Raw genomic sequence first — 72,089 nt, forward strand, 5'->3', positions numbered from 1 at the left:
CTTTTTTAAATAGGATTCCACTTGGGTTTTCTAAGTAGTGTCAATTCAGTGGTTAACCTTAGCAACCCAGGCACCAATTACTCAAGGATTTGAATTTAGTGCATCAGGGAAATTATAAATTAATCTAAGAAAAGCTTGTTTCCTTCAGCCAGGAAAGTAACCGACAATGCCTCAAATGCATATATTCCCTTTAATTTTTGCAATCAAAACTGTTATAAAATATATGACTGGTTGTATACATAGATATAGATAGATAGATAGATAGATAGATAGATAGATAGATAGATAGATATAAAATGTTGCCACTTGGAAACCAATTTCTCAATGTGATGTTTACCTCAGATTGAGAAATCTTTCTTCATGATCAGATGTAAAACCTCTATGACCAATATAGTCTTTGCTACCCCAAGATATTTTATGTACAGATATTTTACACAGATCTCCCAGAAATACACTTCAACTCAAAGAATCAAATTTGGCGATGACATCCTCAGGCATTATAGCAGGTAACTACAGAACCTACTGGTACAAGGCAAGGATTTGTAGTAACTTCTAATCTCATTATACACCCATATGCATATAATTCTGTTGTACACATTAATTACAGAAGGGATACGTTAAAGGTAATATTGACTGATAAGCATGCTTAGAAGACATGAGTCATGACCAATTCTGGGCCTAAAACAGACTCTAGAAACCATCTAACCTGTTTTAGGAGTAAAAATACCTAAAACTTGAGAGATAAGATGACTTTTTTCCTTACATATGTCATAAAAAATATTAAAAACAATTAAGACTACTAAAACCAAAACCTACATCTCTCGTTCTTCCCTTGTGATTTTAAAGGATAGGATATAGAGAAGTGAGCTTGTGAGATGAAACAGAGGCAAGAATTAGCAGGATCTGGTGTTGGGCAAAATTTAGAAAGTGAATAGGAATTTTCTTATTTCTTCAGTCATCACCGTATTGGTTTCCAAATAAAAGGCTATATGAACCTGTTAACCCATTATAGAATGTTCCATTTTATTCTTTCCCATAATCCTCATAGCTTAGAACTAGCCCTGCCCTGTACCCAACTGTTCACATTTTTCTTTGTCAACAGTTAAAGATTGTGGTAGACATAGAAACACTAAACCAAGAAGGGAGTTCTTATGGATAAATGCTCCACCATCTCATTTTGCAGAAGATAATTCTGAAGGCACTCTGCACCCTTCTCCAACTATCCTGGAGGAATCCCAGTAACTTAGGGCATTGACCTCACAAATGAATCCTTTGGCTTTTCTTCTTTCCCTTCCTGTCTCACACTCCTGCTCTGTCATTATTATTCATGGGAATGTCTCCCAAATAAGTTCCCTCTGCTCAAGTCCCTGTCTCAGGCTCTGCTTTGGAGAAAGCCTAATTAATATATATAGATCCCCGAACTCATCATGAGATCTAATACATTTAAGAACTGAACAGTTACTTTTTGGTTTTTCAAAATATTTTTCCTTGCTAAGCAAAGAAGGTTCTGTGAACATAGCAGCCATTCAAGAAGTCTTTCATTTGTCAGACAGAATGAATTACCTTTTATTGTATCATGTAGTCAATTGTTGTTGGTGTTGCTTTGTTGTTGTTGTTAATGCTTTGATTGATTCTCATAGTTGGCAGTCTGAGGAAAATTAAAACTCCTTAGCCAGCATTTAAACTTAGTTATACAATAGAAGCTTTTCAAAGTCAATCTCATAAAACTCAGGAACAGCCATCCATAACTAATATTTGCTTATTATGACAGACCCAAGGAAAGGCAGACAAGAAACTACTAGGACACCTATTTCAAGGGAAGGGGTACTTGTGATGTTAATTAAGGATCAATTAAGAGATTATGTCTTCCCCTGTGTGGATTTAGGATGACTAGTTTAAAAGGAGAAAAAAATATATATTGGGAGATATATTTATGTAAGGTGACTCTAAGCCATTTTGTAGGTAAGAAAACTGTTGAGTCTCACACAGCAAAAAAGGATCAGAAAGGAGCCAGGCACCAGGTGACATTTTTGTTTTCCTGGTCTATGGAATCTGATCTTTGTGGAGAAATGCTTACAGATAAACTCATATTGTACTTCCATATTTTCCTTATTTTTTAAAAACCAGGAATATTATGGGGCGCCTGGGTGGCGCAGTCGGTTAAGCGTCCGACTTCAGCCAGGTCACGATCTCGCGGTCCGTGAGTTCAAGCCCCGCGTCAGGCTCTGGGCTGATGGCTCGGAGCCTGGAGCCTGTTTCCGATTCTGTGTCTCCCTCTCTCTCTGCCCCTCCCCCGTTCATGCTCTGTCTCTCTCTGTCCCAAAAAAAAAAAATAAATAAAAAACGTTGAAAAAAAAAAATTAAAAAAAAAAAAACCATGAATATTAGAAAAATAATTCCATTGATATTTCAAATGTAAGATGTAGCATTTTCAAACACAAGGTTTTAAAAACTGCTTTTGTCCACTATTGATGATATAATTTGTGGTAAAACTCCAATTGACATTTTAACATTTATTTCGTCCCCCAGGTCAAATTTGATATATTGCCGTTTGAAATTTGCCAAAAAGTCATGCTTTTTATTATAAAATTTTATAGAATATTTTTAGATTAGTGTACTATTTATAAATGAGAATTCATTTTAAAATTATCTGAATAGGATGAATTGTACAGAAGCACTATGCTATAATCTCCATAAATAAGTTTTGAAAGTATTAAGAACACATGTTAGGGGCGCCTGGGTGGCTCAGTTGGTTCAGCATCCAACTTAGGCTCAGGTCATGATCTGGCGGTCTGTGAGTTAGAGCCCCACATCGGGCTCTGTGCTGACAGCTCAGAGCCTGGAGCCTGTTTCAGATTCTGTGTCTCCCTCTCTCTCTGACCCTCCCCCGTTCATGCTCTGTCTCTCTCTGTCTCAAAAATAAAAGTTAAAGATTTTTTTTAAAAAAAGAACACATTTTATAACTAACCAAATAAAATCAATGAAATGATGAAAAATCTTCATATAGCCCAATATACAGTTTGGATCATCTGAAATTTTTATTTTGGTAAGTCCAAACGGCTAAAAATCAGCAATTTCATATGGTTCATCTTATTATTACTAAAGTAATACTTAAAACCATCTTTAAAAATACTATTAAAGGGGGTTTTGAGTGAGGAAAATTTGCAAAATGCTCAAATAGACAAGTCTGTTCTTTGAAAAGGAAGAGGGAAGAAAATTCTGATGCTACTAGAATAAACATATATTAAAGACATTTTTTTCTACATTTATTTATTTTTGAGAGACAGAGTGAGACAGAGTGTATGCAGGGGAGGGGCAGAGAGAGAAGGAGACACAGAATCCAAAACAGGCTCCAGGCTTTGGGCTGTCAGCACAGAGCCTGACACGCAAAGGGCTTGAACTCATGAACCGTGAGATCATGACCTAAACTGAAGTTGGTCGCTTATCCAACTGAACCACCCAGGAGCCCCTGGAATAAACTTATATCTTTAAACATTCAACAGAATTGACATAATGCCCTAATTTATTAGGAGAGAACCGAAGACTTCACACTCTTAGATTATGTAATTTTCAGATTTCATTCCCTCTCACTTTCCACCCAAACATCTTATAATAAATCCAAAGCATAGACACTAAGTTCTGAGAATCTTCTAACTTCTCATTGCTTAGAGTAATCTCCCTGTCCCTCCACCTACTGAACTCTTACTCATTCTTTAAAACACATTTCAGGGGTGCCTGGGTGGCCCAGTCGGTTAAGCATCTGACTTCAGCTCAGGTCATGATCTCACAGTCCGCAAGTTCGAGCCACATCAGGCTGTGTGCTGACAGCTCAGAGCCTGGAGCCTGCCTTGGATTCTGTGTCTCCCTCTCACTCTGACCCTCCCCCATTCATTCTCTGTCTCTCTCTGTCTCAAAAATAGATAAATGTTAAAAAAAATTTTTTTGAATAAAATAAAATAAAAAAACACATTTCAAATAGCTCTTCCCTCTATGATACCCTAGGTAACAGTAATTACTTCCTTTCCAGTGGTTCAACAACAAATTTTTATATTTAAATTCTTAGCATTTATCACATGTAATTATTATCCCTGGGTTTTCTCCCTGACTTGCTCACTAGGCTTTATTGCCTCTAGACAAGGAGTACTGTGTGTTCCTCCCCCTTGAATCTTTTGTATGAAGTCGGGTAAGCAGAGACACAACAACTTCTTGACGAAAGTGAATGTCATCTTTTCATCACCCTTCTTTCAGCAGAGTCAAAGATGAATTTAAAAGTTCAGGTATCAAACAGAAGAGTGGCTTATTGACAATATTGAGAAACATGAGAAGGAAAAAACCTGGATAACCGATGAAGGCAGTCAATGAGCTTTGTTTTAAAATTCTGAAGCTTCAGGGTGCCTGGGTGGCTCAGTCGGTTAAGTGTCTGACACTTGGTTTCAACTTAGGTGATGATCTCACGATTCATGGGTTCAAGCCCCACGTTGGGATCTGCACTGACTGTGGGGAGCCTGCTTGGGATTCTCTCTCTCTCCCTTTCTCTCTCTGCCTTTCCCACATTCTCTTTCTCTCTCTCTCATTCTCTCTCTCAAAAATAAATAAACTTTAAAGAAATCTTTAAAAAATTTTTTAAAAATAATAAAATAAAATTGTGAAACTGTAGGTACTGTGTGTTGCGTATTTCTACTTAATCTTTGCATACAGGCAGGTCAGTAAGTCAACAGTTTGCTAAGCACCTTCTCAGTAAAAGTTGTTCAGGTGCAGCTAACTATCTTCTGTACCTTTTGAATTCTCATGAGGTCGAGATTAGATCGATCATTCCCCAATAATTGGCCAATTTTGTGAAATTCTTTGCACAAATGGATGGAGAAAATTCAATAAAGGATAAGAGAAAAGAACTATGTTTTTGTAACATCTATATGCCAGGCCTTATGCTAGAGTTGTTCTATAGGTTCATGGATTTAGTCATCTAAGAACTGTGACCACAGATGCTGGTAACTGACAGAGCCAGAATACAAATGGAGGTCACTCTCTCTGAAGTCTTTTCTCTTTCTCCCACAGAAGCTGCCTTGTAACTCCCAACTGTTAGACTTTAATAACACATTGTGACAATAAGAGAAAATACATATTGGCCCTTGCCCCCGGTTCCCGGCACAGAGTTTTGAAACCCTTGTAATTTCCTAAGTGATAAGAGAACTGGGAATATTTCTGGTTCTTATATTTGGTCTTTGACCCTGGTTCCTGATACCACTCTTACAAACTTTGTAATTTCCTGTGTGAGAAGGAAGTCTTTCGTTCTATTGAGGCCACTCTGGGTAAGGTTTTGGATGGTTCCCGGAAGAGCGATGGTCACCAGAAAGAGCAAGTTATGATCAGAAGCTTGGAATTTTCAGTCCTGCCCCCCATTCTTCTGAGAAGGGAGAAAGTCTGAAAATGGAGTTAATGATTGATCATGTCTATGTGAGAGTCTCCATAAAAATCCTAGTAGTATGAGGTTAAGAGAGGTTCCGAGTTGGTGAACTGGTGGAAATGTGGGGAGAGTAGCACACTCAGAGAGGGAACAGAAGCTCGGCACCCTTCCCCAAATATCTTACCCCATGTACCTTTTCATCTGGCTTCTCATCTATACCCCTTATCATGTTCTTTAATAAAAGGCCAACCTTCGTAAACGTTTCCCTGACTTCTTTGAGCCACTGTATAGTAAATTAACTGAAGGCAAGGAGAGGGTCACGGGGACCTCCTATTTGTAGCCAAATTGGACAAAAGTTGTGGGGAACCTGGGGACCTCCTACTTGTGATTGACATCTGAAGTGGAGTGAAGGCAGTCTTGTGAGACTGAGCCCCTAGCCTGTTGGATCTGACACTATCTCCAGGTAGATAGTGTTGAATTGAGTCAACCTGTAGGAGACCCAGCTGGTGTCCAGCTTTCTTTTTCCTTCCTTGGAAGTGCCTTTTCTTCTTGTCCCTCCCATGTTTTTTAGCTGGGAGCTCATGGGGGCCTCTACACCCTGTTACTCTAGGGCAGAGACCCTGCCCGTGAGGGCCACTTATCTTTTCTGTAGCCAATGCCTGGTGCAAACATGAGTAACCACAGTCTGCTCACCAGCCTCCAATCTGTTTGATCTGTGGTGTAATTTTCTGTCCACCCTTTGTCCTGTTCTCACCTGATGTCCAGGTGGGATTTTAAAGTCTTCAGTGGTTGCAATAACTAGGGGCAGAGAGAGAGAGAGAGAGAGAGAGAGAGAGAGAGAGAGAGATTGCTTGAAGGGGGAAAACCCCCATGCACTTGGTGACCAAAAGTAATCTGAGTTTTTCCTTTCTATATACTTTTACTGATTCTCTTCTTAATCAAAGATTAAGTTCCATGTTCTGCATTACTGTGAATCTAAGAATACCTTTAATTATCTTATGCAATAAAGAAGTCCTTTTTTTCACGGTAATGATTTGTTTATTTGACTTTGATTTAAACTTTTATTTAATGATGTGATAAAATCACAATATCCAGAATCTGATCTTTATGACAGATTTACTAGTTGCTGCAGGAAGTAAGGCATTGGTGAAAGAATAAGTGTAGTTCCAAATTTGCCTCAAGGCTTGGGTCTATTTAAACAGCCAAATTGTGGGGCGCCTGGGTGGCTCAGTCGGTTAAAGCGTCCGACTTCAGCTCAGGTCACGATCTCACGGTCCGTGAGTTCGAGCCCCGCGTCTGGCTCTGGGCTGATGGCTCAGAGCCTGGAGCCTGCTTCCGATTCTGTGTCTCCCTCTCTCTCTGCCCCTCCCCCGTTCATGCTCTGTCTCTCTCTGTCTCAAAAATAAACGTTAAAAAAAAATTAAAAAAAAAAAAGAATTTTAAACGGCCAAATTGAAAGAAATATATCCAAAGTTAATAAGATAAACTATCAATAGGATACCCAAAGACTCATATCTCTGATGTAGAAACAAGTGCTTAGTATTTTTTACATTTTATTTCATAATGTCTTAGGTATGATAAATATAACCTAAGGTTTAGAAGTTAAAAGTTACCTATTCTCATCATCTGTCCAATAACAGAGATTCCTTTGAAATAGTGTACCAAAATATAAACAATCTTGAGTGATGATTTAAATTACATTTATTATAAGGTTATTTAAGTTTGTACTAAAAGTATTCATTCACTCAGAATATTGAGTCTGATGACTATGATAGGCAGTGTTTTAAGCCTTAGGATTAAAATGATGAACAGGACGAAAAATATCCATTCTTTCATGAAGCTAATACCTATAATGAGAGGAAAATGACAATAAAAATTAAGACAAAGTAAGAAATAGAATGATAATTTTAGATCACGATAAGGGTTATGCATAAAATAAAATAGAGTCATGAGACAGAGAATAATGGAGTGGGAAGGCCTGATTGATAAGGAAAGGCCCCTATGAAAGGGTGACACTAACTAGGTCCAAATGGCAAAAAGGAGTAGGCCAGACTCAGATCTAGGTGAACATAATATCAGCTATAAGGATGTTTACATCTTGCATAGAATTTAAACGTCGGGGAAAATTTATAGAAGCATACAAATAAAACTGCATATTCAATAAATTCAAATTCATAAATCCAACTTAATGTTCTGTTACAACTGTGTGACCAGCCAGAGTGTGACTGCACTTGTTTCAATGCAGGTCTTTCTGAGTTTTGCTTGCCTCTAATGACAGGGACATGTGACGCTCAATTCTGCCAGCACTTTTGTCTATTCATACAATTGTGACACATCTGTTCCAACAGAACACGGCGATCATATCCGGGTTTTGCTTAGTATTAAATGTCATCTATCTTTTAAGCTCGCCTGTATTCTACCCTCATTTGCTTGAGAGAGTTACAAATGTACTGGGTAATGGGTGATGACTTGAATACAGACATGAATGCATAGCTTCTTTTCTTGTGGGTGAAATATAACCAGAGTTTTCTCCTGACTACATAGAAAGCATCCTCAAGGCTAAGAGAGGCAACACAGACTTCTCATTAGCCCTGACCTTTTGCAGTTGAACATTCTTGCCATGAGTGTGACAAAATGTCAGCTAAAATTCTGAAACTAAATAATGCAAAAATATTCTGTTTAGTGGAAATGAATAACTTATTTTCAATATATAATTGCTCAGCATTTTGGTATGCTATTTTCGAATTTAAAAGAGAAAAGATCATGACGATGCGATTTGTTGACGTTTTTTCAAATTATCTGTTCCAGTACAGATATTGGAGGAGAATTATTGTGTGAATCTGTTTTTAAAAGTAATTCTGATTAAATCAGAGTGTGTTCTTTACAAACAAGCAAAAACAACAAATGAGAACAGATCCATAAGACATATATATTTAAATGGCAAAAAAAAATTAGCCTACTCTAGCTACCCACATATCTTAGACCAGCCCTGTTTCTATCCCACGTCTGACAGAAGTTAACCCCATGTCATTCTACCTTTTTCTACAGCAGGAACAGGAGTTCTATTGTGCCTTCCAGCCCAAAGCACTTGGCTTGAAGTCTTTAACCTAGGCTATCTATTTCTAACCAACTGAGAAAAGGAAAGTCCAGAGAATTTCAAAATATTAACTAACTGCAACAACTAGTAAAGACAGAATTGAGACAAAGCCATCTGTCCTGGCTCCAAGGATGCAATGATCATTCTCCTATATTACACTGCTTCTCTAAAAGGAGACTGAGTTGATGAAACAAAACATATGCAAGTAGTTGGTAAAATATAGTTATATATTTGTTTATACTCCCCTTGTTCCAAAAGGAAAAAAACAGACTAAGGAAATTTACAATATACATTCAATGAACATGAAAAAAAAATGCACCTACAACTAGGCAGATAAAGAGAAATGGTCTAGAGGAAAATGAATGTAAGAAAATAGGATTCAGCCAGAAATGAGATTATTATAATGCAAGCTGGAAGAATCCAGGCAGTTTTTAGAGATGGGCCAAAATTTGGCTGTTCTAGTAGCCAATATGAAGAAGGAGATTACATAAGTACTTGACTCACAGTCTTATTAAAATAAAGATAAATCAGTTATTGGGGAAATCTACAAACAGTTCTGATAATGAGACAAAGACAAGTTTCCTTTATTCTATTATAAGGAGATTACCTAGAATATGGATGAAGGTGATGATGGATGGCACTAATCTCAATCAATAAATATTCTATTGAGGATCATGATGTGCCTAAATTGCCAATGAAGGTTTCTTTATTTGCACACTTCAGTTGTAACTCATCACTTTGGTGGGGGATGGCCTGGAACAAAACTTCTCATTGATTTCATAGGAATAATGGAAATAAAGATTTCTATCATCAAATGCTACCTGTACACAAGCAGGAGTAGGCCCTGCAAATCCTCCTAAAACCTTTAAAATTCCCACAATAAATTTCATATAATAAAAAAAGTAAAAAATAAATAAAGAAAATAAAATTCCCAAAGCGCATGGTAAATCACAAATTTAGGTGATTCTTCTTTTAAAATCCACAGAAATTTATCAAAGAAGTAGTATTATATAGAATAAAATTTGGAAAATCCTGTACTGAAAATCCTAAATATAGTGTCCCTCTCATCAAAATCTTGACATTTCAGCTGGTGATTTGACGTTGTTTTGTGTCCAATGTGGTAAAAATAAATGAAATACAAGGAGAAGCACTGTGATTATATAACCAGTGATTGGTGACCGAGTGTGCTAATTTTCATCCAGGAGGCCGGGGTGAGAAGTGGAGCTGCAGTTTTCCCTGGAGAAGTAAGAGTCTCTCATGTTAGTGGAAGAGGGAAACGGAGTTCTTTGTGTGCCGTCTCCCCTCTGCAGTATGTAATCAACACAACCTTACAAAATGTTTTCATGGGGTGCAAAATTAAATGAATAATCTCCCGATGCTTTCCTTAATTCTTGGAAGATTTGTTTGAAATCCTTCCTTTATCAGACTATCTCAGAGCACCATCTACCCACAGTGAGATCGAATTCCTCTGATTTCAGAAAGTCTATTATTTATGAAAACACATCTGACACATGTTTGCTTTGTCTCTGCCTTTAAAGAACAGGTTTAAGCGCGCCTGTGTAGCTCAGTCGATTAAGCACCTGACTCTTACTTTCAGCTCAGGTCATGATCTCACCGTTCGTGAGTTCGAACCCAAGTCTGGCTCTGTGCTGACAGCCTGCTTGAGATTCTCTCTCTCTCCCTCTCTGACACTCCCCAGCTCATGTGCGCACATGTGTGCTCTCTCTCTCTCTCTCTCAAAATAAATAAATGAACTTAAAAAGAAAGAAAGAAAGAATAGGCTTTATATCCTCCAGAGAGCACAATAACTTTTCTTACTCATGGTAGACACTACAAAGTTATATGAACTTGATTTAATGATATTACATGATTGATTTGATTATACAGAAGGTTTTTTTTAATGATACTATAAGACAAATAAAAGACTATAGACTGCAAATGCCTTTGAGGACTGAAATAAGTGTGATATTTTTTCTATGTAAAAATTCGGAATGTATGCTTGAAATTAAAATTATTGTCAATCTTTCAACCAAAAAAACCTTGTCCAAGTCATTCCTAACTGGCAATATGGGCTAATCCAGAACAATGATTGCTAACATGTGTTGAGTTTACCCTGTAGCAGACATATTATCTCATGTAATTCTTGTGACAACTTTGTGAGATGATACTATACTGATTATACAGATGCAGAAAAGTTACCTTGGAGAATTCGAGTGACCTCTCATGGCTGCACAGACAACAAATAGAGTTCACATTACAAATCTCAAATCCTATGTCAAATACTATCTTAGTCCACTTGGGCTTCTGTAACAAAAATATCATAAACTGGGTAGCTTGTAAGTAATAAATATTTATTTCTCATAATTCTGAAGGCTAAGAATTCTAGGGTCATTGAGTTGGCAGATCCAGTGTCTGGAGAGAGCCTGTTTCCTCACTGGTCCTTACATGACTGAAAGGACTAGGGAGCTTTGTCGGATCTCCTTAATAAAGCACTAATCCCATTCTACCCATTCTGGAAGGCTCCTCTAACCTCATCGCCTCCCAAAGGCCCAATTCCTACCAGCATCACTTTGAGGGTTAGGATTTCAACCTATGATTTTGGGGGAGACACAGTCAGTCCACTGCTCTTTCTATTTTTATGCTGCCTTCCGATAATCAAGTAATTCTGTCACCTAAATGAGTTTATTATCTTGATATTTGTCCAAACTGGTTGACAAAGTATAAACAACCTGATGAACCAAAAAAATAGCAAATAGGATAATCACAACATGTAAGAGGAAGGAATTCTATAAAAACAAAAATAATGGTAACTTTAAACTTTTTTTTTTTTTTTTTTTTTTTTTTTTTTAAGTCATCATTCTGACTTGAGTGGATTGTGGCTTATTTTCAGCAAAACTTTTTGGTCACCTCAGTCTAAAAAGACAATTGTAAAGAAGCCACGGGCTCTGAAAACCATAGCTGCTGCCACCCACCAAGGGACAGATGTTATTTAACAGAAGATAAAGAACCAGTGCTCTGTCATTGATTGTTCAATCCATTTCACACATCAATGGCAATTTCTCAGCAGTTCTGCAAATACACTTATGTCAATAGATGCCATTCCAGCTTTCTTTTAGCTGTCTGACTTGGTGTCTTTTCTGAGAAACATGTGTGTCCTGCTGAAGGTTGGGATTTGCTTCGTATACAGAGGACACATGAATTGTCATAGTAAGGGAGGACAAAGTTTCCCTCAACCCTCTTAGGGTCCCTGGCTGTGTCTGCAAATTAAACTGACAAAGGCAGATTAACGAGAACAAAAGATACACATCTTATTGAATTTGTTCAAGTACATGTACATTCATAAGAGAATGAAGACCCAAAGTGATCAGAACAGGAAGCTTTTATACCTTTTGGACAATAAGTAAATAAATAAATATATAACAGGACCAAGGAGTTTGGACAAAAGGGTATGGTGAAGAAGTAACTAGAAAGACAAAGGTTAGGTTAATAAGGTTTATTTGCAAATTACTCTGGGCTGATAAAAGTCCATTTCCAGTAAAACGAGAATTCATGTCCTGCCTTTAAGCAGAAAGGGGGGGAGTCTTTTCTGCATGTACTGCCTCTTAATTGCCTTCAGCTTAAAATCACTTTCAAGTCAAAGAAGTATATTTTGGGGTGACATATTCTGGTTTCCTTCATTATTGACTCTTGATCACTTGGTTGTTCTTTGTATTTTTATCTAACGAGGTATTTAACATACACTCACATCCACACCCCAATCTTATTCACTTAGCTATTCTTTTCAAAACCCTTTTTTTTTTTTTTCAGGAAAGAGGTTACATCAAATTAAAGGACCTCACGGAGAGAATAGGTCTTTGATTATTTTGATTCAAACAAAAATATACATGTTGTAACAACATGTTAATACAAAAAGGGACCAAGTCAAAAATGAAAGTTCCTAGAGGTCCACCTCCCGGAAATAACCAATCGTTAACTTGAGTTTTAGACTCCCTGAATTCTCCCCTGTCCAGAAAAATCATTGTTTTTAATATTATAAATGTAGGCAAAGCTTTCTTACCTCTGCTGAAAAATGTAAGTATGTATACAAAAATGCCCATTACACAATTCCTCAAAGCCAGCAAAGACACATTCATATCCTAAGAGCTGTAAGCAAACCAGTTGTTTCTTGCTTAACCTATTATTTTCACTCACCATTTAGTTCCCTGAACTCTCCTCCTCCCCTGAGGACCTTGAACTCCACTGTCTCTTGGCCAGTCACTCTGCAGTGATCACCCAGACCCACACCACCAGTGCACATTAGCCACATGTGGCTATTGAGCCCTTAAAATGTGGTTGGTCCAAATATATATGTGAGTGTAATGTATACATCAGATTTCAAAGACCAAACACTAAGAATGGAAAATGTCTCCTTAGTAATTTTTATGTTGGTTACAGGTCAAAATAATACTTTATTGTTAAATAAGATATATTACTAAAATTAATTTCACCTGTTTCTACCTTTTTACATCCACAAGAAAATGTTGTACTTGTCCAGTACAAGTGCCACACTATTGAATTCACGTAATCATAACCATGACCCTCAAGTGGGCTTTTTACATTGCCAGGAAGTGATTTGGTACATCCCCACACCATTCATCCTATTAATTTTCACACCTTCTACACTCTCCTCTACCCCTATCTCTACTCTCAGTTGATGATTCTGATTTCATTTTCATTGAAACAGTGGAAACAATCAGAAGAGAATTTCCATTTTGACTCTTCCATCGCTTCCTACCATCAACCCCTACGTACTCTGTGCTCCTGCCCTTTACCATAAATGAACTATCCACACCAAACTTTTCACTTGTGTATTACATCATGGCACCTCAAGAGCTTTGCTCCGTCAATTATGGATTCTTTCTTCTACATGGTTGCACTTTGACTCTTAAGTGTATCATACCTATAAGAATGTAAACATGCTGTTGTTTTTGAAACTCATGAAAACTTTTGTTGACCACATTTTGCGTGTCAGAACTGTTTTTAATTTTTCCATTTAGTACTAACAATCCTCAAGGGAGTTGTTCATATGCACTGTCTCAAACTTTTCTTCTTGGATTCTCTTTTTGGCCACTGGAATATTCATACTACCCCTTCTCTGACTCTGTCACAGTGTTTAGCTCAATGTCAAATTTCAGGTCTCATCTTGCTTGAATCATTAGCAGAATTTAACACCGTTGACTACTCTTCCCCTGTGAGTCACCTTTTTCATTTGGAGACAAGTATATCTCACTCTCTTGGTTTTTCTCCTGCCTTCCTCTCATTGGTCACTCCATATGGTCTTCCCTTTTCCCATAGTTTTTAAAATTGGAGATTAGGGGTCAGTCCTTGATCATCTCCTCTTCTCTAGCCACACTCCCTGGCTTGATGACTCATTCTAATGGCCTCAAATACAATCCAGTTGCCACTCATTCCTAAATGTCTGTCTCCAGCCCAGACTGAACTCCAGACTCAACCCTCTCCAAATGCCTGCCCAACATCTCTACCTGAATGGCTAATAGGCATTGCAATCTCAACAGGTCTAGAACTGAGCTAACCTTGCCACTTCTGCAAAATCTACAAAGAGCCTTTATTATCTCATGTGATAGCAATTTCATTCTGATTGCTCAGGTCACAACTCCTGGAGTCATCCTTCACTCCTATCTCTTTCTCACAGTCCATGTGTAATCCACAAGAAAATCCTTTTGGCTCTACCTTTAAAAATGTAAGAATCCAACAGCTTCCTACAACCTTCTCCACTACCCACTCACTCACCCCACCCACCCCCCACACATATGCTATTCCCAGTACCTTAAGCAAGAATAAACATAAATAGATTCACGTCATTCTTTAAACAAATTCACAGAAATTTTCCATTTTATTAAAATAAAAGATAAAACTCTTACAGTGGTCTACAAGCCTAGTATTATATGCCTTCCCATTATCCTTCTGATCCTCTCCCCTCTCTTTTTCTTACTACAGTCCACTTATATTGGCTTCTTTGCTTTTCCTCAAAAACAAATAGCTTCCACACAGGACCTTGGTTCTAGCTATGCAGAGTACCTGGAATGTTCTCCTCTTGCGTTCTCCTTTACTGCTTTCAATGTTCTCCTTTACTGCTTCCAAAACTGTTCAAATATTACCTTCCCAAATATGTCTACACTGCCTACCCCACTTATTACAATAATTGACACCATTTCCTCAAAACTGAGAAATCTTGATCTCTTCTGCCATGTTGTCTTTCTCTTTCTTTCTTTCCTTTTCTTTCTTCTTCTTCTTCTTCTTCTTCTTCTTCTTCTTCTTCTTCTTCTCCTTCTCCTTCTCCTTCTTCTTCTTCTTCTTCTTCCCATAACACATTTCATCTTCCAACTCATTAGGTAACTTACTTAGTGATTAGGTTTATTGTCATCTCTTCTAAACTAGAAGCTCCAAAAAAATAGGGACATATGTTTTGCTCATTGATGCATCCTATGCAACTGCAAGCAGTATCTGGACCACATTAGGTATTTTATCTTTGTTGAATGAAGATAATTAACCCTGACAATTTAATGCTAACTCAACTCAAGTACTGTATAAAAATACTTTTCATTATTCTTGATTTACTGAAAATGTTACAAAGAATTTGGTCTTATGATGCAACATAAATGTTCATGAATTTTCTTGCCATTGTAATAATGTTTGTTTAAAAAATCCTCTACATCTAAGGGGCACCTGGGTGGCTCAGTTAGTTAAGCGTCTGACTTTGGCTCAGGTCATGATCTCGCGGTCTGTGAGTTCAAGCCCCACGTCAGGCTCTGTGCTGACTGCTCAGAGCCTGGAGCCTGTTTCAGATTCTGTGTCTCCCTCTCTCTCTGCCCCTCCCCCACTTGCACTCTGTCTCTGTCTCAAAAATAAATAAACGTTAAAAAATTTTTTTAATTAAAAAAAAATCCTCTACATCTATCTGACATCGATCTGGGTTGTCACATTTGTTTTGCCACAGAGCTGCGCATGAGTTTCATCTCACATACAGTCTCAGCAGTCACCTTTTAAAAACACAGTTGAACTAGGCTCTTTCATCAGGCTTAAAAGTCTTTTTATTTTTATTTTTTTCAGTTTTAAAATTCTTATATTTGCCAAGGAACCTCACAACTTTTTATAAATCTAAAAATTCATCTGATTTCTCTTCAACATGTGTACTAGGACAACTGTAACAAATCACCACAACAAATGTGGTTGCTAAAAACAACAGAAATTTATTATCTCACAGATCTCTAGAAGTTTAAAATCAAGATGCTGTAAGGACCGTACTCCCAATGAAGGCTCCAGGGGGACAACCCTTCCTCAACTTCTCCAGCTTCTGGTGGCTTCTGGAGTCCCTTGGCTTGTGGCTACATCATTCTAATCTCTCCCTCTGTTTTCACATGGCCTTTCTCTGCGAATGTCTCTGTGTCCACATCTTCTCTTTTCTCTACACAGATGGCAAATTGATGCTGGTAAACCATAAATCCAGAATTATTTCATCATCTGAGATCCTTAAACAAATCACATCTGAAAAGAATCTATTTCCAAATTAATTTACCCTGAGGTTCTAGGTGGACATGAATTTGGAGAGAAACTATACCACTGTAGTATAAAATTCGCATGGTGAAAATTTTTAAATCATTTATACTATATTATTCCTCATGCCTCTTGAATGTTCAACTTTTGAATTTTGTTATTTTTGAGTTGTGTTTTTGTTTTGCTTTGCTTTGACTTCTTTTTTCGTAAGATACACTAAGCACACAACTTATAACCTTCCTTTAGAATAGTCCTCAAAAATATGAAAATAATGACAAATGAATATTTTTGTTCTGGCAAATACATTTCTCTCAAATGTTCTATTGCACAAAGGTAAGAGGTTAGAGTGAAGAAAACAAAGAAACATCAAATTGCAGCTAGTATGTTTGTATAATTAGACCCTGTCCGGGTAACCTTGACCCACAGTGTCATGTTCTATATGGACACATGATTTTGCAACTTTCTGGGCCTACAAGTTAAGCATTAGTGGAGTCCTTCCCCCTATCTCGACCAATAACAGGAACGTTTTTCAATCCTGTGAGCAAAACCACAGGGTTGAGGTGTATAAACAGAGCTGTTTTACTGATGGCCTGGCAGCAGCTGAGTAACAAACAAAAACCTCCCACACACTGAGCCAATAGCACACCATGGCAAGAAATGGAGTAAAAAACTCATTAGCAGATTCTCAAAAACCTTTCATTTTCAGAAAGTTGAACACACCAGCTAGGGATGGGCTTTTTTTTTTTTTTTAAGTTTATTTATTTATTTTGAGAGAGAGGGAGTATGTGTGAGAGGGAGTGGGGCAGAAAGAGAGGGAGAGAGAAAATCCCAAGCAATTTCCGCACTGTCAGCTCAGAGCCTAATGTGAGGTTCAAACTCACGAAACTGGGATCATGACTGGAGCCAAAACTAAGACTCGGACACTTAACCTACTGAGCCATACAGTTCCCCCAGGATGGGCTTTTTAAACAAATAATTAGACCATATTCATGATACATTTATTATGATTGTTAATGACAATGTCACAGATACGTAACCTTTTCTTGTGTATGTTCCTACGTAAATTATAAAGCAGTCACTTCCTACATTCATCTAGGGATGAACATCCCATTAAATAAATACATGAAAGCATGAATCAGAAGAATTATTTGGATACCAAGATCAACATCTTATTAGATACACTCAGATAACAAGACATAGAATAAAGAAATACACAGCATGCTATTCACTTTTGTTTTGATCCAAGAAGTTTGGTTTCTAGTATATTTGCTAGAAAAACATAAAATAAATATAGTATAAAAAATTATTGAGTTATTTAAAAGAAAAATCCTTCACCTTCTTCATGGAGACAAGTATATCAAGACAAGTATATAATCTCTTGGTTTCTTTTATATAAGATGTAGATATATGTCTATATGTTGCCTTACCATTTTTCACAACTATCCAAATAACTGAGAACTGACACTACCATGAACCCCACCTCTTCTCTTACAGCTAATTGTTTTGGTGCTTTAAATTGATTAATCTGAGTCTAATGCATAATAAGTCTGTCTTTTCAAAATTAGCAGTATTTTTCTTCTAACACATATTTGAATTACAATCTTTTAATGGATAATTATGGAAAATGAGACAGCAGTAAGCACAGAAAACTGACTTCAGTCTTTGCAGAGAAGGTGCTACTTTGAAGAATCCCTTAAATGAGTAACCATGGGACTATGTTTTAATGTATAGAACAATAATCCATTAGTTTAAAAACAAAATCAGAGAAACCAGAAATTAATGCTCTTGCTTCCGGAAGAATGCTAACAACAACAACAACAAAGCAGAAATGATGACAGAAGGAGAATATCATCATTTTGGAAACATCAGAGCAATAATGAATTCAGACAAGATTCATTGATCTATGCTAAAATCCTCGCATGAAAAGTTGGGAACAAGATATTTTAATCTCAAAGAATCGCTCCCAGTGTTACTTATTACTTATTAAAGGGAACAAGTACATTTACAAAGGACACATCTGACAGGCAGCACTTTAACCAAGAGATCAAATGTGCGGTCACCAATAACAGGAGAGACTGAGATGTATAGACCTCTGGACGCAATGCCTTGTGAAGAACATACGTAACTTTGTGGTACTCCAGTGACCTTAAATATTTGACTGGAGCCTAATCATCAAGAAGAAACTATATAATCAAGAATTCAGAGGCATTCTGCAAAACATATGATGTGTATCAATTATTCAAAAATAGAAATGTAACAAGAAGACAAAAATAAATTGATGGCTAGGAAACTGTTCTGGATTAAAGGCAACTAAATAGACATGACAACTGAACACAATCCATGATAGGATGGTGGATTGGGGAAATAAAACATTATAAATAAAATACCTTTCTGTTTGGGGAGGAAGTTGAAAATTCTGAGTGTGGAATGCCTAATAAGTAATGGCGTTGTATCGGAGTAAAGCTTCCTGAGTAAGATTTTTATATTGTATTTTTGCAGGAGGATGTCCTTTTTTTTTTTTTTTTAATAAAGAAGAGGATGATGTATTGCATTTAGAAGCAAAGATAAAGCAAATGTGGGGTGCCTGGGTGGCTCAGTCGGTTGAGCGTCCGACTTCAGCTCAGGTCATGATCTTGCCCTCTGTGAGTTCAAGCCCCGTGTTGGGCTCTGTACTGACATCTCAGAGCCTGGAGCCAGCTTCAGATTCTGTGTCTCCCTCTCTCTCTGCTCCTCCCTACTCATGCTCTGTCTCTCTCTGTCTCTCAAAAATAAATAAAAGTTAATTTTTTTTTTAAAAAGATGAAACAAATGTGGGAAAAAGTTAATAATTAGTGAATTATAGTAAAGCGTAGTTAGGTATTCATTGCACAATTTTTTCCACTTTACTATAAGTTTGTACTTTTAATTTTTTTTATTTTTTTTAAGTTTATTTATTTATTTTGAGAGACACAAAGACAGTGTGAGTGGGTGAGGGGCAGAGAGAGAAGAAGAGAGAATCCCAATCAGGCTCCACACTGTCAGCACAGAGACTGATGCAGGACTTGAACTCATGAACTGTGAGATCATGACCTGAAACCAAGAGTCAGATGCTTAACTGACTGAGCCAGCCAGGCATCGCTGTAAGTTTGTACTTTTAAAAATAAGAGGTTAGAGGGGCACCGGGTGGCTCAGTTGATTAAGCGTTTGACTTTGGCTCAGGTCATGATCTCACAGGTCTTGAGTTCAAGCTCCACCTCAGGCTCTGTGCTGACAGTTCAGAGCCTGGAGCCTGCTTCAGATCCTGTGTCTCCCTCTCTCTCTGCCCCTCCTCCACTCATGTTCTGTCTCTCTCTCTCCGCTCTCTCTCGCTCTCTCTCAAAAATAAAATAAACATTAAAAAATAATAATAAGAGGCTGGAAAAATTACAATAATTTTCTTATATTAGTGTGTGTCATGAGAAAAGTACAAGGCTAGGACAAACTTTTTATTCATTCACAAATATTTACTACCTGCCTCCCACCTGCCAGACATTTTTCTAGAGTTGGATGGATCAGCAAACAAAACAGGCAAAGAGCCCTGATTTCGTGGAACGTCTGAGCTTTTACCTCATGTCTGAGCTTCCTCCTTTTTTCCGTAGGTGATGGAGGATGACAATTGGGCCGGACTCAGCAAGGTCTATCATAAGGTCCCGTTCGACACTAAATGCTATCATTTAGATGAACGAATTTGTGTTGACTAGATACGATCACAGTGGCTAATTTCTTCCATTTAGTGTTTTTTTAAGCTTCTTTATTTATTTTGAAAGCAAGAGAGACAGACAGAACCCTAAGCAGACTCTATGCTGTCAGTGCAAAGTGTGACGCTGGCTTTGAACTCACAACGAGTGAGATCGTGACCTGAGCTGAGGTCAAGAGTCAGATGCTTAACCAACTGAGCCACGCAGGCTCCCACTTAGTGTTTTTAAAAAAAGATTATAGGGGCGCCTGGGTGGCGCAGTCGGTTAAGCGTCCGACTTCAGCCAGGTCACGAGCTCGCGGTCCGTGAGTTCGAGCCCTGCGTCGGGCTCTGGGCTGATGGCTCGGAGCCTGGAGCCTGTTTCCGATTCTGTGTCTCCCTCTCTCTCTGCCCCTCCCCCGTTCATGCTCTGTCTCTCTCTATCCCAAAAATAAATAAAAAACGTTGAAAAAAAAATTTAAAAAAAGATTATATTGCAATGAATGCAAAACCACTAACCAACAATGCTTACGTACAGGATATAACAGAAAATACCAGTATCAATCCTGCTTTTTGTATTATTACAAACCAAAGCAAGACACTATCAAAGTATTTATTGAAAACATGCTAAGTTGTTAAATTCTCTTTGGTTTTTCTTTCCAAAATTATTAAGGAAAAAATCTATTTCCAGTAAAAGAAAACATATTCTTTACCTTGTCTTCCTTTGCAGATCCTATACTGCTTTTCCAAATCTGTCTAAATTAAAAAAAAAAAAAATGCATCACCATTAATGGTTATGCATTGTCCTAAACAAAATGTAAAACACAGAGTGTTAATTGAAAGCTAAATTTAAAAGTAGTAGCCAAAGATGACTTGTTAAAATAACTTTAGATATCTGCCAATTCAATAGGATCGACATTTTTATGAAAAACACATAAGATTTTCTGAAAAATAGAATAAATAGGAAATACTTGTCTATTTAATTGAATATACTTCTCTGGCCAGAATATACTTCTGTCTATTTAATTGAATATACTTCTCTGGACACTGCATATTCTCTGTCTATTTAATTGAATATACTTCTCTGGACACTGCATAAAATTCTTAATGTTGTTTATGTTCTGAATTCAAATTTGAGGTCAGATGAAAGGTTTTGTTTCTTTCCTATTCATTCTCTTTTATTTTATCTTTTGAGTTTATCAATAATAATGAGTAGCTTTCTGCTGTTGGTGCTACTTGTACAATGACAGTTCAGAATGCTCTAGATCCTCACTGCATTTGTTTTGCCATGTAATTACACACTTTTGTGTGTGTGCATGTTGTAGGGTGGTGTTGGACGGGGTCTGAAAAATCTTATCTTTTAGCAAATGCACTTCCTATGCAAAACAAGTACAAGAAGCCTGGAAAGTAGGAGAAAGGAAAGTGGAAATTTCTGTACTGATGTTTAAGGAGATCCCTCAAAGAGTTAAGGAAATTCAGATCAGGAAGAAGATATAAGGGATAACTGTGGAAAGGACACTGGGCTTTGATTTCAACCAAACAGGGAAGAACAAGGCAAATGAAAGGAAGATTTTCTCGCCAGACAGAAAGGTTGGAATTTAAGTTTACTAAAAGTTGCTAATCGAGTGGGGGAGATGGTTAAGTATTTTTCACCTGAAGAGAGAAGGAGAGAAGAAATCAGCATTGAGAAGTTTGTCTTCAAGAGGGAGAGGGGCACCTGGGTGGCTATGTTGGTTAAGCATCTGACTTCTGCTTAGGTCACGATCTCACTGCTAGTGAGTTCGAGCCCCGCGTCAGGCTCTGTGCTGACAGCTCAGAGCTTGGAGCCTGCTTCGGATTCTGTGACTCCCTCTCTCTCTCTGCCCCTCTCCTGCTCATCCTCTGTCTCTCTCTGTCTCTCAAAAAACAAATAAACGTTAAAAAAAAAATTAAAACAAGAGGGAGAGAGATGAGGAGGTATTACATCAGCGCAAGCAGGAACAGATACTTTCATCATATTTAAATGTCCCAGAAGAGAGGGACAAGTTTGAGCAAATAAAAATAAGAAGATGATTTTCTTTCTTTTCTTGTTTATTAAGTATAAGACAGGCAAGAAATGGAGAGATCTTGCCTGCTCTCCTTCCTTTCTGTTTCATTCTTTCTCCCTGTCTCTCTCCCTCTCTAACACCCGAAGGCAATGTGGGGAAATAACTAAAAGTGTGGGCTCAGAGCACCTGAGTGGCTCAGTTGGTTAAGCATCCAACTTTGGCTCAGGTCATGATCTCACAGTTCATGGGTTTGAGCCTGTGACTCCCTCTTTCTCTGTCCCTCCTCCACTCTCTCCCTCTCTCTCTCTCACTCTCTCAAAAATAAACATTAAAAACAATTATTTAAAGTGTGGGCTCCAAGAAAGAGGAAGTGACATGGAAGTGAAGATATTAAGAAACGTTAGGAAAATTGCTAGTTATTTTTGAGCCTTGGTTAAATTATAAGGCAGATAAAATACAGCTTTGGAAGACGGTCTTTCTCTTGATTTTGCTTCCCTCACCACCTGTTCCCCTCCTCTCACCACACACACTCATAGGAACCCCTCTCCCCACCCACCTTCTTTATTATTGTTGCCTGCCTGACCTGTTCTTTCTGGATTAGCCCCACTTCTTACCAGTCTGTTCTCAACTTGAATCAAGTAATGACTCTGCCTTTAGAAGTTCAAACAGTGGGGCGCCTCAGTGGCTTGTTAAGCATTGGACTATAGCTCAGGTCATGATCTCACAGTTTGTGAGCTGGAGCCCCGAGGGGCTCTGTGCTGACAGCTCAGAGCCTGGAACCTGCTTTGGATTCTCTGTTTCCCTCTCTCTCTGCCCCTCCCCTTCTCTCTCTCTCTCTCTCTCTCTCTCTCTCTCTCTCTCTCAAAAATAAATAAACATTTAAAAAAAAGAAGTTCAAACAGTGGATAACTAATAATTACCTTATTTATAGAATATAAATAATAGGATTATATAGGATAGAAAATACAGGATATAAATAATTAGGCCTATTTAACACTGTAATCTATGACCTTGCTAACCAAAGGGCTCCAACAGCTGCTGTGGAGAGATGGTGAGAAGAAAGGGAGGAAGGCCAGGAAGGCAAGGTGAATAGGTAAGTAGCTGTTATTCCTCTCAGGAATACCTAAATTTTAAAAACTGAAGTTGTCATTTAACCCCAAAGAAGAGATCTTTCATGGAGAAGTTTATCCACCATGAGATTGACCCTCTTCCTGAAATCTTTGATTGTTGGGGAAGTATCCAAGATTTTCATTTACATCCCTTGAAACTTCTTACTTTGCCTCCATATAACACTAGTTTCAGGTTACAGTACTGAGTTTCCAAGAAACTGTATGTAAAATGTATCTACCATGTTAATGGTCAGTGTTATAAAATTCTAAAAGGCTCAGAGTAGTGATACATGCAGTTCCTCAGTTGTGTCAATAGGTGGTGCCATTTATACACAACAATGTATTTTCTCACTTCTTATTTAATATAATTTCTCAAAAATGTTAATATGGACAAATAACTGGCCTGTGTGCTCTATTGAATTTATATGCTTTCAGCAATCATTACTTCTTGAAGAGAAATTTTCTAATGTTTTATTTTGTTACTTTCATTGATTACTATTTCTGTTTAAAACAGTTTACCTCTGTTACTAAGAAAGTCACTTCAGCCAGGAAAAGGCCTCTCTACCCCCCAAATTTCATTTCAACCACGTTTTGATTCAAAGTGGTAGAAAGAGAGAGGTAGAAACGAAAGCTAAAGAGATTCTCTTCCAGGTACACCGCCTAAGTGTCAACGAGGCTGGTCAGGGGTGATTCTAAAACCAAAGATATCTGTAGGGATTGTCTCTTTCATTCAGAGAAAAAGATTTCGCAATTATGTATTTTGTTTCCCTCTCTGATGGCCTCTCGTCAGTCCATAAATACTCATAGCTGGTTCTGCCAGCATTTTGGGTTTGCAGATTATGTGTTTTATGAGGCAAAACACAGCAACACAAACATTTATACTGCCCCCACGTTTTACAACCTCAATTGGTGCATTTTATATAAAGGCCACAAAATAAACACGGTTATGAATGAAAATTGGATATACCTCAAGGACGCCACAGGCTGAAATTGAGAATGAAGCAGATTGAGAAACCAAAAGCCTATGCTGAGAAAGGTAAGGAGTGAACTCCTCCAGTTACCATTTTCATTCCCACAGGCTAGAAATTAGCCAAGGGAAAGGGAGATTATGTTTTTCATTTGGGAAGTTTGATTTCCGATATGACTTGGATATAAGTAATGGAGTTTCTGTTATGTAGGAATGAAGTAATTTCTATGAAGGAGTCAAACAAAAATAGTTGTGAAATATCACTGTATGCTAGGATCTATTTTTTGGTTTTATCTTGTTTGGGTTTTTGTTGTTGTTGTTGTTTCTATGTATCATGCGCCTCTAAGTGTTTTGTTTTGTTTTCTTTTGTTTTTAAATACAGTAAAACTTGTTTGATGTTCCTTAAAATGCTTCTCTAAAGATCAGTATTCAGTGCAAGGGCCACTTGCCCTAGTTCTGTAGGGTTTACTTCAGTCAGGAAAGTAAGACGTTTGCTTTGTCTTTCAGGCTGGTGTGTCATTTATTAAACCAATTTTAACCTTCCTCATAGGAATATTTCACCTTGTTTCTTCACTATTCATGAGCAATAATAATTATTTCCAAAACTCTTTTAAAGTCTTCGCAAATGACTAAGAATATTCCAGTAAAACCGCAGTAATTGTCAAGGAATGGATCTATATTAAACAAGTTGACAGATACACCTGAAAATTTTGATTTTTCAGGGTATGCTTGCAACTGACAATACTTTGGTTGGCCAGTTACTAATTACTAGATCACTCTTCCCCTTCTAACAGCTTTGGGCCCTGGAGTAGGAAGGGTGCCAGATGCCCAGAGACTGAGTTGTCCTTCAGTAAGAGTTCATTCTTTGTGTTTGTAAACTGATGGCTAAGTAATACACACAAAAGAGCATTGTTAATTTATTTTGCTAGGAAATAAAAATAACAATAGCTTTTTTTTTTTTTTTTTTTTTTTTTTAGAGACAGATGCAGAGAGAGAGATCACAAGTGGGGAGAGGTGCAGATGGAGAAAGAGAAAGAATTTTTTTTTGTTTAATGTTTATTTGTGAGAGAGACAGAAACAGAGACAGAGAGAGAGAATGAGTGGGGGAGGAGCAGAGAGAGAGGGAAACACAGAATCCGAAGCAGGCTCCAGGCTCTGAGCTGTCAGCACACAGCCCGAGGTGGGGCTTGAACCCACGAACTGTGAGATCATGACCTGAGCCGAAGTTGGACGCTGAACCAACTGAGCCACCCAGGTGCCCCACAATAGTTTTTCTTATATTTCTAATTTTGCCCTGGGACTGGGCCAATTACTTTATATATACATTGCCTAACTCAATATTAAAAGCAACTATACGTGGGACAATTGTAAAATTTTTGTCCAAAGTTAGGCTACTCAGATTAATACATAATTTCCTGCTTAGTGTCTAGTCTGTAAAATAATCATAATATAATTTGTAATTGTGTCCTAAGACTTTACAAATGAAATGGAGTCCCTTAGAAAATGTTTATAAGTGCCTTTTATATATCATGATGTAAGCTCAGCTAATTGATTGGGACCTACGATGTATTAAGTAATGATTTAATGATAAGCCACACTTGAAACCTTTTAGAAACAAATGCTGACCAGTTGAAACAAACAATACTTCTTGAATTGAAGCAAAAAATATAAGTCAATTCACTTAATTATAAGCATTTGTGAGGCCATTAAGAACTCATTTCTTAAATGAGAATTTTAGACAATGTTTAAAAATCCCCGAATATTTCGCCATTTGCCACATCACTACTAAATTAGCAGATTAAAAATAGGTAATACTAATTGAGTACTTTTCATGCATGGTTCAGGTGATGTGCCAATTTATCCCCAGGTATTGTCTTATTTAATACAACAAACTCATGAGGCAAATACTGTTCTCCCATCTGATGGAAGAGGAACCGCTTACTAGAAAGATTAAGAAACTTGGCACAGTTTCTGAACAGTAGCACAGGTTATAAGAGGCCAGGCCTGACCAGGTGAATGCTATTTCCATGTCAAAGGCCATCTCATCCTCTGAGCTGTATTTCAGACTTCCTTCAGCAAAGAAATTCTGAATGTCTTCTACAGAAAAATAAAAACAATTTTTTTTTGTTTCCAACATAAGATTCAGAATATGTTATATATTGCCAGGAAAAATTTAGGGCCACATTCACCAGCCCTTATCAATCAATATAAATAAACACGAGTTGATTTATTACTGACAGTATTGAAAAAACTCACTTTCTGAAGAGGTTGAAAATAGATTGCTTAACTGATAACATGATTTTAAACATTCTGATTAGATTAAACAACTGAAGTAAAATACTTGTTTTCCGACGCCTGTGACGCTGCAGAGGTTACGTTCAGCCACACACGCGTTACTGTAGGACTGTGATTAATTGAAGATCAATTAAAAGTCAAAGATTAAAGATTGCTTTTTAACCCCACTTATAACTCTCAGAAGAATCAGCCTGATTTTGCTCAAGACATCAAAGAGACTTTGTGTTTCATGGGGGGGGGGGGGGGGAATGTATTTCAAAACTGAGAGCTAATTCTTTTAAAGATTATGAGTTGTAAGCATCCCATTCAATTTGACCCATGGAATCAACACGTCTACTTAGTTTCTAAAGAAACCATGTAACTCAAGATGGATTTTGAAAAAGGTGAAAAGGGTAACCTGTTCAAACTTTCTTTGGGTTGTGTTTCTCACAGATTGCATTAAGGTTTTCTAACTCATTACTTGTATTTGTTTCATTATTTTGTTCAACTTAAGGACTCTTGGAAAAGATAAAGCTTTGCCTCTCAAAGAAACCGCTGCCATCTGCCAATGACCGGAAGAAGTCGATCATGACTTTGCCATCTCCACTTCTTTCCATGGAGTACACAACCTTGTTCGCAGCCAGAGCAAAATTCGCAAGCTGATCTGGTTGGTGGTGGCTCAGTGTCACTCGTGGTGTGGCAGGCCTATAGTCGCTTGGTCAGCTACTTCACATGGTCCACCACGATGTCCATCGAGGTTCAGTATGTGGAAAAGATCGAGTTCCCGGCTGTGACGTTTTGTCATTTAAACAGGTAACAATTACTCTTTTAGTAGTGATAGGTCTCTATCACTTTGCTAGGGTAACCTTGCTTGTATAACGTAAGTTGGGTTTTACTATGTGATATTTAATGCATATAAAACCTTTGAAGTTCTTAAATTATACCTAAAAACCCAAATTTAGGAAGGCAAAGGAGCTTATTTGATTTCTTCTTTATTTTTTCTTTCTTTCCTTTCTTCTTTCTTTCCACAATTATTTACTAGGCATCACACCAAATCCTGTGGTTAGATAAAAGTAAAAGTCTGGATCCTTGCACTTAAAAAGTTTGTTGATTAGGAAGAAAGAGAGAAACATAAACAGTCACCATGCAGTGTGTATGATAATTGTGCAGTACCATAAAGGTATGTACAGGGGCTCTGAAAGCACAGGGGACAGTGGACAGTCTCGGTCTGGAGTGTCATGAAAGTCTGAGTATCAAGGATGCCCAGGCAGTTCCTAGATGGAGGTGAAGAAGAACCTGAAGAGGGAGCCACTGTGCGAAAGTAGTATGGAGACAGGAAATGTTCTGATGTGTACATAACAAGACCTTTAAGGTAACCAAGGCAGGGCCAGCGTCATGGATGCGTGACCTGTGCCATCACACGGGGCCCGAAGCTCAGAAGAGCTTTACACTTGGCTTAATACTCTGCTGTTCTTGAGTCCTTAGCTACAACTCCCTCCAGAAAACTGCAATTCAATGACCGTATCAGGTCTCCTGTAGGAGGGTGGCTGTGCCCCATGACGCCTTCCAGAAAAGCCCTGTAATTGCCAATGGATGGCCTGGAAGAGCACGTGCTGGATTTACCCTAGAGACGGGGAGGGCGATTTCCTTAAGATCCCCCACTGATCCACTACTTGATCATGGACAAATCACTTAATCTTAGCTTCAACTTCTGTATGTGGAAAATGATACGGCGTTGTCTACCCATTTCCTGTTGCATCAGATGAGGTGACACATACACTATTTTGTCTCATTCCTGGGGTTTTCCTTGGACAGGTGTTCAATATATATTAGATATTATAGCACACTTGTGTGACTGTTAGATATGTGTCAAGGTGTGCATCAAGGTCCCAAAGAGTAAAAGCAAATCAACCCCATCCCCCAGAGATTTTTAATACTATTGCCTTGTACTATGTTAAATGGTCTGTGTTCTAACATAAGCAAAGGCTGATTGAAGATATCTGTTCTTAAAATAAAATGTATATACTATTTTGACAATGGCAGTGTGAGGAATTTCACAGATCCTCTCTTCAGAGAAATAACCATAACTGGTAAAAAATTATTTTTTTTTAAAAAAGTAACCATTGAGAGGTAAATCTCCAAAACATAAACAATTCCTCCCCCCAAAAAAACCCCACAAAACTCAATAACCCAGTTAAAAAAATGTACTAAGGATTTGAGTAGACATTTCTTCAAGGAAGACATACGAATGGAGAATAGTTATATGGAAAAAAAATGGTCAACATCATTAACCATCAGAGAAATGCAAATAAACACAATTATATACACCTCACACCTGTCAGGATGTCTATTATCAAAAAACAAAAACAAACAAAAAAACAAAGACAGCTAGTGTTGGTGAGGATCTGAATAGATTGGAATCTTTGTACACTGTTGGTGGGAATGCATAAGGGAACATTGGCTAGGAAAACAGTGTAGAGGCTTCTCAAAAAATTAAAAATAGATTTACCATATGACCTGGCAGTTTCTCTTCTAAGTATGTATCCAAAAGAATTTAAAACAGATCTCAAAGAGATACTGACACTCCCATACTGATTGCAACAGTATTCATAATACCTAAGATCTGAAACAATCTAAATGCCCATTGATAGAAAAATGGATAAAGAAAATGTGATATGTGCATACACTGAAATATTATCCAGCCTTAAAAAAGAAGGAGATTCTGCAATATGAAACCTTATAATATAAACCTTGAGGACACTATGCTAAACGAAATAAGCCTGTCGCAGAAAGGCAAGTACTATATGAATCCACTTATACGATGTCTCTCAAATAGTCCAATTCATTGAATCAAAGAGTGGAATGGTGGTTGCTAAGGACTGAGGGGACAGGAAGTGGAATTGGGGAGTTAGCAATCAATATGCACAAAGCTTCAGGGGCCCCTGGGTGGCTCAGTAGGTTAAGCGTCCGACTTCAGCTCAGGTCATGATCTCACAGTCCGTGAGTTGGAGTCCTGCATTGGGCTCTGTGCTGACAGCTCGGAGGCTGGACTCTGCTTCAGATTCTGTGTCTCCCTCTTTCTCTGCCCCTCCCATGCTCATGCTCTGTCTCTCTCTGTCTCAAATATAAATAAAAACATTAAAAAATATATGCATAAAGTTTCAGTTGTACAAGATAAATAAGTTTTAGAGATCTGCTGTGCCGCATTGTACCTATAATCAACAATACAATATTGTATACTTGAATTTGTTAAGAGAATAGATCTCATATTAAGGGTTCCTACCACATAAAATTTTTAAAAAATTAGTAGCAAAAAAGAGAAAATCATTGTATCTATTACAATAATTAGAATATAATATGGAGTGCCTGGGTGGCTCAGTTGGTTAAGTGACCGACTTTGGCTCAGGTCATGATCTTGCGGTTTGTGAGTTTGAGCCCCGCTTTGGGCTCTGTGTTGACAGCTCGGAGCCTGGAGTCTGCTTCGGATTCTGTGCCTCCCTCTCTTTCTGCCCCTCCCTCACTCCTGCTTTCTCTCTGCCTCTCAAAAATAAATAAACGCTTAAAAAACAAAGACATGTTAAGGGATTTTAAATAAAAGATGAAAGCATGACTCTTATACAAATATAAAATGAACACGTGTCAAAGATTTTATTTTAGTGAGAGATCTGATAAGATATTAAAATTGGCTCCTAGGAGATCCAACCAGCAGACATTCTTACCCCTTTTTCCTCTCCATAAAACGATCTGGAAAAGACTCATTTCTTGTTAATGCATGGTGGACTTAAATCTGTTTTGGTGGGATTCAGTGAAGGGCTGAGTCAGGCATCAACTTGGACATCAGATGAAGCATATACATTTGGGTTACATAACCTGGGGATGTGTAGTGAGAGGGCATTAATCCACACAAGAAGGACAGATTCGTTGACTGGCTATCACTTATTAACTTGTTTAAACAAATCAGTGTATTTTTACTATGTTTTCTTTTGCTAGCCTCTTACCAGTGTATGTTAAATAAAAGAGTAAGTACACTCAAACTAAGCAAGGTTTCTGAAAGATTAGACACAGGAAGGTTTTAAAATTTGAATTAAAGTTGAAAATAAACTCAGCAAGGCCCTTCGGTTTTATGCTGAACAATATGCCTCACAGTTTTTTTTTACTTCCTTTGTTCCAAATATTGGTAGACTTTATTCATTAAGTTTAGTTCATCTGCTTAAATCACCCTCACGGTCTCAACTATTATTATGTAATACAAAACATTTTAAAAGATTATTTTAAAACGCCTTCCCTTGTACTCCTTTTATCTATTGTATTCATACCTCCTACACGTGTGGTAATTCCTTCATTTCTCTGCACAATCCTTTTGAAAAGAATCCGGTGAACATTATATGAAGTAGTAATGATTCTTGACCCAAAATTGCAGGGCTTTGGAGCTGATCCCTGGTATGCTGTCATCATTCAGAGAGACAGAAGGCTGAAGGAAGTGGAAGGTCCATCCCTCAGTTAGGGCTAACACCATGACTCTCCCCCAAATCCTCTGCAAATGTAGATGGCTAACTCCTCAAAGATCACTACAAATACTTTTGACCAAGAAAAGCAAGGTTGTTGGCTCTAATACACTTAGTAGAATACCACCATGAGTTAGCTGTGTTTTTAAGAGAAGAGGAAGTCATAGGAGGCTATGTATAGGATTCTAGAACCTGGGCTGGTGGATTTAAGACAGGCCCTGCAAGGGTCAAAGCTGGGTAAGTAAGACACTATCTTAGGACCTGGCCATTAAAGCAGTTTCTCATCTCTGAAAGGATGTATATTGGCTTGGGTTTGTTTTCTATTTTCTATGTTTTGTTTTGTGTGTGTTCTACCCTGACCGAGAAAGGGTTTCACGTGGCTTATATGAGAAAGCAAAAGGATTTAAAATATAATTGAAAGTGAAGATAAAATATAATATAAAATCTGGGACATAAAGGAAGTCCAAGAGTGTGGTTACATACACACAAACTATGCACCACATAGCTCTGTGTACTTACTTACCAAGGGTGGATACACATTTTATTCTATGCTTTCTCGCAGTAAATTTGAATGGAGCATGTTTGTTCAGTTTCAAGATTTATAATATCCAAAGTATGAAATACCAATCACATTTTGAAAAGAATATAGAGTATACATTTAAACAACCATACATAAGGCAGGGTCGAAGTTGCTCAGCAGAATAAGGGAGTTACAAAATCCTTATTGTAGTTAGGGCAAATAGATAGTTTCTGCTTTAGTTGCCAGGAAAGTACTTTGACCATAAATGAGGCATTCATTTATTTAATGCATATTTACCTACCTCTCACTGTATTCTAGGCACTCTTCTACATTTTTAGGAAAAATAATCATCAAAATAGCGCTTTGAAACAGGTTTTTTTTTTTTTTTAACATACACCAATTTTACAAGTGAAGAAACTGAGTCACAGTGAGAGGAGAAATTGGCTAAGTCATCCCATTAAGTGGCTGTAACAATCAGGGCTCAATCAGAGAAAAAGAAGCCCTGTGAGTGACACAGAATAAGGGATTTATTCTGGGGATTAAGTCCACTACATGGACTTAATTTTAATTTACATGGACCAATTTTAATCCAGCTGGGCTTGAAGTCAGCAACATCAGCAGTCAGAAAGGAAAATAGATCTGAAGTGAAGGAAACAAACACAGACTAGAAATGCTTGTCTCTCTTTTTCACAAGCCCTGATCTTGGTAGTGTAGGAGACCTACAGGATAAGCTGGCACCTTGTCCAGGTTGTACTCTTTCTTGACCCAAGATCTGAAGAAGCTTAAGGAGGCCAGGGAGCTCCTGGCTGCTGTCCCACACCAACAAGTTGAGTCAGGAGATCTACAACAATGTGTGTACCAGACCAAAGCTCTGACCCTATGATGACCTCAGATTGTAACCAGATAAATCCAAGGAAGAAGATGTTGGAAAATAGTTCCAACATAAGCACATGGGCACGGCACAAAGCCACAACAATGACAGAGCTGGGATTTGAACTCAGGAAATCTAGCCCCTAAGTCTATACTCTTAGTGACCTCGCGTTCCTATTCTCTTCATGTTGCGTCTCGAAGATCCGTTAGGACGTATCCAGATCAATGTCTGAGAAGTATTCTAGGTAAATGAAACTGTATGTGCAAATACAAGGTAAATTGCAGGATGTGACAAAGACTTCTTAGGGATTCAATTTTGCTTGAATGTGTTATGAATGAAGGAGAGCGTAGCAGATATGCCTGAGAAGTTGATAGGGGCCAGATGTTTGGCCCCTAGATAATGTGTCTACTAGATAATAGAAAGTTTTTGCTCTTCTAAATATTGCCTTTATTTCTACTAATAGGTTCCAAACAGATGCTGCAGCCAAATTTAGTATTATTTTTCTCTTACGGAATATTGTATCCAACATCCTCTATCTTCAGGAAATCAGGTCCAATTATACTGGCTTTAAAGACGCTATTGATTTTTTTGCAAGTTATCAAAACTTCAGCATTACGGAGTTTGTAAAAAAAAAAAAAAATGGTCTTTATCTCAACAATAGCACTTTGTTGGAATGTGACTTTTTTGGAAAGCCATGTGGCCCACAGGTAATGGTTTGATATTTCTTCCAATATCATCAATATAATAAACTATAGCACAGTACTGCTTCACACTGAGATAAAGTTTACTTTCATGGGGAATCAATTGAAACTTGCTCAAAGATTGTGTTTAGTTAGTTGAGCATTATGACATCAGGGGTGTGGAATACACACGAGACATATTTCTTTTCTTAAGTAGTTTAGATAAGAAAAGGTAGAAAACAGAAATCTTCGATTACCTTTATTGAAGGATAATCTTTCCAAAACAAAAACAATTGTCACCCCAGGGGATATTTTAATTTTTCCCATTCTTCAGTAACTTATTCCAAGGTAGCATTTTTGTTATCATTAAGGAGCCAACATTTAGTTTTTTTGGCTTGGGGGCTATAGAAAATGAGTAGGCACCAGCATTTGACTGTGAAAATTATGTATATTTCTCTGATCACTCATAACATCCTGTTTTTTTTTTTTTGTTTGTTTGTTTTTTATTTATTTTTGGGACAGAGAGAGACAGAGCATGAACGGGGGAGGGGCAGAGAGAGAGGGAGACACAGAATCCGAAACAGGCTCCAGGCTCTGAGCCATCAGCCCAGAGCCTGACGCGGGGCTCGAACTCACGGACCGCGAGATCGTGACCTGGCTGAAGTCGGACGCTTAACCGACTGCGCCACCCAGGCGCCCCCATAACATCCTGTTTTTATCCTTTATAGGATTAATCTACACTTAAGATAAAGTTTCAGATATACCTGAAAACTATTAGCAAAGGCAATTTGACATCCTGTTTCTTGTATCAGCAATTCTGTAGCATGTGTTGTCAGGTGATTCCAAGTTAATTTCATAAATTCATGATTTTGGGACACAATTCTGTATCCTTTTGGTAACCTTCTTTAGCACACAGAAAACAGGAAAAAAAAATGCCTGACAGACATCTGACAGAGATAAAGCCCTGCTGTACTCTTAATTTAGAGAAGAAGTTCTTCTCTGTTGCTTGTTATTTACCAACCAACATATTTAAACTTGTCACCAAGAAATTTTATAGTAAACATGTATTAGGTCCTCTCTCTCTGTCTCATGACTCACGTTGGCTTTTTCCGGTGTGAGTTCTCCCTCCCAGAGCCATGATGACTCCTGGCAACTCTAGCCTCTCATTATCATAGATTAATACTCCAGTATCCTCTTAATAATTCCATGGAAGACTGATTAGTTCTTCTTGCTTATTTACATATTAAAATGTCCCACCTAGATAATCACATACAAACAAATAAAAACTATTATTGAGCACAAACCAGAGTCACCACATTATCTATTCTTTCTGATCTTTACGCATTCTCATTTAGACATCAGATTTAAAAAAAAAAAAAAAAAAGTTTGAGCAATTTAAACTTCAAAAGTGACCAAACTACCCAGCTGATTGTATTTTCTTTGGTTCATTTTCTTTTTTTTTTTTTTTTATTTTTTTTTAACGTTTATTTATTTTTGAGACAGAGAGACAGAGCATGAACAGGGGAGGGGCAGAAAGAGAGGGAGACACGGACTCTGAAACGGGCCCCAAGCTCTGAGCTGTCAGCACAGAGCCTGACGCGGGGCTCGAACTCATGGATCGTGATATCATGACCTGAGCCAAAGTCGGACACTTAACCAACTGAGCCACCCAGGCGCCCCTATTTGGTTCATTTTCATATTGGAGGACTTTGCACACGTCTTCACTGAATATGGAAATTGTTTTACTTTTAATTATGGCGAAAATATCCGAGCAAGGAACAAAGTGAGTGTCTCCGGAAGAGGATTAAGCTTGCTCTTCAATTTCAGTCAGGTACTGAATTTTCCTAAACCTAGCCAGGGCTCAAGACAACAAAGAATGATCAAAAGACTTGATCAAAACATTTTGCTCCGTCATATTGTGCCCATGAATTGTATATTATTTCCATTTTTGATTATGTAGACTGGAGTCCCATGTATGCAAACATTGATCTCTAATATTAAAAATTCATAATTTAGAGGCTAACCTGGACATTTTTAGCTACACTACTGACTGTCAGTTTTGTGACTCCAGAAACGTTTATGCCACAAAATAAGGAAACCAGAGGTTTCTAAATCACAATGTGTGTAGTTAATTTAAGATGATTTTATGTATTTTAAGAATATTTTTAGAAAGATTTTTATGTAAAGAAGGCAATGTGTTTTGGAAAGAAGCCATGCACACGTATTTAACAAACCATGGAACCTATAGTCTGAAGGATAATTTTAAAAATACTTGCTATGGAAAGAATTTTGCATAAATTGATTTTGCCTAAGCCTACCTTCTGTAAATTGGTAATTGATCCAAGAAGTCTAAGTGTTTAAGCTTGAGAGGCAGATGTCCAGACACCTAAGAAGTTCAACAGACGTCAGCTTCAAGCGTACCTGGTGTAGCTCCCACCCAAGGTTAATTCTTAAGTTTTATCTTACACAACTGTTTCTAGTATTACACATTTAGAGATAATCTACTTCATTATAGTGGTTTTATAAATGAGGATTCTGAAATGCTGATAAATTAAGTATCCGAAATCACACAATTAATGGCAAAGTTGAGAAATACATCTAGTTTCCCCAAATCCCATTGAATTATCCTATCTTCCAATCCAAGTGAATGGGGCCATTGGCTACTTTCAAAGAATTTTTCTTGAGGTATATTTCATAACTTCCTCTTGTATCTCATTCAAGATCCTTTTTTGCTCAACACAGTACTGCACAGTATAATGCATGTATATATATTTGATCATATACTTATACTGTATTTGCTTGTACATATATTTGATTAATATTTCCAGGTGATTTCAGGGGAGCGTGGGTGGTTCAGTCTGTTGGGCAGCTGACTACCGCTCAGGTCATGATCTCGCGGTCTGTGAGTTTGAGCCCCGTGTTGGGCTCTGTGCTGACAGCTCAGAGCCTGGAACCTGCTTCTGAATATGTGTCTCCCTCTCTCTCTGCCCCTTTCCTGCTTGCTCTCTGTCTCTCTCTTTCAAAAATAATAAACAATAAAAAAATTAAAAAAAATACTTCTAGGTGATTTCAATACTGGCCATATGGTCAGTTCCAATATTACATTGTGGATTATACAAGCTAGAATTTCCCAAATATTTTTAGGAGGCAATTGAAGTCTGCAGATGCAATGCAATATTCCATAAGTGAATGGCTCTTAAATACTTGTCCAGACTAGCCAACCAAGTATTTCTTAGAGTCCTAACAGACCCAGGAGAAATAGGGTCCTGAGTTACAAATGGAATATTAAGCACGCTCATTAAATGTAATTACATATACAATCGACCTATTCACAGGAAAAATCATCGTATCCCCAAGCCCATTCTTTCTCCTTATAACCTGAAATTACAACTACAGACAGTCTCTGACTTCACAATGTCTCCACTTGCAATTTTTCAGCTTTACAATGGTGCAAAGTGATACACATTCAGTCAAAGTCACACTTCGAAGTTTGAGTTTGGACCTGTTCTTGGGCAAATGATATGTGGTGTGACAGTGTCTCGTGATGCTGGGTGGCAGTAGCTCCCAGACAGCTACGCAATCACCAGCATAAATAACTGATATGCTTACAACCATTCTGCACCCATACAACCATTCTGTTTCTCATGTTCAGTTCCATATTCTGTCAACTACATGAGATACTCAACATTTTATTATTAAAAAGAGCTTTGAGTTAGATTATTTTGCCCAGCTGTGGACTAAAGTGAGTGCTCTAAGCATGTTTAAGGTAGGCGAGGCTAAACTATGATGCTCAGTAAGTTAGGAGTATTAAATGCATTTTTGATTTATGGTATTTTCACCTTACAATGGCTTTATCAGGATGTAATCTCATTGTACGTCAAGGAAGATCTTTAATAACAAAATCACCAGAAGTTTCTTCGTTTTTTTTCATCTGGCATAGGATTTATAGAAGAGCATGATGTTAAAGAAGTAGTGTAAGTCTTCACTCTTAGGAGGAAATGAATTTCAATTTTAAAGAAGGCCAGAGATTTTAATTGCAAAGAGACGAAAGGAGCCAAATGATTTTCTAAAACCAATGAAGCGAAGAGAACAGCCAAGGAAGAAGCAACTAAAAGGCAACAAGGTGAAGAGAGGGCCTCCAGGAAATCAGATGATTAACAGTCATGATACGTACTGTGGCATTCATCTAAGGTGAAAAGTAATCTATGGAAACTCTTGACACCTTGACATGTGATTCAACCATGAAAAGTATGTCTTAGAGGTGTTTAATTTTCAGTTTTTATATAAAAATTGAGCAGTGATATGAAATGGTTGATTTTAAGTAAGTTATCATGAGATAGTATAACTAATTCTTAAACTTTTGTAGAATTGATATCAATTTGTAACTTGGGGAAATTGTTGTTTGTTTCAGGAGGAATTCACTTATGAACAAACCCTTGGTTTTGTTTATGCTGGAATCATCTTTGTTATCCATTCACCACAGAAGGTGCCCCAGATTGATGGTTTAGGCTTGTCGTCACCTGTGGGAATGCATGCACAGGTAACAATCTGCCAAGTCAAGGTAAATAATATTCATAAGGTGTAGAGTCTGAGGGAATCAGGTAAGGTAATAAATGTATATACACATAAATAATACTTCCACTAGGGGCGCCTGGGTGGCGCAGTCGGTTAAGCGTCCGACTTCAGCCAGGTCACGATCTCGCGGTCCGTGAGTTCGAGCCCCGCGTCAGGCTCTGGGCTGATGGCTCGGAGCCTGGAGCCTGTTTCAGATTCTGTGTCTCTCTCTCTCTCTGCCCCTCCCCCGTTCATGCTCTGTCTCTCTCTGTCCCAAAAATAAATTAAAAATGTTGAAAAAAAAAATAATAATACTTCCACTAGAAACCTTTTTCTGCCATGCTCTCAGAAGACCTCTGGAAATTCCAGAGTTTCATTTCAGATTCTTTCCCATGACTAGGAGGTAACTATTTAGCAAAAACAATGAATTCACATGTACAACATAAGTGAAAGCTGGGAAACCTGGTAAAATCAACGTAATTTTAAATTCCATTAGAGATGGAAAGAATCAGTAAATATGAAGACACTCATAAGTTGCTGAACTGTGCGTTTTCTCAATGAGATGTTCTGGAAAGAAGAAAAATAAGTGGGAAGAGGAGGAATTTTGGAGTCAGACATGTCTGGCTGATTTCCATTGGCCAGCCTCTTGCTCTGCAATTTCCTTAATTAACTTCCTGAAATTCCATCTCCTTTCTCTGATAAAGATAATATTGTGTTTTCATGGTTATTATGAGGTTTACGTGAAATGACATAAAGAAAGCACTTACCCACTGCCTGGCATAAAATAAGTACTCAATAAAGGATTTTTTTTGTGTGTATGATTTTGGTTCCTATTTTGTGGGTGGACTGATTAATATGCTAACATATTATTTCCATAAATGATACTATTTTTCTTATATGAGTTAATTTTTAGAGCAGTCTGTCTGATTTTATTAATTCACTACAGGTACAGAGCATTTGGGATATGTGTGAAAGGACCCCTGTTATATCTACCTTCAGGGATTTTCACGTTAATAGAGCAGGCAAAATAGGCAAATGTAATCAATTAAAAAAAAAAATGAATCAAAGTGATCTGAGAAAAAAAGTAAAAATGTATATTAGCTTCTCTTCTTGGAATGGAGATGTATGGATTGACTCAGATAAACTTCCTGAGCCAGGTATTTATTTTATCTCAAGACAGTCCATCAAGAATACCCCTGGGGAGAATGCAACCCTAACATCAAGCTGCAGAACTTTAGTACCTACAGCACTTCTGGTTGCTTGAAGGAATGCATGGCTCAGCACATACAAGAGCAATGTGGATGTTTATCTTTTCTGCTTCCTGGTAAATAAAGAATGACAAATTTCCCTTATTTAATTTTTCCTACTTAATTTGAGTCACAGGAAATGAACGTATCAGAAAATTGTTTTCCATTCTTATGAAATTCTATGCCAGAAAGTCATCCATTTAACAAATACAACCTCCACTGACAGATTTTAAATCCCGGAGTCATAGTGGAGATTTCTGGAAAAGAAAAGAAAATTGAATGAGGCCCCAATTCTTCTTTTGAGCATGTAAGTCTGGGTGCTCTTAAATATCTAAAACCGATCATCACAGTTTTCTCAGTTTGAAAGCAAAATTAGATTATCTATGTAAATCTTAATCAACCCCAAATATTTCATCATTGGGGAATTCTTTTCTTTGTGGTTAGAAAAACAACTGAGGCTCCCTTTGCATAGAATTTGGAACATTTCCAAAGTCATGGATATTGGAAGCAAGCCCCGAAGGATGCAGTAGGGCAGGGTGGATAAGAGCTAGACTCTGACCCAGGCTGTTCATTTCAGCTACACAATTTCTCCTCTATGTGACCTTCAACTAAACCTCTCTGTACCTCCTATAAACTGGGAAGAATAATAATAGTATCCTAGCTCATGGGATTGTCATAAGGATGAAAGGAGCATGTAAGTAGCTTGAAACCCACCTGACACAGAATACACTCTATATAAACACTGGTTATTTTTATTCAGATTTGCCTCATCCCCCTTCTCCGGCAAATTTATAAAGAAGTGTAGAGTGCATTAAAGGCAATACCAGTTTGGCCCTTTAAATTTGCTGCTATGGCCCATCTCACGCCCGTGCGCGCGCGCGCGCGCACACACACACACACACACACACACACACACACACACACTGGATATACTAATGCTAACTCTGCTCTTATTAACAATGGTTTCTACTTGGCAAACTTCTTAGGAATTTTGAGAATCATCACTTCCTTCTTTCGAGCATTCTGATCATTGGCCTCTGGCCCCTCAAAAACTGCCATTCTGTAAAACTGCTAATGCTGGATCTGATCCATCATTCCTAATTATCTTTCCAAAGTTTCTGGGGGAAAAAAAAAATCTGAACTGATGGATGAACCATAATGTTTATAATTTAAAAATGTATTACTTCTTACAAGTCAGAAACTGGATTATAAATATGTAATGTTGTAATTTAATTACAAATATGTAATTAGGAGCTAGACAAAGTGAAATATAAAATACAAAGCATGGCATTTGTGCAAACTTTTGCATATCCCACGTGCTTCCAAAATGGTATCTTATTTGGTTTGATCCTCACATATCCATCTACGTGAGAACATAGACGAGGACGTTAAAAATATAGAGACGTTAAATGAAGCAGCGAAAGTACCTCTACTAACAACTTGCAGAGCCAATCCCCAAAATCAGTTTTTCAGATATGGATTGTTTCCAAAACGTCATTGCTCTTTGCAATGAGAAAAACAGCATTTGAAGAAGCCCAGCATACTTTGGGAAGGACAGGCTTCTTTATCAATTTAATGCTGAAAGTAGATTTTATTTTTGTATTTCTTTCATTTCCTTTACCAAGAGCACTTCCTCATAGTTAGCCAAATGTATCTGCAAATTATAAGTGTACAATCCCTTTTGGTTATTTTCAAGATCCTTGACTAAACATTGAGGCTAACCCCAGAGACCGCATGGGGTTATGGCAGTAGACAATTAGCGATGTTAAGGTGCAATGACTAAAGTTTTAGAATCAGCCTGGAATTAATCCCAGCTCTGCTACATATTGATTTTACAATTTCTCGCAAGGTCCACAGCCAATGATTAACAATATTGGTCCTTACCCGCCCCATACTACCGCTAGAAAGGCAACATACCAGGTGTGCCAGTGTCTATATGTATGTTTAAATCACATGTAAGTATTGTAATTACAGGTAAGTTTAAAGCATATGTAAATATGGAAGTGTTCAGTCACTAAATTGTACACCGGAAACTAATATTACATTGCAGGTTAACTAACTGGAACTTAGATAAAAACTTTTTTTTTAAAGAAAGTATACTGTATGCTATGCATCTTCCAATACCATAAAAAAAATCAAACAATCAATCAATGCATAGAAGGAACAGGACAGAAGGTGAGCAAAATGAGCCAAGCCCAGCTCCCCTGCAACTGTTTGGACAAACCACTTTCTGAACCTTAGTTTCTTATTTATAACAATGATGATTCCCACATCACAGGATTAGTGTAGGGACAAATGAGATGATAACTGTGAGAACAATTTTAAATTTCAAAGCTACGTTTTAACACATTATCTCCACTTAAATGATTTTGTCTGATATAGATGGAGGAGGAGAAACATGGAAATTAACAAAAACATTACTATTTTTCCTTTCAATGTATATTTACCTTAAGTATTAGCATGTTTTCATAGTTTGTTGTTCTTGCTGTTTTGCAAACAATAAGATGGATAAAATATATTTTTGTCATTATGGCACTTATTTCATGAAATGTAAAGTCTTTATGTTTAGATTTATTATTTTTAAGGAAATGGGATAGAGTGTGACCTACAAAAGTTTTACAACTGTGTTTCACCTACACTTGGTAAGTGGTTTAGTTTATTTCTTTATTCTCACGATTTATATGACAATTGCTCAGAGTGATACAAGACATTAAACCATAGTATGGCTAGTCCTGAGATGAAACAGAATAGAGACTGTAAAGAGGAACTTTTTTTTCAATGTTTTTAAAATTAAGAACAGTAGCTTATATAGACATAGACAGTAAAACAAAACAAAACCCTCTGAATTCAAGATGCACCTGAATTAAAGATATTCATTGACCTGGGCACCTGGGTGGTTCAGTGGGTTAAGTGTCAGACTTAAGCTCAGGTCATGATCTCACGGTGTGTGGGTTCAATCCCCATGTGAGGCTCTGTGCTGACAGCTCAGGGCCTGGAGCTTGCCTCAGATTCTCTGTCTCCCTCTCTCTGCCCTCCCTCCACTTGCATGCTCTCTCTCTCTCTCTCTTTCTCAAAAATAAATAGACATTAAAAAATTCTTATGAAAAACAGACATTCAGTGACAAAGTCACAGCAGAAAGCTTTGATTCTTATTTGTTTTCTTTAAAAAAAAAGTGTATTTATTTTGAGAGACAGAGGGAGTATGAGCAGGGGAGAGGTAAGGAGAGAGATAGAGAATCCCAAGCAGGCTCTGTGCTGTCAGTGCAGAGCCCAACGTGGGGCTCTATCTCATGAATTGTGAGATCCTGACCTGAACTGAGATCAAGAGACAGATGCTTGACTGACGGAGCCACCCAGGCACCGCATGATTTTTATTTCCAAATTTTGTGTTTTTTCAATTTTATAGTTTTGTATAATCAAAATAGCCTTGCTTTTTTTTTTTCTTATTACATAAATAAAGCATGCTTGTTGTGACTAGTTCCAACGTTACAGAACAGAGAAAAGTCTTGCAGAGATCAGTACAAGTGGCATCACTCTGAGAATTATTATCATTATTTAGGTGACCATCCTCTCATTTATTCATTTCGTTATACACCGCATTATATGTAAATGCTTATATAAATTTTTATGCAAATGAGACCAATACCATACACGCCACCTTTACTGGGTATAACTTCTTTTTAAGCAATATTTTTTTACTTTCATATTATTTATCTTAACTCCGAACCAATGTTAATACTCTAGTATATTCTACTTTTATTTTTTTCCACATAAATAGGTTCATATTTATGATGGTAAATCATTGTTTTTTTAAAATTAAAATAGAATAATATTCTATAAAACTTGCTGTTCTATCCCATTTTGGAAATATCTCCAGGACACCAGGAATGGAATGAGAAGTTTCTTTTCCATTCTTGTAAAATAGTTCATGGAATGGATACGGGTAGAAGGAACCTGATGTATTTTTTAATATCTTTCAAGCTGAATATGCAGAAGTCAGATTATTGACCAGTGGAGTTAGGAGTTACGTTGTCAAATTTCTTATGATTTCCTATCCCTGATGGAGGCTGGACAGAAAGTTTGGGGAAATAAATCATGCATGCAGTCCTTCAGGGAGTGTGGAGTGATAATGGGTTACACAGAAAAATGTGTGCTTATGACAGCATGTGTGTGTGAGTGGATGTGTTTGTGTGAGTTGAAGGAAAGGATGGTGTTTATTACCAGAATAAAGAACTAGAGAAAGCAAGCAAAAGTCATGCCCTGAAGAAGTATCATACTTAGATTCCGGAGAAGAAACCCAAAGTTTGCCATTAATCAGGGAGTCATGGTAAACAAAGCATTCACAAGAACAAAGAGTTTCGGTAGCAAAACTACAGGGAAGAACAAGAGAGGAATATTTACCCAGAGTGAGGAGCAGAGAGATTGGGTACCAGGATGCGGTCCAAAGGAAAGCTGGAGACAAATACCACCTCCTGCAGGGGATTTTTCAAGGATACATTTGCATCGATAGCTTGATTGCTGTATAGAAGTCAAGACAAGACAGAGGACGGAGAACCTCGGTGGTTGAGTCAGAAGTCACTAGGTCCACAGCTACAAGATAATCTGAACACCCAGCCGTGTATTTTATGCTGTTAGAACTTGAGATAAACCGCAGGATAAGTTTACTTTAAACCTGAGTCATTGGCTTTCAGGATTATATTTCAAAGTTCCTCTCAAATTGATATAAGGTCACACAAACAACTTTCCATCTTTCTCCTGTCCAAATGCATACTATTTTATGGAGATAAACCCAAAGAATTTCTAGAAAAAACTTCTCATTTCTCACAAAGGTCAGAAGCCAGTGACTCAATGAATTTAAAAGATAATAATTCCTATGTTTCATATTCTGTCTCCTTCGCTGTATTTATGTTAAAATATAAAATATAAACACCATTTGTTAAGACAGTGATGATAGAAATTGTTAACCATGTTTTTAGCATTGAAAATCACATGATAAAATTTTAAAAAGCTCTTTCCTCCCAATTGTGAAATGATCCCCTTTTCTCAATATCCTGTCCTGATTTTCATTTCAGACTACAATAAAGTTAAGGAATCATGTACAATGGGAAAACATAATTCTAGCTGCCCTGTTCCTTGTGAAGAAACAGAATACCCTGCTACTATTTCTTATTCTACTTTTCCAAGTCAAAAACCTTTGAAATATCTTTCCAAGAAGTTAAATCAAAGTCAGGAATATATCAGGTAATCTTTTTTAGTCTTGTAAATTCCTTGAAACCAGCACGAATATTTTGTTTACTCAAAACTCTTAAAGGCCGAGAAAACAAAATTCTGATCAATCAAAGGAGGCAAAGACTTATGTCACTCAATTAACAATGAAAAACCTAGAATTTTAAAAGTACATAAGGTCATGCCCTTGAATCCTTTAATTGTGTGAAAACTAAAACGAGGCCTGCTTGAGTAATTTGCTCATGATCTCACCCTTGTTGGCCCAACTGGAGAAAATAATAGCACTGACTAATATTAGTTGATGCTTTAAAGTATGAAAACCTCCAGGACACCTGGGTGGCTCGGTCAGTTGGGTGTCTGACTTCGACTCAGGTCATGATCTCACGATTTGTGAGTTCAAGCCCTGCATCAGGCTCTGTGCTGACAGCTCAGAGCCTGGATCCTGCTTTAGATTCTGTGTCTCCTGCTCTTTCTGCCCCTTCCCTGCTCACTCTCTGTCTGTCTCTCTCTGTCTCAAAAATAAATAAACGTTAAAAAAATTAAAGTGTGAAAACTCCTTACCTGCATATCACATAGTTTGTTTTAATAACTGTAAGGTTGATGGAACACAAATTATTGTTCTCATTTTACAGGTAAGGAAACTGAAGCACACTGTATCTCATGTAAATGTCCTATAAAGGTAGTCAGTGGCACAGAAAGAACTTATGCCCAAGACTTATGACCACAGATTCCTTGTATTTTTCCATAAAGATATATACTTCCAAGTTTCATTAACTGAGGATTAAATTAGGTCTCTTTCTGCTACACCATTAGAAATTGCAAGTCAAACTTCATGGAGAACTCTTTTAAAATCAGGGAGCAGCCTTAACATTTCTCTTTGTTTTGTGTTTATATTTTTAAGTTGAGCACCTGAAACAGCAACATAGTACATTGGTGTTTGCAATTTCATTTAATATAATTAAAATATATTAACTAATTAAAAGCTGATTTACTTTTGCACTGCCGGGTATCTAATGGTAAAAGCGTGTTTTGAATCCAGTGTTATCCTGGTATTTATTTTAATGAAATAAATAAAATACTCTCCCCATGTAAATACCCAAACAATAAAGTGATCTTTAAAAATCAGAAAGCGGGGCAACTGGCTGGCTGGGTCGATTAAGGGTCTGACTTCGGCTCAAGTCATGATCTCACAGTTTGTGGGCTTGAGCCCCACATCAGGCTCTATGGTGACAGCTCAGAGCCTGGAGCCTGCTTCGGATTCTGTGTCTCTCTCCCTCTCTGCCCCTGCCCCGCTCACGCTCGCTCTCTCTCTCTATCTCTCAGAAATTAAATAGAAACATTTAAAACATTTTTAAATCAGAAAGAGAAAGTACTTTCATCAAGACAGGGTTCATAAGGTATGATTTCAAATACTTAGCAGATAAGAAGATGAAAAGGCTAGAAAATTCGCAATGATCTTTGTTAATGGTTTTGTATCCAGTACAGATGTCTCTTTGTATTCCATTTTAATATGTGAAAGTGATTTATATATGGTATTATTTCTGTTATACTAAAATATGACCAAGAAGAGTACTTTGTGTGACTTTTGGCTGCTAGAGATCTCCTGAGTTTCATCATTATTTAATATGCAAAGAATGTAGGCATGATTTTGGAGACATATCGGTGAATCAGAAAAGAACCCATGTATAACGAAGATGATCCTAGAGAACATTGAGAGGTTTTTTTCCCTAAAACTTAGATTATTATAAATTTCTTTCCAATTAATCTTATCACACAATGGCTATGTGAGGACCTCACATGGTTGTGAAGAGTTGAGGCCATTACCGCGAGGAATAGGGCGAGTCGCTGAACTGAGGCAGCGGAATGCAGGGTGTCCAAATCATAGATGGAGCTGGTGGTTAGAAACCACACATATAATTAGGAAACTGGCTTGGGCACAGGTACCAGAAATCAAAGAGTAATAAATCAGAAAACACAAATGCCAGGAGAGCAGATGTGAAATCTTAGCCGCGGTAAGATTTGAAACAAAGCAACTTCCAACATACATGAAGACTTGTCTGTGTTTCTTCCGTGCACACAAGCCAACCTCAGACTATGACCAATCCAGGGCCTCATGTGGCAGCTGCCAAACCCCATTAGAAAGATGATAGGAAGCTTAGCTTGACTAAGGTAGGCAGTTTGCAAGTGAATATAAAGATAAATTTTGGCTGAATCCAGGCCAATTCCATTAGCAAAACAAATGAACTTTGTGACTTGTTCTGTTTTAATTTGACAATTTTTCAAGTAAAAATTGTATCAAATTGTTTGTTCTATGCAAAACTAATTCATTCCCCTTAATACAGCACTCGTACTCAAGCAACTGGAAGTCCTTATTTAGTGTTTTGTAAAAGCAATATACTCTCAATTTTTATGTTGATCTCCTTACTGTTATTAAAATCCAAATATGTTATAATTGTGCCTCCCCTGACACAAACAAATATTCTTGGACTTAAATCCCAAACAATTTCATTATCTTCATGAAGCATAGATTCAATGAGAGCCAAATTACTAGGCAAGCAAGGCACATGCCTGCGAGAAGTAGAATAAATGTCACACTATTTTGTAAGGGATGAACTTATCTTCTCTCAAAAACACAGATGGATAATGATTGGAAACAGTTATGAGGTTTGTGCTTAGGAAATTAAACAATATTATCAGTGTACATGCAAATTAGGAGCACAATGGAGAGCAAGAAGATTGCAGTATTGCTAAAATTATTGGACTTCCAAGACTTTATTATTTCCTTCACTTTGGCAGCTGTTTTATTATTTGTAAATATGGCAGTACCTCCTGATTATCAACTTGAATAAAATACATTCTCCTGTCACCCTGGGTTAAACCAGTGGAAATTAAGTAAACATATTAATGATATATTTTGAAGTAAGTGTACTTAGGAATATTGATTTCTAACTGTGAACAATTAGGAGAGTGATTTACAGCCATGTTCCTTAGATATATGAGAAAACACCACGTAATTCCAAGAAACATTGCTAATAGGATTCATTCTTATTGTTGCCATCTGAAAAATCGTCAGGTGGTTGGTTTCCACCTCAGCTTATAAACAGACAGGTTAATATTTTACCCCTTCCTTCATTGGTTTCATCTTCAATTTGTTCCCTATTTCTTCATTTTACAAATATGTACTGAGCACCTACTCTGTGTCAGGATTTGAGGTGTTCTAGGCATTAAGTTTACCTCACTGAACAAAAGACAAAAACCCTGACTTGTTGCACTTATTCCCACTGGGGTGAAGATGAACAATAAATATATATAGTCATATCAGATGGTGCTAAGTGCTGTGGAGAGAAAGGAAGCATTAAAAGGGCCCGAGGAAGCCAGAGTCAGGAAAAGTTGTTCTTAGGGTTGAGGATTGAAATAAAGTAAGATCTTCCTGAGAAGGTGGCAGTTGAGCAAAGATCTAAAGCAGTGGTTCTCGAACTTTTTGATCTCAAGGTCCCTTTGCATTCTTAGAAGTTACTGAAGAGTCCAATGAGCTTTTATTTGTGTGAGTTGTATAAATATTTGTCATATTGAAAATTTAAACTATAAAAATGTTATTTATTAATTCATTTGAAACAGTAATAATAAATTACTCTATGGCAACATTAGATAAAAGATTTTTATAAATAACTATTTTCAGAAATATAAAATTTAGGAAGAAGAGTAGTATTGTTTTAGAATATTGTAAATTTCTTCAGTCTCTGGCTTAATAGAAGCCAGCTAGATTTTCATTGTTGCATTTAATCTGTTGGTTTATGTTATTTTGGTTGATGACTGTGAAGAAAACCTTAGGTCAAACAGATACGTAGTTGGGAAAGACAGGCATATTTTAATAGCTTTTGTGGATATGTGACGCTTTTCTTTGATAACACATCAGAGCTCAACAAGTGAAGTTTCTTACATGTTCATTATAATACGCATCTTGTGGTTGCCCCATGGGGAGTGGAATTAACTCTCTACTCAAAATCTGATTTGGATGTTGGGACCCATGATGCCACACCCGCCTCAAGGGAGTATGAAAAAATTCATAGTCACATAATGAGACTTTCTGGGAAGTCCCTGGGGTCTCCCAAGCAGATCCTCTGTTGGCTTGAGAGAACAAGGAGAGGCAGCCAACTTTGCCTTGCAATGTGGTTATGAATTAAGACTTGGCTTAGAAATCCCAAGGGTTTGAACTTTCCCAGGTACCAAAGGAGAAAGTGCATGGGCTTTCCTATCAGTTTATCTCTTATGGGATAGGAAGAGGCAAGGATGGCACTGGAAAGCTGCCATTTGAAAGTTGTGATATATCAAAACATCTCAATGAAGTTTTTGTACTTAAATATATTAATATCTCCTGGTCTTGTACTTTCAATGGATCTTTCATCCACGAATGATTTTGAACGTTATTTCTTGGTGATTAGAAAACTTCTAGGGGCGCCTGGGTGGCTCAGTTAGTGAAGCATCAGAGTCTTGATTTCAGCTCAGGTCATGATCTCACAGTTCGTGGGATCGAGCCCCTCATTGGGCACCATGCTGACAGCACAGGGCCTACTTGGGATGCTGTCTCTTCCTCTTTCTCTGTCCCTTTCCCGCTCATGCTCTCTCTCTCTCTCTCTCAAAATAAATAAGAATTAAAAAAAAAGAAAAAATTCTCTGAGTTGTGCAGATCTTCCAAATATTGATCCATTTTATTATATAATATATATTTCATTTTAATATCATTACTTATCAGAAAGTCTTTAAAAATTGGGGAGTTGTCAAGCTCATCATAGCAGACACAAATTCTCCAAAATTCTAACTGTCACATTAAAACCTAAGCTCAAAATTTATATTATTATTTTCTATTATTTTTTTTTAATGTTTATTTATCTTTGAGAGAGACAGAAGGTGCATGGGGGAGGGGCCAAGAGGGAGGGAGTCACAGAATCTGAAGCAAGCTCCAAGCTGTCAGCGCAGGGCCTGACATGGGGCTCAAACCCACAAGCTGTGAAACATGACCTGAGCCGAAGTTGGACGCTTAACTGAGCCACCCAGGTGCCCCTCGAAATTTATTATTAACTACAAATCTTATCACCTATTGAAGCAACAAGTCATTGTGTTCATTTCTGTGACAATATCCACCAAATATCATAGTCTGAATAACCATAGTTCGCCAGTTTGCTAGCTTCCTTGAAATAACAATCACAGTGAAAATATCACATGATATGTTCGTTTATTATGAAAATAATTTTGACTTCATGAACCCCCCAAAAAGATATCAGGGCCCCCTAAGTGTCTGTGACCACACTTTGAAAACTACTGATCTAAAGGAGATATAAGAATTAGCCTCAGTGGTAAATGGTGGAAGAACATTCCAGCAGGAGGGAAAATCAAATGCAGAGGAAGATTCTAAGCCAACAGCATGCCTCATGCACGGATAGAGCACAATGGAGGTTGGTGTGGCAGGAAGCAGTATAAGCAATGACCAATGATGGTAGGGCATGAGTTGAGAAAGTTCAAAGTGGGTGGGTGACAGAGGTAGGGCCATGGAGGAGTTTTACTTAGAGTATACTGGGGAGTATCTAGGGAGTTTTGAGCAAAAGAGTGATATGATTTGTTAGTTGCAGAAGTATTATTTTGATTATTGTGTGAAGAAATAGGATATGTAGATATTGCAGTGAAATACATTAAAGTTGGAAGTGGAAAGACCAATCAGAAAGCTATTGGAAAAATCCAGGTGAGATGGATTCTGTACATATTTTGAAGATAAAGCAAATATTTACCGATGGATTTGGCTGTGTATTGTTAATACCTTATAAATGGAGGAAATGTGAAGAGTTTGACTTGGAATATGTTCAATTTGAAATACCTATTGAACATTCAAAGAAAAATACCATGAGACAACTGGATATGTTATTCAAGTTCAAAGTAAGATCTGAGCTGGGGTGGGGACAGAGTGTGAGGGCATCCAAGGCTATCTGAAGAGATATTTTAAAATAATTTTTATTCACTTTGGTCTCAAGTAAAGATTTCTAGAAGACACTAGGAAAACAGTCTGCCCTAATATATTAATGATATAAATGACTGCCATTTATTGAACACCCAGTATATACCAGATTCTATGCCAATTCTTTACATACATTATTTAATTTCTCCTCACATAGCTTTAATATCCCAACTCTAGGGGTGCCTGGTGGCTCAGTCGATTCAGTGTCTGACTTTGGCTGAGGTCATGATCTTGCAGACCGTGAGTTCAAGCCCCATGCCAGGCTCTGTGCTGACGGCTCAGAACCTGCAGCTGGCTTTGGATTCTGTGTCTCCCTTTCTTCTGCTCCTCCCCCACTCACTCACTCTCTCTCTCTCTCTCTCTCTCTCAAAAATAAAAATAAACATTAAAAAAAATAAATCAAATCAAATCAAATCCAATCCTGACTCTAAAATCCCCACTACAGATGAGGAAACCAAGGTTCCAGAAACCCACATGGTTTCTCCAGGATCACACAAGTAACAAAAGACAAGATTTGAATTCAGATCAGACACATACTTAAATGTTTGTAAATATTCCAATCTACTCAATAGATATTGACATTTAATGTCTTTTTCCAATTTTCTCAGGAATAAGCCATAGAAAAATTATTGGATCTGGGGAAAAATTCTTCTCCTTAAATACCAACATGGCAAGAGTACCTTCCAAATGTAACAAGCTATTGTGATTACAGTGCTGTGTTTACTTCAACATTAAGTGACAACTGAATTAAAAATGAATATTAATTTCATCAAATAAGCATTAAAAGTAATGCTGACAATCTTGAGCCAGATTAACTCTGTTTTTATCCCCAGGGAGAATCTTGTGAACATTGAAATAAACTACAGTGACTTATACTATAAGATAACTCAACAGCAAAAGGCAGTGAGTGTGTCTGAGTTACTTGGTAAGTGTTAATTTACTTGTTCTTCAATTTTTAAGACATTTTCTCTCAGGTTCTTTTTTTTTTTTTTTCTTTTGTACTTAAGGTTTTAGCTTCTCAATGGAAAAGTGATAGTGCTAGTCTTCGTCTGTCATTTAAATTTTTTTTTTTTAATGTTTATTTATTTTTGAGACAGGGAGAGACAGAGCATGAACAGGGGAGGGGCAGAGAGAGAGGGAGACACAGAATCTGAAACAGGCTCCAGGCTCTGAGCTGTCAGCACAAAGCCCGACTCAGGGCTTGAACTCACGGACCGTGAGATCATGACCTGAGCCGAAGCCGGATGCCTAACCGACTGAGCTACCCAGGCGCCCCTTTCGTCTGTCATTTAAATCTGACACTTTCTCTCTCCCTAGACACACCTCCAGTAAACCTCACACTGGGTTTCACCAAGAAAGGCTGACATTCATATTCAAACTCAGCATCTGGCTTTCCTTTCAGACACCGGGCACTCCTCCCCGCCAAGCAACTGACTTATAGAGTGTTCCAGCAATCCTGCTTCTGAGTAGATAAGCATCTCAGACATCCACACAGAACTCCACTCAGACTGGAGCAAAGAGACTGAGCGAGTAGAATTTAATCTTTTTGTACTTCTAATTTATTATTTATTTATTTATTATATAATTTATTGTCAAGTTAGCTAACATACAGTGTACATGGTGCGCTCTTGGCTTCGGGAGTAGATTCCTGTGATTCACCACTCACTCAAAACACCCAGTGCTCATCCCAACAAGTGCCTTCCTCAGTGCCCACCACTGATTGTCCTGCCCATCCCCCTGCCACCCCACTCTCTTCCACCCTTAGTTTGTTCTCTGTATTTAAAGTCTCTTATGGCTGGCTTCCCTCTCTGTTTGTAAGTATATAGTTTTTTCTTTCCCTTCCCCCATGATCTTCTGTGACATTTCTCAACTTTCACCTATGAGTGAAAACGTATGATATGTCTTTTGCTGACTGACTTATATCACTTAGTGTAATACCCTCCAGTTCCGTCCACCTTGTTGCAAATAGCAAGATTTCATTCTTTTTCATTGCCAAGTAGTATTCCATTGTATATATGTACCACTTCTTCTTTATCCATTCATGAGGTGATGGACACTTGAGCTCCTTCCATAAGTTGGCTATTGTTGATAATGCTGCTATAAACATTGGGGTACATGTGCCCCCATGAATCAGCACTCAAGTAAAATTCAATCTTTAAGTTACAAGCATTGTCTGTTCATGTCCTTAACAAATTTAATTGCTGATTTTGTAGATCTTATTGCATATTTACAGGAAGTGATGTAGGAGACAGTAGAGAGTATCAATCAGGCAAAATAACAGCAATCACACATGGGCAGCTAAGACCCTAAATGCGGAGGAAATATACAAATTTCTCAAAGGTCTAAAGGCAACTTATATTTCACTACCAAACTGTAAAAAAAAGATAGCATGATTCTAAGAATGGTCCAAGGCAATGAGAAAAAGATTAATAATGTAATCTATTTAAGAAGTCAGTGCTACAGGGGCACCTGAGTGGCTCAGTCAGTTAAGAGACTGACTTCAGCTCAGGTCATGATCTTGCAGTTCATGGGTTTGAGCCCCGCATAAGACTCTGTGCTGACAGCTCAGAGCCTGGAACCTGAGATTCTGTGTCTCCTTCTCCCTCTACTCCTCCCTCACTCATTATTATTATTAAAATAATAAACATAAAGATAAAAAAATTTAATAAACATTTTAAAAAATAATTTTAAAAAAAGAAGTCAGTGCTACAGTAGTCAAATTCAGAGACAAAAAGTTGGATGGTGGTTGCTAGGGGCTGGGGGGAATGGGAGACTGGAGAGATTTTTTAATGGGTACAGGGTTTCAGTTGGGGGGATAAAAAAGTTCTGGAGACAGACGTTGGTGATGGCTGCACTACAGTGGGAATGTACATAGTGCCACAGAACTACATGCTTAAAATCTATTAATATGGCAAATTTTGTGTTACATTTTACTACAACTAAGCACAATCAATAAAGACAAATATAGATTTTAAAAATTTCTTAAAGAGAAGGCAATACTGTGTTAACATATTTTAGTTAGATGAAATATTGCAAGTGCTTAAAAAGAAATAGTTTGGACGCTAGAATTCACAAACTGCTTCACAAATTGTTTCTGGAAACCATCATCATTCAATTAGTCATGTGAATGTTACATTTCTGTTCATTTAGCACATGGAAATGAATTTGTAATTGTCTAGGATGTTTTATTGATTTGCCTCAATTTATTATCTTCCAAAATCTTTGAGTTGTATTTTTGGAAACAGATTTTATAATTGCTTTCTCTCTCTCTCTCTCTCTCTCTCTCTCTCAAGTCATCAGTTGGTTAATTCTTTCTCTGTAACTCTCTCCTTTTTGAGATGATTTACATAAATATTATTTTAAGATATCATTAATTTCTATTACTTCATACCAATCTTAACATAATACAACTAATTCATTTTCATATAATATCAACTATGGTTAATCTATTAGCTTCAAATAATTTAAACTCTAGTAATGTTTGATGTGCCTTTTATAAAAGACACATTATTTATTCGATTTCATTATTGGCTTTATTACATCAGATGTTGGTGGTCAACTGGACCTATTTTGTGGGGCCAGCATGATTACAATTATAGAAATTATTGAATATATATTCACCAATTTCTACTGGATATGCATTTTGTTCTTGCTGAAGATACCTCAAATGACCCAGGGGTCTCCTCCACCTCAGCATCATCTGAAGAAGAGAAATCACATAGAAGAATGCTAATGTTCACATAGGACAAAAGCTTTTGCTTTTCTCTTCATAATACCTTCAAATTTCTTCATGACTAATTCACTGTTATGTAATTTTATCTTATATTTTGGGAATTCAGTAAAAGCCACTGTAGGTATCTATCTATACATCTTTATCTCTGTCTATACTTATGTGTATATATATAATATATATATTACATATATATATAATATATATACACATTACATATTACATATATATACTATACTTATGTGTATATATATAATATATTATACTACATACATATATATACATATATATACTATACTTATGTGTATATATATAATATATTACATATATATAATATATATACACCTTACATATTACATATATATATAATATATATACACACACATACACACACACATGCATACACATACAGGGAAAGAGAGAGAGAAAAAAAAGAGAGAGAGAGAGCAGGCAGGTACTATTTTTTTTTCAACATTGAATTCCCAGCACCTGCAACAGTAGAGATGGTGTAGTAGGCATTTCATAATTTTTTTTTTAATGAATGACTGTATAATGTAAAAGGACATTCTTTATGTCCTTTATGTTCTTATGTCCTATCTAAAAATGCAAACTGGACCTGGTAAATGAACTGTATGTGAGGAGAAAAGATACTTTTTTATTCTGGAAAGAATATGGGCAGACTGTGCTTTACAAAATTTCTGAGAATATTTATTTTCAGTAAAATTCAACGTAATTTTATTTTACTTTGTCTGGAAAGTTATACTGTATAACTGTATAACTTTTGTAGGGGCAGGAATCTCTATGTATTTCCTATACAGGTGGATATTTAAATCTATTTAAAAATAAAGTTAAATTTATTTAACTTTATTGGCATATTGGTATATTGGGAGTACATAGTGTTTTGTCAGTTTCTCCACATATCTCCATGTGCTTATTTAATCAATCAACCTGCTTTCAGCCTCTCAGAATATTCAAACAATGGTGAATTATCCAGAAGTCTTGTCAAAAACATTTAAGAAATAATCACCAAGTCATAGAATTCTAACCCCAAATTCATTCTAGTGTTGCCAGGTGTCATTTCCTTTCCAGCCACATGAGAATAACATCTGAAAAGTTTTAAGGTGTTGTTTTCAAGTTTATTTATAAGCGAGTGCTTAGTGCTGTGGAGATCAGGCCAGTGCAATTAGACAGGACTCAGTCGAATGAGGAATATATTTATCTCATGACCTGGCCATCCCTATCATGACAAATACTTCAGAGAAATTCTCTCCCAGAGATGTGACAGGCTAGAAGCTGCTTCATTGGGGAGACCTACGGCAATGGCATGGGTACATGCCATGCAAGACTAAGCAGCAGAGGGACACTATGGATTAAATGTGATCCCCCCGCAAATGCTGATATATTGATAAATCTTTAAAAATAAAGTGTTAAGTAAAGAAAAGTTTAAAATATAAAGCACTCCTGGGGTACCTGGGTGGCTCAGTTGGTTATACATCTGACTTGATTTTGGATCTGGTTGTGATCTCAAGGTTTGTGAGATCCAACCCTACGTCGGGCTCCACACTGACAGCATGGCGCCTACCTGGGATTCTCTCTCTCCCTCCCTCTCTGCCTTCCCCCAGTGCCTCTCTCTTTCTCTCAAAATAAATAAACTTAACGTATATATACATAAAACATATATATTATAATATATAAAACATATATATGTATAAGACTCCAAAACTCTATAATGCAATAGTTTATGTAAATTGAATATGCATGCACACAGAGCAAGTATGTTATGTCTTCAAGAGAATACATATTTAAAAAGTAAACAAAAATATCACATTAAATATTTACATAAAAACACATCAGAAAGATTGCCTGTAGTGGAAAGGAGAATGAGAAGTGAAGAAATAAGAAATAAAGAATAAGAAATAAGAATAAGAAATAAAGAAATAAGAAATAAAATAAAAAATAAATAAGGTAAATAAACCAATAAACAGAAAATATAAGACTGATGATACTGCAGAGTGAAAAGTAACTCATTTCTCTGCCCTGTGGACCAAAATCTAGCATAAAATATTTGGCTGCAAAGCCATGAGTTTTTTTTGTTTATTTTTGTTTTTGTTTTTGTTTTTGTGACCGTTGTGAAAAATCATTTGTTGTGCTAATATTAGTGTGACTGAATCTCAGGCTTACTGCAGGACAGCTTCTTACTTCTTGTATTGCAATTCTTTTCTCCTCTACTTATTCAAATTTGTTAAGTGAAACCAAGGAGATACTATTCTTACTCTTTTTCAACACATTGAAAAAATATTTAATTGATTTGAATCCATCAGGAAAAATCCACAAACATTATTCTATGCCTAACATAAAATGAGAAAGTCACAAAATATAATTGAGATAATTGCTATGTTTTGGACTTGAGGAATCCTGAATTACAACAAATTTTAAGTATTTCACATGACCTTCACTAACTTATCTTCCGATATTCCTATGCTTTATTTTTTTTTTCAACGTTTTTTATTTATTTTTGGGACAGAGAGAGACAGAGCATGAACGGGGGAGGGGCAGAGAGAGAGGGAGACACAGAATCGGAAACAGGCTCCAGGCTCCGAGCCATCAGCCCAGAGCCTGACGCGGGGCTCGAACTCACGGACCGCGAGAGCGTGACCTGGCTGAAGTCGGACGCTTAACCGACTGCGCCACCCAGGCGCCCCTCCTATGCTTTAAACATTACAAATATATACTGTTTAAAAGAAATTAAATAAGGATTGTTGTAATAAAAGAAGTAACTGATTAAGAACAGAACTTCTCAGAATGTAAGCCTCACTTCCTGTAATTGAGACTTAAGATGCGAGACCCTAGACCATAGAGTCAGTAAAGAGAATTGAGCAACACAAGCAGTATAAGGAGTAGCTTTTGGACCCCTAAATCAATAGGTCAGAATTACTTTGGGAAAACAATAGGTATTATGGATTTCATGAGATTTTGATGCCTAAGGGTTGTCATCTTACCCTTGGTGAAAAGTAGCAAAAGCTCTAAAACAGATTAAGCAGAGACCAATCTCATCCATAGACTTTGCCTGATATAGCTTTGACCTCTGGAAAAATGGCAAAATTGATTGAAATAAAGAAGATGAATGAAAGGGGAAATGATAGAAAAGAGGAGGCTGCTGTGTCTGTTAATCACTTTTGTAAAAGTGAAATTACTGATGAGGAAAGGGAAAGGAAAATGAAACACAAACAAGGTAAAATCGAGACTGATATATGAAACAAACATGCAAACAAAATGGGCCTCATTTCTGCTCAAAATTCTTTTGGGAACTTGGAAACATAGTGTACTATGAGGCTATTTTGTTTTAATGTTCATTTAGTTTTGAGAGAGAAAGAGAGAGCAAGTGAAGGGAGGGGCAGACAGAGGGGGACAGAGGATCTGATGGACTCCGCAATGACAGCAGTGTCAATGTGAGGCTTGAAATCCCAAAACGTGAGACCATGACCTGAGCCAAAGTGGGACGCTTAAGTGACTGAGCCACCCAGGTGCCCCATGAGGCTACTTATTTAGGACTTTATTACAAATGTACCATCTCAGTATTATACAGTAACAGGCCAGAGGACAGTTGGACACTTGGCTGAAAAGTACCATCAATTGCAAATGAATCCTTGCTTTCTTCATTTCTTTGCTTAAATGATCAAGAGAAATAATGGAATGGTAAACACAGTGGAATGGAGGAGATAATTCAGGATGAATATTAATTTTGGTTGGTTGCCATGTTCAGCATCCAAACAAAAATCCCAGAATTTTAAATACACAATCCCAAATGTTTTAAATGTAAATATAATTAAACATACAATTGCAGAACTTTAAATGTTACCTCTTTGGGAATTGATGAAGATGGAAATACAGAGTCTGTGCACCTACAGAAAAATGGAATAGTTCTGAAGCATTTGAAATATTGTGGGTGCAAAAAACTCTAGGCTTGTGACATGATAACCAGCAAACCCTCCAGTGATACAACCCTGAGGCCAATAAGAGTGGATATCAATAAATGTTTGGGCCCTTTACATAGCCCTCCTATTGAAAGGGGACAAGGTCACATAGGAACTTGAAGCTATGTAGGGCAATATCCAGAAGTTGAAAGAACGACTTGGAGGTTGCATTGGTGCTGCAGTGGATGACATAAGCATTAATAAGAAATTGCACATTGGAGAGCAAAAAAGAAAAACAAAAACATTTTGTTGTGGCCTTGCCTATACCTGATAGGAATGGAATGCACTTACCATAATGGAATGCACTTACTGCATAAAATAGAGGGCTTTGCCATTAATGGCTTGTAGCTTAAATAAGTCAATTTAACCTTTTGCTCCATTTTGTCATGCTAAGTGAGAACCTTTAGAATTACCCAATTTTCATCCACAGTTAATATTTTAACTTTAAAAAAAGCACAGATAATTTTGAAAATATTGTCAAATAGATGTATGAAGATTATCGTCTCCCTGACAGAAGCCTAATATTGCATCTCAGCATAAAATAGTGGAAGTTTAGGGTTGCAAGTCGCTGAATGCAGCAACTACAGATGATCCTCATAGGAGTCAATCATTGATCCGTTACCAGGCTTTAGTGGAGACAGAACCACATCAAATAATTCTAAGCCCCAATTCAGCTGCAACGTCAGAGACGCCATCCAATAAAGACAGAACAATTCAGAAGGACTGTATGATAAAATGGAAATGGTCTTTACAGAAGCATGTTCAATGGCAGCTCTGAAGGAAGGGAAGGGTGGGAATATATTGCATCCAAGAACAGGTTGTAGTTGTGCATTTAGGGCCATGACAAAATCCCCAAAATGGGGAGCTCCTATTACTGAATGGCCCAAACATCATTATTTCCTCTCTGTTTAAACAAAACAAGCTTCTTGCTGTACTGATGGAAAATTCTTCACTGAAAGATGTAAGTCAGTTTAGAAATGAGCCCTCATTCACCCTGTGAATGATAAATCTTTGGTTGAAGAAGGCACGGTAAGTCCACACAATGGACATAATAGAAGACATTATACTTGGGGATTCTGAAGCATGGGACTCCCACCACCAGAATAACATGTGGATATTCACAGACAATTGGAATTTGTCAATAGCCTTGCTGTGTGTCCAATCAAATGAGCCTTCAATTAGGACAATTAGGAATATCTCTCTATGGAGAATGAAATTTTAGAAATCTCTGTAAGAATTCTGAAGAAAAATCTAAACGGGTCATGTAGATGTCTATCTGGGAAAAGCCTAGTGGCCGATTCAAAAGGAATTTGGAATGCAAAGTCTGAGGCTTGTTCTGGCCCCTGAAGCTGGCTACTTGGCATATGAAATATAAGAATACAGAGATGTTTCAACTATTCAATGATGGGTATAAAAGTGACATTCTTTTCTCCTGTATAAAACACTTCCCAGAATGCCAAGAGGAAAAGATTACAAGGCTTTGGGTAAGATTTTCAAGGACAATAGCTAGCAGGTAGGTTAGGGGACCTCTTACCAGTGACCCCATGTGACTTCAAATAGGTTCTGGCTGGAATAGGCATGATTACTACTTTGGGCTTTATTACCCTTTGACTGAAGTCAATCCCCTCCAAGATTTGGAACAACAGATTGTGTTTCTATTTGATTCTACCGACTGCATTTCACAGATCAAGGAGACATGTCATTGCTGCTAATGTAGCAAAATGAGCTAAGAAGCTTAACATCATATGGACTTAATATATCTCCTACCATCCTCAAACTGGAATCAAAAACCTTTATTAAAAATGGAAAGAGTGTGATAGAGGTATGAAAGGCTGATCCAACTCATGGGTAAATTCAGATTTTATCTGAATATAAGGGATAGTGGAGGAGCACCTTTGCAAAGCATTCTTTGTAAAGAATATGGGGGTGAGAATGAATGTTGGAGGATGATGCAAGCACATACTATCTGACTTTCTCACCTCAAAAATATCTTTCTTATTCTACTGTGTCTAGCTGTACCAGGTCGAGGACTGCACTTGTATGTTCTGGAAGAGGGAAGAGCCACCATGCAAACAATCATGCCATAATATCAATTTCTCTGAAAGTATAAATATTTCTAAGGGGGAAAATAGACTGAATGAAGACTCCACACTATGTGGCTCACCTGGGAGTAATTGGAAGTCCTGGCCCACTGCCTGTGTAGTGATAGTCCTCTAATCTTTCCCTTTCTAACAGCACACTTTATTGGGAATGGACAAAAGGAACACTAAGATTCCTGCTACTTGCCTGTGAGGGGTTGATGGCATGGCTGCGTATGAAACTACAGCCTAGAGAGGTCAAGTCTCCAGGTGAAAAACAGACAGGCAGAAGCTGTGGAATATGGAAAAGGAGCACATAAATGACAAATAACCTTGGGAAAGAATACTGTCATTCTGTTCCAGAGAGAGGGGCTCAGAACAAGAGACCTAGTACTCTTAATTCTTTCAGGTATGGTCATGGGTCATGATTCATGCTGATGTGCTTTTCCTCTGAGACAGAAAAATGACCTGAAGCCAAACTATAAAGTTGACCCAATAAAGCTATTTGAGGTATTTGAAGAAAAGATATTAATTGGCAGCCCTTGGTAAACTGCCTGCAAAATGAGCAAGTAGGAATCATCTTTTGGGTTTTGCTTTTCAAGCCATGTTTATCATATTCATACAGAGAAGACTCAGGCTAGAGGAATACATTTGTGGAAACCCTGTACAGTGTAAAATATGACATGTTTCTGGTAAGAGCACATATATATATCAGTGCCATTTCCTCTCCAAAATGCCATGAATCAACAAAGAACCTTCCCCATGGTACATCCAATTGCTCAGGAGGTAGATGTCAGGTTGTTGGAGAGGAAAATGGTCAGAGCTTCAAAGTGATACCTGAAAACCTATGTTGTTGGAAATTTGCTTCTAGAGTTTTGCTCCTCTTATCCCAGATGGAACCTGAAGTTTAGTGAGCAGTGGCCTCTGGTAACTGTTTTTGTAGCAGGGGATGCATTTTTGTATAGAAAGAAATCTTTTGGGGACGGTTTGATAAATAACATGATAATATTAACCGAGATATGGTATGGAAAGACGATTTTTAATCTCTCCACTGCAGTTGTACGTTACAATAAAAGATTTAGAGTTTTAATTATGGATTGAAAGGTAAATGAAACTTGAGTAGACAATGATCCCAGGATGAGGCTGTATTTTCAGAAGTTAAGCCAAAATTCCCCCCTGATGTCATACTCATGGAGATTGAGTATTAAATGAATTTAAAATTTTCATGTTACCAAAACACAGTGTACCATTCAATTAAATATGAACTCTGTCAGTGACCATTTGGAGGTCCTCAATAAATTAGCACATCTCTCTAAGGCACTGGCAAAATTTCTGTCTCTGTTAAAAGTAAATTAAAATCTCCTTCAAGCTAGCCCCTTTAACTTCCTGAGCCTAAAGGGAGCTTTCCTACAACAAAATCCACTAAATCAGTTTTGTTTTAAGAGAGAGAAAGAGAGAAAAGAAAACTAATACATGATTATATGTACATATATATTAATAATATGGTATATATACATCTATACTAATACACGGTCAAGTTTCAGAAAGCTTATTGAAAAAAAAGTTCAGAAAAGGTGAAGAGAAATAACTATTCACAGTTTTGGAGATATCTAAACTGAGTTGAATCCTGCAGATCAGATTGGTAGAACTTAGATAAACAGAGAGAAGGCAAGGTCTTCAGCATAGAAGCTTGAAACAAAACCTTACAGCTGCAGGTTTGTACAGTGTGTTTGCAAAATATCAAGGAGATTAGTTTAGAGAGAGTGGAAAGGACATCAAGTTGAACTAGAAATCCTTTTGAATAAAAGAAGTGATTAGATTATAGGAATCCTTAAATTCTTCTCTAAGGTAATTGATCTTTGCCCTGCAGCAAATTGAGGAAGAGACACTATCGTTTCTTGAATGGAGTGGTTAGATTGTGGTTGCAGATCAAAAGGAAAAATAGGCTGTATGATACCAACAGAATATGGGAATCTCCATGCAATGTCAATAGTAATGTTGACAGATTCTATGCAAGTAGTAGGCAGATTAAATTTACACATTAATTAGAACCCAGAAATTTTCCTATTGAAAACATAAATACATATTATATATAATATATATTTAATATTATGCAGTATGTTATGTATTCATATTATGTATATATCGTATCACATATATCATATATAAAAATCTCAAAAAGTAAATATATAAGTATTTCTTCCAAAAGTGTGTGTGTATATCTCTCTCTCTCTCTATATATATATATATATACATACATACATACATACAAGTGTGTGTCTGTTCATGTGTATAATCTCCCAAGGAAAGAATTCACACATAAAAACATGAAGAGAAATAAACATACATTACAACGTTGGGAGTTGGGGATATTTTGGTAGTCCATTAGTAAAGAAATGTTATTTTGTGGACACTTATGTTGGTGACCCCCAATAGATCATGCCTCACAGTGGAAGAACAAATAAAGATTTCATATTTCAGTGTCATGACGATATTTGTTTTCAGTCAAGTTTGGCCACATAAATAATTTATGCCTGGAGAATGGTACTTTTCCATTATGGAAATATTATTTGATGTTAGTGATGTTAAAGTGTTGATACTTTTGTTGTTATTTAGCTTAACTTGTGCTTTAATAAGGAGCAACATTTTAGAAATGATTTTTAATAATTTGATGATTTTTGAGTGATTAAAATAATACAGTAGATAGTAATTGAAAAATCTATTTGAATTCAGTCATTAAAATGTAGACAAAGATATACAATCCCATATAAATAATGTGTAATTCCCAAATTACTGAGTGAGAACCAGGAGAAAGATTTGTTTTCTTTTCACTTAAAGTAGTTGCTGCTTATGGCAAACATCTGAAAAAAAATTACCAGGGGAAAAAAGAAAAGTAAATGGGCAAACCCAGGTCATGACATTTAAAAATTTTGAGAAAAATATTGGGTGATTAAATTTCCGAAATAACTTAATAGATGCTTTAGTTCTAGAATGAAGGTCAGAGTAATTTTTCTTCTTTTGACAAAAAGAAAAGGTTGAAGACAATAAAATATTTTATATATACAAAATACTGATTGAAATGCTAATTATTTAGCAAAATTGTTGGGATCTCATATTTTTGAAAGTTTTAGAAACTTGTTAAGACTTTGCCTTTTTGTTAAATATAGATTTACGATGCAATACAAATTTTATCTAATTTAAAATTCCTTTAAAACGAAAGGGAAAATATAGCAACAAAAGTTGAGTGAACCTTTGAATTAGCACCATTGCAAGAGCTAAGCAGTGAGCGTTGTGAGATCTTCATTGAGCTCCAAGCATGAATTTTAACACTGAAAGCCAGCACCTTGACAGCAGTGAGTGCAGGACTTGCCTGGCATTTCTCTTATTTCAAGCCCACAGATCGAGACATGTTGGCATCTTTTTCCATTTTTTTCTCTTACAACTGTATGAAAAAGCAAAATGTGTATATTATTAGGGAGTTACAGAAACAAGTAAACAGATAAGGCTGTTACTAGTTTTGGTTCTGTTTAAGGAAAAATAAAAAGTCAAGGAATATCCAGTTAAAGTTTCAAGATTTTAAAATCCAAATTTTTATATCTAAGTGTGAGTCAGTTTTCTTTAGGTACATATAATTACTGTTTTAAATCTGGCTAATATCATCTTCTAAATTCTCTAAGATACACGTACTCACATATACACACAGTCACACACACTTGTGCCAGTGGGGAGAGTGGAAGGTATATATGGGGAAATCTAGGTTAATTTAAATGAATAAAATGGATTATAAAATACTTATGCTCTAATTGAGTATATATATTGGAGTAGTCAAATTGAGTATATATATTGGAGCCATATGAAAATAAATCCATCATATATATCTTTTGCTACTCAAGTCTTCTTTTGATGGCACCATTTAGAAGAAAATACGCATATACCCTTGAATGAATGATGAGATCTGTTCATATATATCAACAATATTTTTTTTAAATTTTTTTTTTTCAACGTTTTTTATTTATTTTTGGGACAGAGAGAGACAGAGCATGAACGGGGGAGGGGCAGAGAGAGAGGGAGACACAGAATCGGAAACAGGCTCCAGGCTCCGAGCCATCAGCCCAGAGCCTGACGCGGGGCTCGAACTCACGGACCGCGAGATCGTGACCTGGCTGAAGTCGGACGCTTAACCGACTGCGCCACCCAGGCGCCCCTCAACAATATTTTATCTGATAGCAAGGATAATTGCTAACAATTTAAAATTTATCCCTTAAAATAATAATAAATTGTTATCCTCCCTACTCCCCCAGCCCCTCCCCCTGCCCTCCGCTGAGATTAAAAGGAAATAGACAATCCCTCCAGGTGGTCAACAGAGAATTGGTGACACCAGAAGTTGGCAAAGAGACAAGATGGCAGAGATTCTGAGTGGTCTTTTGACTAATGCTGGATTGCTGTGATTGAGTATAATCAGTGAAATTCAGACACCTGAGAATAATAATGAACTTTAATGTTACATTTTTTTCTGGTTTTTTTTTTTTTTTTTTTTTTTTTTGCAGCTATTCCCATCTGATCTCTTCCCTCATATCTTCAGTGAAGCTTTGTTCAAACTGCAACTTGGTACTAACCATCCATGTGCATGTGTATGTGAAGAGATAAATAACTCCACAGTCAGCACAAAGAACAAACTGCTAAGTGGAAAACACAGATGCTTTAGAAACTTCGCAAATATCATTCTTCCTCCCCAGTAGATTCTCTAGTATTTGGAAGGACATCACTTATTTTTAAAGTTTATTTATTCATTTTGAGAGAGGGAGGTGGGGGGGAGGGGCAGAGAGAGAGGGGAGAGAGAGAATCCCAAGCAGAGTCCAACATGGGGCTCTACCCCATGAATGAGAGATCATGACCTGAACCCAAACCAAGAGTCAGATGTTTAACTGACTGAGCCACCCAGGCGCCCCCGGAAGAAGGACATCAACAATCCTGAACTCCTGCCGTCTGGCAAAGCTCTAGCCTGGCTGCCGGGGATTGGAGTGGATGGAGATGCAGTCTTGGACATGCATTGTTTCATAATCTATTTGACAAGAGAACAAGCCATCAAAATTTTATCAGACAGAAGAATGGCAGTGGATTATGCCCAGGTACAATGGAAGCACAGACCTAAACTAGGATGGGAAACCAGGGTCTCCTGTATTTCTGGCAGACCTTGTTAGAAGACTTGAAAAGGAAAGTCAGTAAAAGTTCTTTTAGTCAACAACTGCTACAAATAAAATGAAGTTGCTAGTCGATAGAGGTGAGGAGCATGAGAGCGAGGTTGGCCACATTCGGAGGGTTCCCTCCACATCCAAGGAGTCTGCACTCTTAGAAAATGCCTTAATGGAAAGGTACAGTAAATGACTTTCTATCCTTACTTTTATGGCCCATCAAAGCATACTATTGGAACTAAACAGTTCCACAACCTGAAAACTTGAGGCAAATCTGGTTTTCAGGCAGAGCATAAGCCTTTCATACTTAGAAGGCCTGATTGCTATCATGACATCTCTCCTACTACATATATGATCCTCTTGTTCTATCCTTATGATTGTTGCTTTGTGACCTACACTGTGTTTTATCACGTGTTCTTTCTCTGGACCTGCTTTTGTCACCTGCCTGTGCCCCAGCCCTCCAAATCCTGCCTTTCAGTATTAGTCATAAGGTATAGGGCTAAAACCACCTGTCATATCTCCCCCACACTCCTTGCACACTTGTCCAACTAGAACTTTATCACCTGACAGATAATAATCTAATGTTAAAACTCTCATCAGAAGCTCACCCCTTGCCAACTGCTTTGCTTGCCTATAATATGTTAGGCATCAGAACATTCTGCTTAGAAGCGAAGGTTCTGGCACCTAGTTGCCATGTATAATTATTAGCTCTCCCACTCACTTTGTTTGACTTTTGGCAAATTACCCAAACTTTATGTGCTCCATTTCCTTTTAAGTAAAATGGAGGTGGAGCTGTGTGAAGAAGAGGCAACAACGACCCCGGATAGGCTAAAACCGAGGGCCACTGCGTCCCCCCAACCAGCACCTACATCCCCCTGTCGCGACTACCATACCTAAGAGAATCGTTGAAGGGGATGCCAGCAGAAGGAAAGCCAAGGTGAAGGATGAGCCACAGAAAAGGTCTGCAGGCTCTCTGTGCCTCCAAAGCCAGAGCGCAACCCTCAAAAGACCCCTGTGAAGAAAGGAGAGAAGGTACCCAAAGAGGAAAAGGGAAAAGCAAATACTGGTGAGGATGGGAACAACCCTGCGGAAAACAGAGATGCCCAAACAGACCAGGCACAGGGAGGTGAGGGTCCTGGAGACGCCAAGTGAAGTGTGTGCATTTTTGACAACTGTTTACTCCTGGTGAAATACTATTTTTCATCAAGTTTTATAAAAATGCAGGATTTTCTTTTTCCTTCTTCCTTCCTTCCTTCCTTCCTTCCTTCCTTCCTTCCTTCCTTCCTTCCTTCCTCTCTCTCTCTCTCTCTTTTTTTTTTTTTTTTTTGAACTATATTGGTAGTATACAGAAAGCTTCATTTTGTTTGGGGAAAGGGCCCATGTCACTAATAGAATATTTCCGAAGCTGGATTGATACAGGGGTGAAACGCCTTTGCCTTATAGTTTTGAGAAACTTCCTCTTGGTTCCCAGGAGTGGGGGATTCCTTGATGTTGACACACATCAGCCACCTCGGCACAAACATTTGTGGTGTGGAAAAACTGAAATTCATTTTGTTACAGCAAATACTTGGTGCCCAGGAAGGGACAAGAAGCACACACTCAGGAAATCATAAAAGACTGTTTATTTCGCACTGCTGCTGGCCGGCAGAGTTACCTTCAAAGGCCTAGCCTCTGGCTCGGGTTTTACTGATCTGTTATTATATTTGTTTCTGGGTTGGGCAGGACTAGTATAGTCAAACTTCCGGTTCCTGGCTGCTGGCTGATGTAAGAGGCAAGCAAGATTGAAGAAGCCAAAAGCATGCAAGGGGAGTATCCAGCCTCAGACATCTGGCTGGTGCTTTTTACTTGCGTTTACCAGCTTTCCTCCTCAATTTTTTATGACTTCTTTTCCCTTTCTGCCTTCACCATAGACTTGACTCCCTTAAACCCAAAGACCTGTTGGAACCTGAGCCCAGGAAGTGGTCCCCAGCACACCAGGCAATCTGGACTTTGCAGTGTCACCACGGAGATGGCATCTCTTAAAACCATTTCTTTTTTAGCTTGTGGATCTTGGTAATTCTGCCATTTTCGTTTCACTTCCTGAAAGTCAGGGCCCACTTGTGAAAGGTGGTTAAACAACATGTTACATGTGAAATGTCAACCTTCACTTTGATGTTCAGAACATCAGATGAAGACTTCAGTGGGTTTCATAGAGGCTTTCTGATTTTGGTAGTCCATTGAAGAAGGGAATTTGAAAGTTGTTGTGTACTGTTGTGTGTGTGTGTGTGTTTAAGCTTATTTATTTTGAGACAGAGAGAATGTAAGGGAGAGAGTTGCAGAGAAAGAATCTCAAGCAGGCTCCACGCTGTCAGCATAGAGCCCACGTGGGGCTCGAACTCAAGAAACTGTCAGATCATAACCTGAGCTGAAATCAAGAATCAGATGCTTAACTGACTGAGCCACACAGGCAACCCAAAAATTGTTGTATACTGTTAGCGGTTGTCTCCCTATGCCCTGCCTGAAATACCATGATTGTTTATGAAAAGTATCTTTAATAAAGCTGGATACAGTTTGAAAGTATAAAATAAAATAAAATTAAATTAAATTAAATTAAATTAAATTAAATTAATTAAATTAAAATAGTTAAAATAAAAATAAAAATAAAATGAAATGAAATAAAATAAAATAAAATAAAATAAAATAAATAAAATAAATGGAGGTAATAATAAGAGTATTTACCAATGGGTTGCTCTAAGGATTAAACACATGCAAAATGTTCAAAACAGTGTTGGGCACATGGGGTACCCAGTGACTGTAGTATTGCTCCCCAAATGCCATTGGTAGTGTAGATTTTTTTGTGAGTTTGAGGGGCTGCAGGGATTCTGATCACCTCTTTGTTCAACTTTTTCATGCCAAGTTCAAATAACTGTTACAGTACAGTACAACATTTAAAGAAACGTATGCTGAAAGAATTTTGTAACTTTTATTACAGTTTTAATGCTATTTTTAAAAGAACTTTTAAAAGGGATTTACATGTTAACAAATGCAATGAGCTATATATAAACAGCTTGAAATCCCCAAAAATTTATAAATCAGGAACACCTTTTTAGCACGAAAGAGGAGAGCATGAGCTCCGTATGATAGGCACATTTTCTCCCACTGAAATCTGAAGAACTCCTACCTTTCAGGGGATTTTATTGAGCACAAGTGAAGTAAAAATTGCTCATGTGTCCACAGGTGTGCAAAACTGCTAGTAGTTATCTTTTGCATTATTCATTTTCAGTTAGTACTTTGATAATCCTCCTGTCAGGTGTTAAAAATAGGCTCCGTTGACAGGGAAAGAGCAGCATTTAACAAGAATACAAATGAAGAGGAGAAATGGAATGTGGGTGGTAACTGAATGATAAACCAGATTTTTATAGTCTTTGTCAAAAGATAATAGGTGCTGCTTAGTACTTGATAATTGCTTCTTTTGCAAAACTTGCAAAAGAATTGTCAAGTGGAAATGCAAGGTTCCTTATAATCTTTATAATATTTTAACATTAAGTTGCTAATGTTAGCAACTTATGAAAAGGTCCAATTTCTCTTTCCTTAAATATTTTTCTAAGAATCTCTCAGATAGAACTCATTTTCCTTCATTACTCTTCTTATCACCATTTCTATTATGTTGTAGTACACAGAGTGTTTAAGTTTAAAAGAAAAGGCTCTATTCAAAACTGCATATTATAAATTAAAATAGGAATTATAAGCATACATATACTTTTTTCTTTATCACATGACTACTTTCACTTTCAACTACTCAGCTACTTTTCTTGTTTTGTTCTTATATTTTTATATTTTTTATATTATTTATTTAGTTTGAGAGAGGGAGAGCAGGGACAGGGCAGAGAGAGAAGGAGAGAGAGAATCCCAAGTAGGTTCCCCACTTTTAGGTTCCCCCCTACGTGGGGCTCAGACTCACCAACCATGAAATCGTATTCTTAGCCAAAATCAAGAGTCAGATGCTTAAATGACTGAGCCATCCAGGAGCCCCCTGGTTTTTTTTTTATAAATAACAAGGTACGATTCAACGTGCTGGCAAGGAAGAAACAAAACAATCAAATATTTCATATGACTATTCACTTTTTATAGAAGATGCAGTCAGGATCCTGTGTAGCTAGACCTGAACTGTCTGATAATTGCCATCAGCTTTGAGTGACCATCGAGCATTTGAAAAGTGGCTGGTGTTTTTTATTTGTTTGTTTTAATTTTTTTTTAATGTTTATTTGGTGGGGGGGAGGGAGTAGCAGAAAGAGAAGGAGACAAAAATCGGGAGCAGGGTCCAGGCTCTGAGCGGTCAGCACAGAGCCCAAAGCGGGACTCAAACTCACAAACTGCAAGATCATGACCTGACCAAAGTCAGATGCTCAACCGACTGAGCCACTAAGGCACGCAGGGCTGGTGTTAAATTAACCAAATGAGGAGGTCATTAGACTGATGTGGCTCTACGGCCATGTAAGCCTACATAAGCAACCCAAAATCTAAGCCTGAAAATGCCTCAGGGTTATGAAATTGAAACCCAAAGACAACCAATCACAAACAGCCATCTATACTTTAAACTATTAGCCATTCAAAATTTTCCTTACTTTGTTTCCACCTTTTTTCTAGAAAAGTCTCTCCCTGATATCCCAGTCAGTGGAGTGCTCCTAACCACTCCCAGTATAGTACTGCCCACTTGGAATGGATTTTTGCTCAAATAAACTCTTTAAAAAAATTTTTTTAAGTTTGTTTATTTATTTTGAGAGACAGGGAGGAGTAGAGAGAGGAGAGGGAGAGAATCCCAAGCAAGCTCCGCACCATCTTGAACTCACAAATTGCGAGATCATGACCTGAACTGAAATCAAGAGTCAGATGCCCAACAGCCTGAGCCACCCAGGTGCTGCTCAAGTAGACTCTTAAAATATTTAACATATAAAATTTTAACACTAGTCTGAATTGAGATGTACTGCGAGTATAAAATACACACTGGATTTCAAAATTTCAGGAAGATATAAAGAATATAAAATGCTTCATTAATAATATTGTATATGGATTACATATTGAGATGATAATATTTTGTATATATTTGGTTACATAAAACATATTATTAAAATTGTTGCACCCTGTTTCTTTCTTCTTTTTGAAGTGTGGATACCAGACATTTTTTCATTTAAAATTTCCCTATTTTAATGTGACTCAAATTTACATCTGATGTTATATTTCTTTTTGGCCATGTGGACAAAGACCACCCTTGCAATTTTCTAAACAAGCTTAAAAGATATGGTGCTTTGGATGCAGAAATAGTTCTACTAATGCATCAAGGAATTATAACCACCTTATTATTTTATATCCTGCTCTATATTTAAAATTGAGAATGTAAAATCATTAAACACACGTTTCAAAACCATCACTGCACATACACATTGGCACCCTGCTTTTAAAATGCTTTGGACCCCAAGACACGTTTAACTCCCAGATCTTTCCTGCCTCGCAATCTCTAGGTTCCCGGCCCCTAGCTCTAAGATACGAGGCTTTCTTGCCAGATCCTAAATTTGGTTTCTACCTACTTCCTGAGACTGATATTTTCTTCAGCCCTGACATCACCTTGTCCCAGGTTCCAGGATGCAAACTCCTTACTCCCTGGGAAACACTGTGACCCTTCCCACTGAGAGTGCCAATTGCCCAGAAGCTGGCTCAGCCTGTGCCTTACACTGTAATAATTTTTACACAGAGATGAGCCAAATCCCTTTGATTCTGTTATTTGTCTTAATACATTTAAACTAAACTGCCAGATTTTCGTGTTGTGGTTGCCTAGAACTTTATGATTGTTTTATATTCATGCATATATATAAATTATGTTGACATTTATCCATGTGGTGCACAAAACCACAAAAGGGAAAGTATTTATAAAATGTTTTAATTTATTTTTTTTAAGTTGACAAAACCATTTTATCTAGCTTTACTGAGGTACAAATGTTAAATTAAAATTGCATGTATTTGAGGCGTACAAGATGACGTTTTGATGTATGTATATATGTATACATTATGAAAAGATTGCCACAAGCTAATTAACATATCTATCACTTCTAATATTTACCTTTTGTGTATATGTGTGTGCATATGTGTGTGACAGCTCTTAAGATCTTGGCAAATTTTAAGTATACAACACATTATTATTCTTAACAGTAGTCATTATGCTGTATATTAGGTCTCCAGAACTCATTCCTCTTAAGTTTGTACCTTTGACCAACATCCCTCCATTTCCTCCAAACCCTATCTCTTGTAATCACCATTCTACTCCCTGTTTCTATAACTTCAACTTTAGTAGATTCTATACATAAGTTGGATCATGCATTATTTGCCTTTCTGTGTCTGGCTTATTTCACTTATCATAATGCCCTTAATGTCCTCAAAATCTATCCATGTTGTCACAAATAGATTTCTCTCTGTCTCTCTGTCTTTTTAAGTTTATTTATTTATTTTGAAAGAGAGAGCACAAGTGGGGAAGAGGCAGAGAAAGAGAGAATCCCAAGCATGCTCTGCACTGTTAGCTCAGGGCCCGATGCAGGGCGTGAACTCATGAACTGTGAGATCATGACCTGATTCAAAGTTGGACGTTTTAAGGACTGAGCCATCCAGGTGCCCCAGGATTACTCTTTTTTAAGGGCTGAATAACATTCCATTTGTATGTATGTATCAATTTTCTTTATCCATTCATCCATTGATGGACACAGATCGTTTCCAAGTTTCAGTAATGAAGTTCTTTTTTTTTTAAGGGAAATGTTTCATAAGTTAATACAAAATGGGCAATAAATTTCACTAGTAACAATTTTAAACATTTTTATTTTATTTTATCTTATCTTATTTTATATATAGAGAGAGAGTGTAAGCAGGGGAGAAGGACAGAGAGAGACAGAGAATCCCAAGCAGGCTCCATGCTCAGTGCAGAGACTTATGTGGGGCTCGACCCCACGACCCTGGGATCATGACATGAGCTGAAATCAAGAGCCAGACGCTTAACAAACTGAGCCACCCAGGTGCCCCTAGTACTAATTTTAAAAAACCTTACAGGTAATATTGACACTTGCTGTCTTTAATTTTAAGAGGTAATTTTCTATTCAAAAGGATTACTGCTTAAAATAGAGGTACATTTTCTCCCCTTATTTTAGAGAATCAAAATTAAAAAAAAACTTTATTAAAGAATTTAAACTTAGGTGTCATAATTAGGTAAATAATATAAGGTCAATTTTTAATAGAAACACATACATTAATACTTTCATACACTAATCAGGATCTAGGCATTCTGATTTTAGCTTGCAGCCAAAAGTCCTCATCAACTCTTTGCCTTGGATTTGTTCATTTCTTAGAAGTTACTTTAAAAT

General features: G+C 37.3%; 1 protein-coding gene and 1 pseudogene across 1 annotated transcript; both read left to right on the forward strand.

Annotated features, from left to right (window-relative positions):
- The first annotated feature begins 23,881 nt into the window (after positions 1-23,881).
- ASIC5 (acid sensing ion channel subunit family member 5) lies at positions 23,882-53,469 on the forward strand. Its single transcript, XM_058723311.1, is given in 12 exon segments — positions 23,882-23,921; positions 26,641-26,706; positions 26,709-26,798; positions 26,801-26,939; positions 32,486-32,729; positions 34,408-34,533; positions 37,114-37,263; positions 38,433-38,580; positions 41,089-41,145; positions 43,576-43,744; positions 50,570-50,661; positions 53,282-53,469. Coding segments are annotated over 12 exon segments (1,509 nt in total).
- An 11,094-nt stretch (positions 53,470-64,563) lies between these two features.
- LOC131507996 (non-histone chromosomal protein HMG-17-like) lies at positions 64,564-65,862 on the forward strand (annotated as a pseudogene).
- The last annotated feature ends 6,227 nt before the right edge of the window (positions 65,863-72,089 follow it).

This window comes from Neofelis nebulosa, chromosome 3 (genome assembly GCF_028018385.1).
Source record: "Neofelis nebulosa isolate mNeoNeb1 chromosome 3, mNeoNeb1.pri, whole genome shotgun sequence".
In the NCBI taxonomy this organism is placed as follows: domain Eukaryota; kingdom Metazoa; phylum Chordata; class Mammalia; order Carnivora; family Felidae; genus Neofelis; species Neofelis nebulosa.